The 71,246-nt window shown below is 54.4% G+C and overlaps 1 protein-coding gene and 3 pseudogenes across 2 annotated transcripts; 2 read left to right on the forward strand and 2 right to left on the reverse strand.

Moving 5' to 3' along the window:
- Nucleotides 1-313: 313 nt before the first annotated feature.
- Nucleotides 314-27,250, reverse strand: LOC135271092 (PI-PLC X domain-containing protein 1-like). 2 transcript variants are annotated; one of them, XM_064367840.1, is made up of 5 exons: nucleotides 22,760-27,250; nucleotides 21,391-21,520; nucleotides 20,345-20,474; nucleotides 18,538-18,693; nucleotides 314-2,456 (listed from the first exon to the last, which is right to left on the reverse strand). In XM_064367840.1, exons 3-5 carry the CDS (start codon nucleotides 20,447-20,449, stop codon nucleotides 2,373-2,375), a joined length of 345 nt encoding a protein of 114 aa, XP_064223910.1. In that variant the 5' UTR covers nucleotides 20,450-20,474; nucleotides 21,391-21,520; nucleotides 22,760-27,250; the 3' UTR covers nucleotides 314-2,372. The 2 variants fall into 2 exon arrangements, with proteins under 2 accessions (XP_064223910.1, XP_064223909.1); XM_064367839.1 differs by lacking the exon at nucleotides 314-2,456 and having other exon boundaries at nucleotides 18,180-18,693.
- LOC135271069 (NUT family member 2G-like) lies at nucleotides 21,499-29,509 on the forward strand (annotated as a pseudogene).
- Nucleotides 29,510-61,161: 31,652 nt separating this feature from the next.
- On the reverse strand, nucleotides 61,162-69,172 carry LOC135271070 (NUT family member 2G-like; annotated as a pseudogene).
- Nucleotides 69,173-69,836: 664 nt separating this feature from the next.
- LOC135271071 (PI-PLC X domain-containing protein 1-like) overlaps nucleotides 69,837-71,246 on the forward strand; it is a 2,656-nt pseudogene continuing 1,246 nt past the window's right edge.

Consider the following 71,246-nt stretch of genomic DNA (forward strand, 5'->3'; position numbering starts at 1 on the left):
ACTTTAATTCACAGAGGTGACTATGGCCAGCACAGAGGGGCCGTAAAAAGAACAAATTCTTCCGGACCATTCCCGAGAGAAGAGGCTGCCACCCACACAGGGCATGAGGGGAGCCTGGGTCTGGCCAGGGAGGCAGAAATCAGCACAGGAACAGCCTTCAAGGGATTTCCACATGATGCGGAAGCAAGGCTGGGTCACAGCTCGGGGTTCGTGCCTATGAACAGTTCTGTGCACTCTGCTCTACGGGGCAGGCTTCAGTAGCCTCATACCCAACAAGGAATGATTTCAGGCCAGGAAAATAATTGGGTTGAGGCCAGGTGTGGTGACTCATGACTGTGAACCCATCACTTTGGGAGGCTGACGCGGGTGGATCCCCTGAGGTCAGGAGTTCGAGACCAGCTGATGCAACATGGTGAAACTGCATTTCACCGGGTGCGGTGGCTCACACCTGTAATCCCAGCACTTTGGGAGGCCGAGGCGGGTGGATAACAAGGTCAGGAGTTAGAGACCAGCCTGGCCAATATAGTGAAATCTCATCTCTACTAAACAAAAAAATTAGCTGGGCATGGTGGTGCACACCTGTGATTACAGCTACTCTGGAGTAGCTGAGGCAGGAGAATTGCTTGAACCCGGAAGGCGGAGGTTGCTGAGTGGAGATCATGCCATTGCACTCCAGCCTGGGCGACAGAGCAAGACTCCGTCTGAAAAATAAATAAATTTTAAAAAGAAATGCCATCTCTACTAAAAACACAAAAAGTACTCCGGGCATGATTGTGGGCACCTGTAATCCCAGCTGCTTGGGAGCCTGACGCACCAGAATCGCTTGAACCCAGGAGGCGGGGGTTGCAGTGAGCCGAGATTGCACCACTGCACTCCAGCCTGGGCAACAGGATAAGACTCCATCTCAAACATAATAATAGTAATAATTACCTGGGCATGGTGGTTTACACCTACAGTCCCAGCTACTTGGGAAGCTGAGGTGGGGGGATTGCTAGCTCAGGAGTTGAAGGTTACACGGAGCTGTGATTGTGTCACTGCACTCCAGGCTGAGCAACAGAGCCAGACCCCGTCTCTACAAAAAAAATATAATTAGCTGGGCTTGCTGGCTGACACCTGAAGTCCTGGCTTCCATGGGAGGTTGAGGTGGGAGGATTACCTGAGCCTAGGAGTTTGAGACCAACCTGGACAACATAGCCAGACCATGTCTCTACAGAAAAATAAAATAAGCTGGGTGTGGTGGTGCACACCTGTGGTCCTAGCAACTCTGAAAGGTAAGACAGCAGGTTCCCTGGAGCCCAGGAATTTGAAACCAGACTCTGCAACATGGTGAAACCCCATCTCTACCAAAATTACAAACATCTGCTGGGTGTGGGGGTGTGCACCTGTAGTCCCAGCTACTCGGGAGGCTGAGGGGAAGAGGATCACTTGACCCCAGGAGGTTGAGGCGAAGCGAGCTATCACTGCACCACTGCACTCCAGCCTGGGCAACAGGGCAAGACCCTGTCCCTAAAAATAATTGCAAGAAATATCAAGCTGGGCGCGGTCGCTCACGCCTCTAATCCCAACATTTGGGAGGCTGAGGCAAGCGGATCACCTGACGTGAGGAGTTCAAAACCAGCCTGGCCAACGTGGTGAAAAATACAAAAATTAGCCAGGTGTGGTGGTGGCAGGTGCCTGTAATGCCAGCTACTTGGGAGGCTGCGGGGGGAGAATCACTTGAACCCAGGAGGCGGAGGTTTCGGTGAGCTGAGATCGCGCCACCGCACTCCAGCGTGGGCGACAGAGACTCTGTCTCAAAAAAGGAAATACTGGCTTGGTGTGTGGGAGCTAGCCGAGGGGATGCTGGCTTGCACGGGGGAGGCCAGCTCCCAAGGGCATTGTTATTGGGTTTAGCAATTAGTGACTTGTGGGAGGGCCGTCTTTCTCGGGGTCTGTGAGGGCTGCAGTCACCACAGCAGGAAGAATACAGAAAAAAGTCATCCCATCACTTTGGGAGGCTGAGCTGGGAGGATTACTTTAGGCTAGGAGGTCAAGACCCCATAGAGACCAGCCTGGCCAGCACAGCAAGATCCCATCTCTATTTCTTAACAAAAAGAAAAAGAAGGCATAGGATGGGTCCCCTGATCACCGATATCTGGCCCGCACATAAGGCACAATACTTGGGACGTCAGGGGTGAACCTGCAGCCGCCGTGTCCCAGACTTAGGAAGGGTCCCTGTCAGCACCACAGCAGCTTCTGGTCGAGTGTGATGACATCGCTGACAAAGCTGTCCTCGCCGATGAAGTCTCCCGTGATGACGTTGGTGCAGTGGGACCCCGGCCTCAGGCACTGCTCCCAGACCCACAACCGCAGGCACAGCAGGTTGGGCATCATCATCTTCTCCGGGGACTCTGATGGGTGCACCAGGATGTACTGCAGGTTCTCGGTGAGGTTGATGCCGCCCACAAACAGCCCTCCTGGAACAGTGAGTAGGTGGAGACATCACACAACCACCTGCCTCCACCCGCCCGTTTACCCCTCTTATTCACATGGTTAGAGGCTCAGATCTCAGGAATAATGGCCCCAAAGATGGCCACATCCTAATCCCCATGTGAAAGACAGAATAATGGCCCCAAAGATAGCCACATCCTAATCCCCATGTGGGGACAAAATAATGGCCCCAGAGATGTCCAAGTCCTAATCCCCATGTGGGAGACAGAAGAATGGCACAAAGATGCCCACATCCTAATCCCCATGTGGGAGACAGAATAATGGCCCCAGATGTCCACGTCCTAATCCCCATGTGGGAGACAGAATAATGACCCCAAAGATGTCCACGTCCTAATCCCATGTGGGAGACAGAATGATTGCACAAAGATGTCCACGTCCTAATCCCCATGTGGGAGACAGAATAATGTCCCCAAAGATGTCCACATCCTAATCCCCATGAAGGAGAGAGAATAATGGCCCCCAAGATGTCCTCATCCTAATCCCCATGTGGGAGACAGAATAATGGCCCCAAAGATGCCCACGTCCGAATCCCCATGTGGGAGACAGAGAAGAATGCTGTTGTGTTCGGCACAAAGTCTGTGACATTTGTTATGAGGCTTATAGAGAGTGTTGACACTGACCAGTGATTGTGAAAATTGGGTCGCTGCATAATTAGAAATGAAAATTTTGAGGGTCCATGTAGATATGCTGAGCCAGAATCTCTGTGGGGGCAGGGCGAAGGGGGCTGCAGGCTGTGCTTGAAGGAGCTCCCCCAGGGGTAGGTAGGTTCCCGTGCCCCTGTGTTGGCCAGCTGAGCTCACTCCAAGACCAGAAGACAGCAAAGTCAGCAGAAGGTTAAGGCCAAGTTCTCTCAGTGGCTTTTAAGACTTATTTCTAGGCCGGGCACGGTGGCTCATGCCTGTCATCCCAGCACCTTGGGAGGCTGAGGCGGGCGGACCATCTGAGGTCAGGAGTTTGAGACCAGCCTGACCAACATGGTGAAACCCCGTCTCTGGCAAAAATACAAAAAATTAGTTGGGTGTGGTGGCACATGCCTGTAATCCCAGCTACTCGGGAGGCTGAGGCAGGAGAACTGAATCGCTTAAACCTGGGAGGCAGAGGATGCAGTGAGCTGAGATTGCGGCATTGCACTCCAGCCTGGGCAACAAGACTGAAACTCCGTCTCAAAAAACAAACAAACAAACAAAAAAACCGCATTTCTAAACTGTGTAACCTTATTCCTGGGTAAGGGCAAGAGACCAGGTTGACAAAAGCCTGCTCCTTTGCCCAACCTGTGAGCTGGGGTTTTTTGTTTCTTGTTTTTTTAAGACAGAGTTTTACTCTGTAGCCCAGGCTGGGGTGCATTGGCACGATCTTGGCTCGCTGCATCCTCTGGCTCCTGGGTCCAAGTGATTCTCCTGCCTCAGCCTACTGAGTAGCTGGGAATACAGGGGCCCGGCACCACGCCCGGCTAATTTTGTATTTTTAGTAGAGACGGGGTTTTGCCATCTTGGCCAGGCTGGTCTCAAACTCCTGACCTCAAGTGATCCACCCGCCTTGGCCTCCCAGATTGCTGGGATTACAGGCGTAAGCCACCGTGCCAAACCTTGCTCATTTTTTTCCTTTTTTTTTTGAGACAGACTTTTGCTCTTGTCGCCCAGGTTGGAGCGCAGTGGCACAGTCTCGGCTCACCACAGCCTCCGCCTCCCGGGTTCAAGCGATTCTCCTGCCTCAGCCTCCTGAGTAGCTGGGACTACAGGTGCCCGCCACCATGCCCGGCTGATTTTTGTGTTTTCAGTAGAGACGGGGTTTCATCATCTTGGCCAGGCTGGTCTCAAACTCCTGACCTCAGGTGATCCACATGCCTCAACCTCCCAAAGTGATGGGATTACAGGAGTGAGCCACGACGCCGTGTCAATTTTTGTATTTTTTTTTTTTGTCTTTGAAGACGGGGTTTCACCATGTCGGTCAGGCTGATCTTGAACTCACAACCTCAGGTGATCCACCCGCTTTGGCCTGCAAAGTGCTTGGATTACAGGTGTGAGCCACCACGTCTGGCCCAATTTTTGTATTTTTTAGTAGACACGGGGCTTCACCATGTTGGTCAGATGGGTCTTGAGCTGCTGACCTCAGGTGATCCGCCTGCCTCAGCCTCCCAAAGTGCTGAGGTTACAGGCGTGAGCCACCGCACCTGGCCTGTTTTGCTCTCCTTAATCTACCTTTTGCATAATCTACAGAACCTGTAAACCAAAATTAAAATTGAAAGGCTCCCCAACCATCTGAATGGACTGCCTCCTTGAGCAGGGCACTCTACAGCCTGAAAGACTGGTTCCCGTCATCGTGGGAAGTGGGGTAGGGGCCGAGCGTCATTCTGTAGGTCCAGCAAGCACATTATATGAAAAACACAGCACTCACATCAACACAGACCTGAAGTCTGATAAGAAATCTTTCCCATCTATCCTCTCTGAAGCTGGCTACCTGGATAAAAGCTTGCTCTGAGGCTGGGCAAGGTCTGATTCACACTTGTCATCCTAGCACTTTGGGAGGCTGAGGCAGGCGGATCACCTGAGGTCAGGACTGCGAGACCAGACTGACCAATAACATGAAACCCCGTCTCTACTAAAAATACAAAAATTACCCGGGTGTGGTGGCACATGCCTGTGATCCCAGCTACTCGGGAGGCTGAGGCAGAATTCCTTGAATCCAGGAGGTGGAGGTTGCCGTGAGCTGACATTGTGCCACTGCACTCCAGCCTGGGTGACGAGAGAATCTCCATCTCAGGAAAGGAAAGGAAGTTGGGGGGATAAGGGAAGGGGAGTGGGGAGGGAAGCGGGGAAGGGAGAAATGGAAGGGGAAGGGAAGGGAGGAGAACAAGGGAAGGAAAGAAGCAAAGGAAAGAAGGGAACGGGGAAGTGAAGGGGGAAAGAAAGGGGAGCAGAGGGGAGAGGAGGGGAGGAAAGGGGGAGGGGAGGGGAGGGAAGCAGGGAAGGAAAGAAGGGAACAGGGAAGGGAAGGGTGAAAGGAAAGGTGAGTAGAGGGGAGGGGAGGGAAGGGGGGAGGGGAGGGAAGGGGAGGGGGAAGGGAATGGGAGGGGAAGGCGGAAGGGGGAAAGGAGGGGAAGGGAGGGAAGGGGAGGGGAGAGGAGGGGTGGGAAGGGGGAAATGGAGGGAAGGGGAGAAGAAGAGGGAAGGGCAAGGGGAGGGTAAGGGGAAGGGGAAGGAAGGGGAGGGGTGGGAAGGGGAGAAGGGGAGGGGAGGGAAGGGGGAAGGGGAGGGGATGGGAGGGAAGGGGGAAGGAGAGTGGAGGGTAGGGAAGGGTAGGGAAGTGGAGGGAAGGAGAGTGGAGGAGAGCAGAGGTGAGGAAAGGGGAGGAGAAGGAAGGGGAGGAGAGGGAAGAGGGGAGGGGAGGGGAGGGAAGGGGGAAGGGAAGGGGGAAGGGGGAAGGCGGAATGGAAGGGGGAAGGGGGGGGAGGGGATGGGAGGGAAGGGAAACCGGGAAGGGAAGGGGGAGAGGGAAAGGGAGGGGATGGGAGGGGAGGGAAGGGAAGAAGAGAAGGGAAGGGAAAGGAAAAAGGAAGAAGGAAGAAGGGAGAAAGGAAAAAAGGGAGGGAGGGAGGAAGGGGAGCCAGAAGCCAGGCACAGAAACAGCCGCATTGGTGGCAGCTTGGCGTTTACCTTATTTGAAGCCGGTTTCAACATTTGGCTGCCTTTGGCTGAAACTCAGCGGTCGGCAGAAGAGTAGGTTCTGGTCTGTTTACACTTTCTGTTACCTCATACTTCACTGTGTACAGAGAAACCTTTATGCCGAACTGAAAATATGTCAGGAGGCAATTTCAGGAACCGTAAATATTGGAAATAGAAGTTACTTGTTTTTTTCTTTTTGAGATGGAATCTTCCTCCATCGCCCAGGCTGGAGTGCAGTGGTGCGATCTCACCTCACTGCAGCCTCCCACTCCCGGGTTCAAGCGACTCTCCTGCCTCAGGCTCCCGAGAAGCTGGGACTACAGGTGCCCGCCACCACACCCGGATAATTTTTGTGTTTTCAGTAGAGATGGGGTTTCACCATGTTGGTCAGGCTGGTTTCGAACTCCTGACCTCATGTGATCCGCCTACCTCGGCCTCCCAAAGTGCTGGAATTACAAGTGTGAGCCACCATGCCTGGCCTTTTTTCCTTTCCTTTTTTTTTAATTGCATTTTAGGTTTTGGGGTACATGTGAAAAACATGCAAGATTGTTGCATAGGTGCATATGTGGCAGTGTGATTTGCTGCCTTCCTCCCCTTCACCTATATGTGGCATTTCTCCCCATGCTATCTCTCCCCAACTCCCCACCTGCCACGGTCCCTCCCACTCCCCCCCAACAGACCACAGTGTATAGTGCTCCCCTCCCGGTGTCCATGTGTTCCCTTTGTTCAACACCCGTCTATGAGTGAAAACATGCAATGTTTGATTTTGTGTTCTTGTGTCAGTTTCCTGAGAATGATGGTTTCCAGGTTCATCCATTTCCCTACAAAGGACGTGAATTCATCGTTTTTGATGGCTGCGTAATATTCCATGGTGTATATGTGCCACATTTTTCCTGTCTGGTCTATCATCGATGGGCATTTGGGTTGGTTCCAGGTCTTTGCTATTGTAAACTGTGCTGCAATGAACATTCATGTGCATGTGTCCTTATAGTACAACGATTTATAATCCTTTGGATATATACCCAGTAATGGGATTGCTGGGTTAAATGGAATTTCTATTTCTAGGTCCTTTTTGCTTCTCAGGAAGGAGAGGGGGAATGGAATTGGTGATGGTTTAAAAGAAGCCAGCTCAGGCCGGGCACAGTAGCTGATACCTGTAATCCCAGCACTTTGGGAGGCTGAGACAGGCAGATCACATGAGGTCAGGAGTTTGAGACCAGCCTGGCGAACATGGTGAAACCCCATCTCTACTAAAAATACAAAAACTTAGACAGGAATGGTGGTGGGTGTTGTGATCCCAGATACTTGGGAGCCTGAGGCAGGAGAATCTCTTGAGCTTGGGAGGCAAAGTTTGCAGTGAGCCGAGATCACACCACTGCCCTCCAGCCTGGGCGACAGAGCAAGACTCCAAATCAAAATAAATAAATAAATAAATAAATAAAATAAAATAAAATAAACATTTATCTCCACCTGGTGTCCCTTCTTGCTATTGGAGGGGGTGCTCCCCATCCTCAGTATTTGAAACTCAATCATGGGCTGAAGGAATGTTCCAGTGGAGAAGAGGGCTTTGCATCAAAGGTAGTGCCCCGACCAAAAGCTTCCGTTCCGGGCATCGGGAGGGGTTGGCAAGCACACCTTGCAGCACACAAGGGCACTGTCAACCGGGAAGTCCCAGCATTTCCAGGGCCCCACACTCAGCCCACTTAACTCAAGCACCTTTCACAACCCTCGGCTCACACAAGAGAGGGGGCCCCAAGGCATGGACGAGACATACCTCAGCCCACTGGAGGTCCCCGCCCGCATTACGGCCCACACCCGGTGACCCAGGACACAGAGGGGGAGGAGGGGCTGGGTGCGGTGACCACAGGATCACATCACACCAGGACAAAGACGGAGGACAGGCCCTGTGTCCAGGGTTCCACGTCACACCGGGACATAGAGGGAGGAAGGCTGTGACCTGTGTCCATGTGTCAACATCACACCAGGACAAAGAGGGAGGATAGGCCCCGTATACAGGGGTCCACATCACCCCAGGACACAGAGGGAGGACAGGCCCCGTGACCAACGGTCCACATCACAAGAGGACCTAGAGGAACGAAGGCTGAGCATTATCTCCAAACGTCCACATCACACCAGGACACAGACAGAGGACAGGCCCTGTGTCCAGGGGTCCATGTCACACGAAGACATAGAGGAAGGACACGCTCCATGTCCAGGGATCCACATCACACTAGGACACAGAGGGAGGACAGGCCCCATGCCCAGGAGTCCAGGTAACACCAGGACATAGAGCGAGTACAGGCCGCATGTCCAGGGCTCCACATCACACCAGGACACAGAGGGAGGAAGGTTGGGACTTCTTTCCACTCGTTCACATCACACCAGGACACAGTAAGAAGACAGGCCCTATGTCCAGGGGTTCCCATTATACCAAGACACAGAGGGAGAAAACGTCGTGTCCAGGGGTCCACATCACACCAGGACACAGAGGGAGGACAGGCCCTGTGTCTTGGGGTTCACGGCACACCAGGCCACAAATGGAGTACAGGCCCCATGTCCAGGGGTCAACGTCAAAGCAGGACATAGAGGGAGGAAGGCTGGGCCCTGTGTTAACACATCCACATAACACCAGGACACAGATGGAGGACAGGCCCCATGTCCAGGGGTCCACGTCACATCAGGACATAGAGATAGGAAGGCTGGGCCCCGTGTCCACAGGTCCACATCACACCAAGACACAGAGGCCAGATAGGCCCTATGTCCAGTGGACCACGTCACACCACGACATAGAGGGTGAACTGGTCCTATGTTAAGGGATCCACATCACCTCAGGACACAGAGGGAGGACAGGCCCCGTGTCCAGGGGTCCACGTCACACCAGCACAAAGAGGTAGAATAGACCCCATGTCCAGGGGTCGACATCACACCAGGACACAGAGGGACAACAGGCCTCATGGACAGGGTTCCACGTGACACCAGGACACAGAGGGAGGACAGGCACTGTGTCCAAGGGTCCACATCACACCAGGACACAGAGGGAGGACAGGTCCAATATCCTGAGGTCCACGTCACACCAGGACATAGAGGGAGGAAGGCTCGGCCGTGTCTCTACATGTCCACATCTGACCAGGACACAGAGGCAGGACAGGCCCCATGTCCAGGGATCAACGTCACACCAGGACTTAGAGGGAGGACAGGCCCCGTGTCCAGGGGTCCACATCACAACAGGACACAGAGGGAGGACAGGCAAAATGTCCAGGGGTCCTCGTTATACCATGACATAGAGGGAGGTAGGCTGGGCCCTGTGTCCACACATCCATATCACACCAGAAAACAAAGGGAGGACAGGCCCCGTGTCCACGGGTCCACATCACACCAGGACACAGAGGGAGAACATGCCCCATGTACAGGGGTCCACATCACACCAGGACACAGAGGGAGAACATGCCCCGTGTACAGGGGTCCACATCGCACCAGGATACAGAGGGAGAACAGGCCAGGTGTCCAGGAGTCCATGTCACACGAGGACAAAGAGGGAGGAAGGCTGGGCCCTGTGTCGACACGTCCACATCACACCAGGATAGAGATGGGAGGACAGGCCCCATTTCCAGGGGTCCACATCACACGAGGACACAGAGGGACGAGAAGTCACATGTCCAGGGGTCCACGTCACACCATGACATAGAGGGATAAAGTCTGGGTACTGTGTCCACACATCCACATCACACCAGGACACAGAGGGACGAGAGGCTCAATGTCCAGGGGTCCACGTCAAACCAGGACATAGAGGGAGGATAGGCTCTGTGTCAAGGGGCCTACATCACACCAGGACACAGAGGGAGGACAGGCCCCATGTCCAGGGGTCCACATCACATGAGGACACTGAGGGAGGACTGGCCCCATGTCCAGGGGTCCACTTCACACCAGGACACAGACGGAGGGCAGGCCAGGTGTCCAGGAGTCCACATCACACCAGGACATAGAGGAAGGACCGGCCCCGTGTCCAGGGGTCCACATCACACCAGGACACAGAGGGAGGACAGGCCCCATGTCCACGGTTTCACGGCACACCAGGACATAGAGGGTGGAAGTCTGGGCCCTGTGTCCACACGCCCACATCACACCAGAACACAGAGCGAGGACAGGCCCTGTGTCCAGGAGTGATTGTTACACCAGGAGACAGAGGAAGGACAGGCCCCGTGTCCAGGGGTCTATATCACACCAGGACACAGAGGAAGGACAGGTCCCATGTCCAGGGGTCCACATCACATGAGGACACTGAGGGAGGACTGGCCCCATGTCCAGGGGTCCACTTCACACCAGGACACAGACGGAGGGCAGGCCAGGTGTCCAGGAGTCCACGTCACACCAGGACATAGAGGAAGGAAGGCTGGGCCCTGTGTCCAAACGTCTACATCACACCAGGACACAGAGGGAGGACAAGCCCCCCATGTCCAGGGGTCCACATCACACCAGGACACAGAGGGAAGATGAGCCCCATGTCCAGGGTTCCACATCACACCAGGACACAGAGAGAGGAGAAGCTCCATGTCCACGGGTTCACGTCAAACCAGGACATAGAGGGAGGAAGGCTGGTCGCTGTGTCCACACATGCATATCACAACAGGACAGAGACGGAGGACAGGCCCCATGTCCTGGGGTCCACATCACACCAGCACAAAGACGGAGGACAGGCCAGGTGTTCAGGAGACCAAATCACACCAGGACACGGTGGGAAGAAGACTGGGCCCTGTGTCCACATTTCCACATCACACCAGGACACAGAGGGAGGACAGGCCCCATGTCCAGGGGTCCCCGTCACACCAGGATACAGAGGGAGGAAAAGCCCCGTGTCTAAGGCTCCACATAACACCAGGACACAGAGGGAGGACAGGACCCGTGTCCAAGGGTCCACATCACACCAGGACACAGAGGGAGGACAGGCCCCGTGTCCACGGGTTCACGTCACACCAGGACATAGAGGGAGGACAGGCCCCATATCCACGGGTTCACGTCACACCAGGACATAGAGGGAGGAATGCTGGGCCGTGTGTCCACACGTCCACTTCACACCGGGACACAGAGGGAGGACAGGCCCTGTGTCCACGTGTGAATGTTACACCATGACACAGAGGAAGCACAGGACCTGTGTCCAGGGTTCCACATCACACCAGGACACAGTGGGAGGACAGGCCCCATGTCCAGAGGTTCACGTCCCACCAGGAAATAAAGGGAGAAAGGCTGCGCCCTGTGTCCACACGTCCACATCAGAGCAAAACACAGAGGGAGGACAGGCCCCATGTCCAGGCGTCCACGTCAAACCAGGACATAGAAGGAGGACAGACCATGTGTCCAGGGGTCTACATCACACCAGGACACCGAGGTAGGACAGGCCCCATGTCCAGGGTTCTACATCACACCAGGACACAGAGGGAGGACAGGCCCCATGTCCAGGGTTTAATGACAGAACAGGATATAGTGGGAGGAAGTCTGGGCCCTGTGTCCACACGTCCACATCACACCAGGACACAGAGCAAGGACAGGCCCTGTGTCCAGGGGTGATTGTTACACCAGTAGACAGAGGAAGGACAGGCCCCGTGTCCAGGGGTCCATGTCACACCAGGACACTGAGGAAGGACAGGCCCCATGTCCAGGGGTCCACATCACACGAGGACACTGAGGGAGGACTGGCCCCATGTCCAGGGGTCCACATCACACCAGGACACAAACGGAGGACAGGCCAGGTGTCCAGGAGTCCACATCACACCAGGACATAGAGGGAGGAAGGCTGGGCCCTGTGTCCACACGTCCCCATCACACCAGGACACAGAGAGAGGAGAGGCCCCATGTCCAAGGGTCCACATCACACCAGGACACAGTGGGAGGAGGGCTGGGCCGTGTGTGCACACTGTCACATCACACCAGGACACAGAGGGAGGACAGGCCATATGTCTAGGGGTCCAGGACACAGTGGAAGGACAGGCCCCGTGTCCAGGTGTCCATGTCACAGCATGACATAGAGGGAGGAAGGCTGGGTCCTGTGTCCTCACATCCACATCACACCAGGACTCAGAGGGAGGACAGGGTCCATGTCCAGAGTTTCACGTCACACCAGGACATAGAGGGAGGAAGGCTGGGCCCTATGTCCACATGTCCACATCACACGGGGACACAGAGGGAGGACAGGCCCTGTGTCCTGGTGTGAATGTCACACCAGGACACAGAGAAAGGACAGGCCCGGTTTCCAGGGGTACACATCACACCAGTACACAGAGGAAGTACAGGCCCCGTGTCCAGGGATCCACCTCAACCAGGACACAGAGGGAGGACAGGCCCCATGTGCAGGTGTCCACATCACACCAGGACACAGACGGAGGACAGGCCAGGTGTTCAGGGTTCCACATCACACTAGGACATAGAGAGAGGAATGGTGGGCCCTCTCTCCACATCACACCAGGACATAGAGGGAGGAGAGGCCGCATGTCCAGGGGTCCACGTCACACCAGGATACAGAGGGAGGACTGGCCCTGTATCCAGGGGTTGACGTCACACCAGGACCCAGAGGGAGGACAAGCCCCATGTCGACAGGATCACATCACACCAGGACACAGAGGGAGGACAGGCCCCATGTCCAGGGGTCCAGGTCACATCAGGACATAAAGAGAGGAATGCTGGGCCCTGTTACCACACGTCCACATCACACCAGGACACATAGGGAGGAAGGCTTGGCCCTGTGTCCATACGTCCATATCACACGGGGACACAGAGCGAGGACAGGCCCTGTGTCCAGGTGTGAATGTCACACCATGGCACAGAGGAAGGACAGGCCCTGTTTCCAGGGGTACACATCAAAGTACAGGCCTCGTGTCCGGGGGACCACCTCACACCAGGACACAGAGGGAGGACAGGCCCTGTGTCCAGGGGTCCACATCACACCAGGACACAGAGAGTGGACAGGCCCCATGTCGAGAGCTCGAGGTCACACCAGGACACAGAGGGAAGATAGGCTCCATGTCCAGGCGTCCAGGTCACACCAGTACATAGAAGGAGGTCGGACCCGGTGTCCAGGGGTCCACGTTAGACCAGGACACAGAAGGAGAACAGGCCCCGTGTCCAGCGGTCCACGTAACAGAAAGACACAGAGGTACGGCAGGCCCGATCTCCAGGGGTCCACATCACACCAGGACACAGAAGGAGGACAAGCCCCATGTCCAGGGTTTCAGGACACACCAGGACATAGAGGGAGGAAGGCTAGGCCCTATGTCCACACGTCGACATCACACCAGGACACAGAGGGAGGACAGGTCCTGTATTCAGGGTTGATAATTATCCCGGGAGATAGAGGAATCACAGGCCCCGTGTCCAGGGGTCCACATTGCACCAGGATACAGACGGAGAACAGGCCAGGTGTCCAGGAGTCCATATCACATCAGGACAAAGAGGGAGGAAGGCTGGGCCCTGTGTCGACACGTCCACATCACACCAGGATACAGAGGGAGGACAGGCCCCATGTCCAGGGGTCCACATCACACCAGGACACAGAGGGAGGAGAAGCCACATGTCCAGGGGGCCAAATCACACCAGGACACAGTGGGAGGAAGGCTGGGACGTGGGTCCACACTGCCACATGACATCAGGACACAGAGGAAGGATAGGCCATGTGTCCAGGGGTCCATGTCACACCAGGACACAGAGGACGGACAGGCCCCATGTCCAGGGGTCCACGTCACACCATGACATAGAGGGAGGACGTCTGGGTACTGTGTCCACACGACCACATACACCAGGACACAGAGGGAGGAGAGGCTCCATGTCCAGGGGTCCACATCAAACCAGGACATAGAGGGAGGATAGGCCTCGTGTCCGGGGGACCACCTCACACCAGGACACAGAGGGAGGACAGGCCCTGTGTCCAGGGGTCCACATCACACCAGGACACAGAGAGTGGACAGGCCCCATGTCGAGAGCTCGAGGTCACACCAGGACACAGAGGGAAGATAGGCTCCATGTCCAGGCGTCCAGGTCACACCAGTACATAGAAGGAGGTCGGACCCGGTGTCCAGGGGTCCACGTTAGACCAGGACACAGAAGGAGAACAGGCCCCGTGTCCAGCGGTCCACGTAACAGAAAGACACAGAGGTACGGCAGGCCCGATCTCCAGGGGTCCACATCACACCAGGACACAGAAGGAGGACAAGCCCCATGTCCAGGGTTTCAGGACACACCAGGACATAGAGGGAGGAAGGCTAGGCCCTATGTCCACACGTCGACATCACACCAGGACACAGAGGGAGGACAGGTCCTGTATTCAGGGTTGATAATTATCCCGGGAGATAGAGGAATCACAGGCCCCGTGTCCAGGGGTCCACATTGCACCAGGATACAGACGGAGAACAGGCCAGGTGTCCAGGAGTCCATATCACATCAGGACAAAGAGGGAGGAAGGCTGGGCCCTGTGTCGACACGTCCACATCACACCAGGATACAGAGGGAGGACAGGCCCCATGTCCAGGGGTCCACATCACACCAGGACACAGAGGGAGGAGAAGCCACATGTCCAGGGGGCCAAATCACACCAGGACACAGTGGGAGGAAGGCTGGGACGTGGGTCCACACTGCCACATGACATCAGGACACAGAGGAAGGATAGGCCATGTGTCCAGGGGTCCATGTCACACCAGGACACAGAGGACGGACAGGCCCCATGTCCAGGGGTCCACGTCACACCATGACATAGAGGGAGGACGTCTGGGTACTGTGTCCACACGACCACATACACCAGGACACAGAGGGAGGAGAGGCTCCATGTCCAGGGGTCCACATCAAACCAGGACATAGAGGGAGGATAGGCCCCGTGTCCAGGGGCCCACATCACACCAGGACACAGAGGGAGGACAGGCCCGATGTCCAGGGTTTCAGGACACACCAGGACACAGACGGAGGAAGGCTGGGCTCTGTGTCCACACGTCCACATCACAGCAGGACACAGATAGATGACAGGCCCCATGTAGAGCAGTCCACGTGACACGAAGACACAGAGGGAGAACAGGCACCGTGTCCAGGGGTCCACATAACACCAGGACACAGAGGGAGGACCGACCCCATGTCCCGGGTCCTTTTCACAGTATGACATAGAGAGAGGAAGGCTGGGCCTTGTGTCCACATGTCCACATCACACCAGGACAAAGAGGGAGGACAGACCCCATGTCCAGGCATCCACATCACACCAGGATACAGAGGGAGGACAGGCCCCATGTCCAGGGTTTCACGACATACCAGGACATAGAGGGAGGAAGGCTGGGCCCTGTGTCCACAGGTCCACATCACACCAGGACAAAGAGGGAGGAGAGGCCCCATGTCCATGGGTCCACATGACACCAGAACACAGAGGGCGGACAAGCTCCGGGTCCAGGGCTTGACACCACACCAGGACACAGTGGGAGGACGGCTGGGCTGTGTGTGCACACTGTCATATCACACCAGGGCACAGAGGGAGGACAGGCCATGTCACACCAGGACACAGAGGACGGACAGGTCTCGTTTCCAGGTGTCCATGTCACACCATGACATAGACGGAGGAAGGCTGGGTCCTGTGTGCACACGTCCACATCACACCAGGACCCAGAGGGAGGACAGGCTACATGTCCAGAGATTCACGTCACACCAGGACAGAGATGGACGATGGCTGGGCCCTGTGTCCAGAGGTCCACATCAGACCACGACACAGAGAGGGGACAGGTCCCCTGTCCCGGGGTCCACGTCACAGCAGGACATACAGGGAGGGCAGGCCCCGTGTCCAGGGGTCCACGTCACACCAGGACACAGAGGGAGGATAGGTCCTGTGTCCCGGTGTGAATGTCACACCGGGACACAGAGGAAGGACAGGCCCCGTGTCCAGGGGTCCACCTCACACTAGGACACAGACGGAGGACAGGCCAGCTGTTCAGGCGTCCAGACCACACCAGGACATAGAGGGATCAAGGGTGGGCCCTCTGACCACATGTCCACATCACACCAGAACACAGAGGGAGGAGAGGCCCCATGTCCAGGGGTCCACGTAATACCAGAACACAGAGGGAGGACAAGCCCCATGTCCCAGGGAACACGTAACACCAGGACACAGAGGGAGAAAGCCTAGGCCGTGTGTCCACACGTCCACATCACACCAGGACAGTGAGGGAGGAGAGGCCATGAGTCCAGGGGTTCATGGCACACCAGGACACAGAGGAAGCACAGGCCCCGTGTCCCAGGGTCCAGGTCACACCAGGATATACAGGGAGAAAGGCTGGGGCCTCTTTCCACACGTCCGCATCACACCAGGACACAGAGGGCGGAAAGGCCCCATGTCCAGGGGTCCATATCACACCAGGACACAGAGGGAGGACAGGCCCTGTTTCCAGGTGTGAATGTCACACCAGGACTCAGAGGAAGGACAGGACCTGTGTCCAGGGTCCCACATCACACCAGGACACAATGGGAGGACAGGCCCTGGGTCCAGGTGTGAATCTCACAGCATGACACAGTGGGAGGACAGGCCCCACTTCAAGAGTTCCAGACCCACCTGACGAACGCGATGAAACCTCGTCTCTACTAAAAATGAAAAAAACACAAAAAACAAAAAACAAAAAACTAGCCCGTCATTGGTGTTAGGTGCCTGTGGTCCCAGCTACTCAGGAGGCTGAGGAAGGAGAATAGCTTGCACCTGGGAGGCGGAGGGTGCAGTGAGCCCAGATCACACCACTGCACTCCAGCCTGGGTGACAGAGGAAGACTCGGTCTCAAAAAGTCAATTTATGGCCGGGTGCAGTGGCTCACACCTGTAATCCCAGCACTTTAGGAGGCTGAGGCAGGTGGGTCACAAGGTCAGGAGGTCAAGACCAGCGTGGCCAAAATGATGAAAGCTCGTCTCTACTAAAAATACAAAAAACTAGTCAGGCCCAGCGTCAGGTGCCTGTAATCCCAGTTACCGCAGAGGCTGAGGCAGGAGAATCGCTTGAATCTGGGAGGCAGAGGTTGCGGTGAGCTGAGATTGCGCCACTGCACTCCAGCCTGGGTGACAGAGGGAAACACCATCTCAAAAATATATATATATATAATTAAATAAATAAATAAAAAAAATTAAAAATTTAAAACCTTTTTACAAGGGGGTTGGGGGAACACATGTAGCCAGGAACAGACCTGTAGGGAGGCCGGGGCACCCTCTCTGGGTGCCTTCAGGATGCCTTGACCGTGGCCTGCAGCCTGCAGAGCGGGGGGCTGGTCAGCTCACGTCTCAGCCCTTCTGAGGCTGCTGTCTGGGCTCCCGGGTGCCTGCAACCCCGGTAAAATAACACAGACCCTGACGGGGGTGCCCATGGAGCCAGGAAGATGCTGCTCACATATCCTTTTACGCCGCACCCGGCCATTTTTCCTTTTTGTTTTTAATTTTATTTTAAGTTCTGGGATACATGTGCACATCTTGCAGGATTGTTACATAGGTATACACATGGCGTGGTACCTCCTAATGCTATCCCTCCCCAATCCCCCCACCCCCTGTTATCCCTCCCCTAACCCCCTGTTTTGTTGTATTTTGAGATGGAGTCTCGCTCTGTCACCCAAGCTGGAGCGCAGTGGCACAATCTCAGCTCACTGCAACCTCTGCCTCCCGGGTTCAAGCCATTCTCCTGCCTCAGCCTCCCAAGTAGCTGGGACTACAGGCACTCGCCACCACGCCAGACTAATTGTTGTATTTTTAGAAGAGGCAGAGTTTCACCACATTGGCCAGGCTGGTCTCGAACTCCAGACTTCAGGTGATCCACCTGCCTCAGCCTCCCAAAGTGCTGGGATGACAGGCGTGACCCACTGCGCCCAGCCTAATTTTTTGTTGATTTTTCTTGAGACGGAGTCTCACTCTGTCGCCCAGGCTGGAGTGCAGCGGCACAATCTCAGCTCACTGCAACCTCTGCCTCCCGGGTTCAAGCAATTCTCCTGCCTCAGCCTCCCAAGTAGCTGGGATTACAGGCGCCCGCCACCATGCCCGGCTAATTTTTGTATTTTTAGAGACAGGGTTTCACCGTATCGACCAGGCTGGTCTCGAACTCCTGACCTTGTGATCCGCCCGCCTCGGCCTCCCAAAGTGCTGGGATTACAGGTGTGAGCCCCCACGTCCGGCTCTGCTATGCAGATTTCTAAACCCATCACAGGAAGCAGTTCTCACTAGGAGCCACTCCCAGCTCCAGGTCGGCCTGCAGGAGAGCCGGGAGCTGCTGTTGTTCCAAACTCCACCTGCTGCAGGGATCACGGCAGCAGCCACACCCGGGGGTACCAGGTAAGCAAATGCAGGGTGAGGGTGAGGATCCCCCAGCCCTGGGAGAGACCTGTGGCCATCCTTCTCCCTCGTCACTCACCCCGCGGGGACACAGCATCTCCCCAAAGATGGTCTTGATGCAGGAGATCAGGTAGTCGTGCAGGTCCTCACTCAGCCCCTGGAAGATCCTGCAGGCCAGGATGACCACCTCACGAGGGTGCCGCTCCAGCCACTCTGAGATCTCCGGGAGCGTGTCCTGGGGGGAGGGAGGGGGCGGGGCAGAGTCCTTCATGAGTCCCACAGCTCGGGGAAGGCTGGGCTCCGTGGGTCACACCTGTCATTCCAGCGCTTTGGGAGGCCAAGGCGGGCGGATCACCTGAGGTCAGGAGTTCAAGACCAGCCTGGCCAACATGGCGAAACCCCGTCTATACTAAAAACATGCAAAAAAAAATTAGCTGGGTGTGGTGGTGGGCGCCTGTAATCCCAGCTACTTGGGAGGCTGAGTCAAGAGAATTGCTTGAACCTGGGAGGTGGAGGCTGCAGCCAGCCATGTCGGCCAGGCACGTTGGCTCATAGCTGTAATCCCAGCACTTCAGGAGGCCGAGCGGGGACAGATCACCTAAGGTCAGGAGTTCAAGACCATCCTGGCCAACACGGCAAAACCTCTGTCTCTACTAAAAATACAAAAATTAGCCGGGCATGGTGGTATGCACCTGTAATCCCAGCTACTCAGCAGGCCGAGGCAGGAGAATCGCTTGAACCCACGAGGCGGAGGTTGCAGTGAGCCGAGATCAAGCCACTGCACTCCAGCCTGGGCAAAAGAGCAAAACTCTGTCTCAAAAAAAGAGAAAAGATGAGGCCAGAACAGTGGCAGTCCCAGTGCTTTGCGAGGAGGCTGAGGCCGATCCCAGAGAATTGGCTTCAGTCCAAGAGTTTGAAAAGAGCCTGGGCAACATGGCTACAAAAAAGAAGAATTAAAGAATTAGGTGTGGTGGTTCACACCTCTAGTCCAAGCTAGAGGTAGTTGGTAAGCTTAGACAGGTGGATCCTCCTGCAGACAGGAGGCTGCAGTGAGCCAACTCAGCCCGGCTCGGTGGCTCATGCCTGTCATCCCAGCACTTTGGGAGGCCGAGGCAGGCCAATCACCTGAGGTCAGGAGTTCGAGACCAGCCTGGCCAACATGGTGAAACCCTGTCTCTACTGAAAATACAAAAATTAGCCGGGCATGGTGGTGCATGCTTATAATCCCGGCTACTCCAGAGGCTGAGGCAGGAGAATCGCTTGAACAGGAAGGAAGACGTTGCAGTGAGCTGAGATTGCGCCACTGCACTCCAGCCTGGGTGACAGAGCAAGACTCTGTCTCAAAAAAATAGAAAGAAAACAAAAAGAAAAAAAGAAATGAAGAAATTCACATCGGTCAAGAACCCCCCGAATGCCAGGTATGGTGGCTCACGCCTGTAATCCCAGCATTTTGAGAGGCTGAGGCGGGCGGATCACCTGAGGTCATGAGTTCGAGACCAGCCTGGCCAACCTGGTGAAACCCCGTCTCTGTTAAAAATATGAAAATTAGCCGGGTGTGGTGGTGGGTGCCTGTAATCCCGGGTACTTGGGAGGCTGAGGCAGGAGAATCGCTTGAACCTGGTGGGCGGAGGTTGTAGTGAGCCGAGATTGAGCCACTGCATTCCAGCCTTGGTGACAGAGTGAGACTCCATCTCCAAAGGGAAAAAAAATAAGTGCTCCTAACAGATTAGCAGGCGTCAGCATCTCCTGGTCTCGTCTGGCCCTGAAGCTGACATCGTCATCCCACTAAAGGTCAGGAAGCTCCCGTCCCTATGGCAGTCTGGTTCCCCATGGGAGGCCGGCCGCCTCCTGAGCACTCCCCGTGTATCCCCTCAGCCTGGTCGTACCTCCACCAGTGCCATGGTGTATACCATGTGAACAAAGTGCAGGTTCTTCTCAAGAGCCGTCCAGCATGAGGGCAATCTGCAGGTGTAAGTACCGCACGCCGGCATCCAGCTGCTCCGTGATGTCCAGCACCTGCGGGCAGAGGGGCTGTCACGTCTCCCTGCTGGTTGCCGTGGCTTCAAAGCTCATATTGCACAGGCTGGTTTCTTTTATTTTCTTCAGATGGAGTCTCGTTCTCTCATCCAGGCTGGATTGCAGTGGCATGATCTCGGCTCCCTGCAACCTCCACCCTCCAGGTTCAAGCGATTCTCCGGCCTCACCCTCCCGAGTAGCTGGGATTACAGGCACCTGCCACCACGCCTGGCTAATTTTTCTATTTTTAATAGAGACGGGGTTTCACCGTGTTGGTCAGGCTGGTCTCGAAATTCTGACCTCAGGTGATCCACCTGTCTCAGCCTCCCAAAATGCTGGGATTACAGACATGAACCTCCATGCATGGCTAGGAGTGGCAAAATTATTAACATAAAAAGGTGAAAGAGGGGCTGGGTGTGATGGCTCAGGCCTGTAATCCCAGCACTTTGGGAGGCCGACGTGGGTGGATCACGAGGTCAAGAGATCGAGACCATCCTGGTCAACATGGTGAAACCCCGTCTCTACTAAAAATACAAAAAGAAAATTAGCTGGGCATGGTGGCACGTGCCTGTAATCCCAGCTACTCAGGAGGCTGAGGCAGGAGAATTGCCTGAACCCAGGAGGCGGAGGTTGCGCTGAGCCGAGATCATGCCATTGCACTCCAGCCTGGGTAACAAGAGTGAAACTCCATCTCAAAAAAAAAAAAAAAAAAAAAAAAGTTGCCTAAAGAGGTGCACACAGTCTGCCCTGCTGCCCTCCAGCTGCAAGGGAACCTCAGTTCTTTCCTATTGGCCAGAGCCCTTCACAGAATGTCCCCCACCCCTTCCAGTACCTGCTGCACTGCCCCTCCCCCTCTGCAGAATGTCTGGGGTCCTATGTTCTAAACTGCTTTACTTTCAAATTTTACCGGACCTACCTGAACTCAGGAGAATCTGTTGAGGCAGGTCACTCTCTGGGTCCTGCTCTTGACTTTTCTCACTGTGGAAACTGTCAGACAGCAGTGATCAGCACCCAGCCTGAGGGGATGGCTTCAAATGGAGGTGAGTCTGTAGGGACAGGGGCATTATGCAAGTCTCTTTCGCGTTTCAAATCCTTGGGAATTCAAATTTGACACCGCCCCAGGGACAGCTGATAGGGCTAGTGTCGAGGAGGGAGGGAGCACTGGATGTCCCCAAAGACATCACACCTGGAGAGGGCCATGGCACCCTGAGTCTGTGGTTAGGGAGGACGGCTCCTTGGAGGTGGACCAAGATGCCTGGGGGAATACACCGTGTAGGGGAAAGGATGGAGTGGATGTACTGATTCTTTCTAGAGGGGGACGGGTCACGTCACCGTGTGTTTGTAGGGAGTGGTGGGATCGTGTTGTGCCGGTGGCCCAATGAAGATGGTGGGCAAGCCTGAGCCCTGTGTTAGGTCTTCGGGCAGCTGGACGGTGCCCTTCCATAGTGTTCAGAGGGATTTGGACTGGACTTTTCTAGATCTTAGGGAGGAGTGAGGAGAAGTCGTCTCAGCCAGAGACGACTGTTGGGTGTGATGGCTGTGACAGAGCATGCAGTGACAGCCTCTGGGTGGGCGAGCCTGGGGCTACTGTAACTGCCGCAGCCTCTCAGCTCGCTCCCCAGAGGTGGCTTCTCAGTCAGTTCAGGTAGCTGTTGGCTTTAACAGGGGTGGGGGCAGTGGGGAAGTTCAGGCAACACGGCCTGGGCTTCCCAGGTTGTTCTGAATTGTTCGTCCTTTTGTGGAAGCGCAGGTCTTCAGACCCACTTCCTCTTGTCTGCTAGCTCACGGCCTGTCCTCTGCACTTTGTGTTTCTGTGGAGATCAACAATTTGCCTCTATTCCATGTCTACTACCTCATGAACAGGGGACAGGTGTGGACTCTTGCTGGTTTTCAGTGGAAAGGTCTGGAAAGACTGCTTTCCTTTTCAGTAGAGGAAGGAGAGTAGAACACAAATAGGAAGATGGTCCTCTTATTATTATTATTATTCAAGTTAGGATGTGTGTCCTGACTGATGAGGTGCATGTGCTGTATCCCTGTTCCCCTTGACTGGAGACTGCATGAAGTCCTAGCGAACAGGGATGAGCTCCAGACAACTTTGCCACACCTGGCCTGTGGCCCAAGAACCTCTGGTTCTTGGTTGGTCACTCTATTCAGTTATTGGGAGCTCAAAGGAAAAGGACCAGAGATGGGCTCGTTGTCCCACGACCTACTATAACATGACCAGCAGCTGTGAAAATCCCCAGACACCTCCCCCCCGCCCCCCCTCCGACAGCCCCACTGCTCACCGCTTGCTGGCTGTGCTCTAGTCGTGTGCCGCTCTTGCTGGCTGCGCAATGACAGTATCTCAGGGAACTCCACCACTGCTTCTCAGACCTGCTCCCTGGGAACAGAGCTTCCTGAGTGGCAGCCAGGACCACCGAGCACCGAGGAAAGTGTCGCCTGACTCTGACCCATGTTTAGCACTTGCTGGGCATGGTGCCAGAACCATCACTTGCACACTGGGTGTGATGCGTATGGGTTGTCTTCAGGGTTCACGGGGTGCTGGCTTGGGAGAGATTTCCATCCGGTGGTTGTCTTCCATTGTTTCTTTTTCAAGATGGAGTCTTGCTCTGTCACCCAGGCTAGAATGCAGTGGTGCAATCTGGGTTAACTGCCAGGCTCTCTAGTGAAGGGACCCTCCTATGCAGGAACAGAGCATGCGATGCACATTCAGGGACATTTGCAAGCTGCAGTTTCCCTGTCACATGCCCTCAGCTGTAGGACACCCCTGATTCCCCAGTGACCAGGGTGGACCTGGAGACCCCAGCTCATTCACCTCTTTCCTTTGTCTCCACAGCATGCCCAGAGCTGGAAACGGGTGTGACCGAGAACCCTGGCGCCTCCATGCCAGTGTTCACGGCTCTGTCCTTCGCCACACCTGCTCCTGGCCCAGCAGATGGGCCGCCCCTCGTGACTGCAGTGGTTCCCCCAGGCGGCCCTCCGGTGCTGTCTGCCTTCCCCAGGACCCCTCTGGTGGCAGGACACGATGGCCAAGGCCTGAATTGGGCCGGGGCTTCCAACGTCCTTGTCCAGATGAAGACAGAAGTGGGGCCTGTGAAGGCTCCTCAGGCACAGACCTTGGCCCTACCTCAGGACCCCCTCGTCTGGCGGGCTCCAGGTGCCGTCTGTGAGGGAGTCGCATGTCCACCTCCCCGACCACTGGCAGCTGCCCCTGTGGTGCCCGCTATGGCTGCCCACATCATTGGGGTCACCCAGGCCCGTGACGGAGGCTGGTTCCAGGGCCTTCCTCCTCCAGCACCACCACCTGCTCCCCAGCCGGGCCCCATCGTGGCCCCAGGGAATGCTTGTCCATTGTCACAAGGGGCTCATGGAGAGGGCAGCCTGGCTCCCTCCCAGGCCAAGACTCCCCCAGACGACTCCTGCAACCCCCAGAGCGTGTATGAGAACTTCCGACTCTGGCAGCACTACAAGCCCCTGGCCCGGAGGCACCTTCCCCAGAGTCCAGACATGGAAGCGCTTTCCTGTTTCTTCATGTGAGTGTCCTCGGGGCACCGGAGCTCACCCTGCAGCTCACCCATAAAGAGGCTGCTGGATGGACGGGAGGTCACGCTGTTCGGGGGAGCTTGCAGGGTGGTCTTGAAGGCGACGGGTCGAGCTATGGAAGGGCACATTTTCAGGAACATTCATCTGGCTGCCGCTCAGGACAGACTCTCAGGGGCCTCATCTCACCTGCCCCTCACTGTCCCGTGAGTCCAGCCAATCCTTACTGGGCAGGTATTTGCAGCTTTGCCCTCGATCCCTTCTAGAAAAAGGGACGACGTTGCTTCATTCAGAGGATGGTGAAGAGGTGACTTGAGCTCACACATGAGGCACACAGCACAGTGCCCGGCACATGCTGGGCCACATTACATGATAACTGTTATGATTACTGTCCCTACTGCTATCATTATCAGAACTAGGCTATCTAGGACAGTGTTCCCCAAAGCCACGGGCTCCAGTGATGGCTCTGAGTGCACCACGAGCCCAGCAGCCCAGGGCCATGGACTGTGGTGACTGAGGCAGCAATGCCAGCATCTGAGAGTTTGTCGATTCAGTCCCAGTCGTGCCTCTCTCCATCTTGCAGTGCCTCTGTGACCCTGTGTCCCCCGCTGATGAGCAAACCCGTACTCCACGGGAGCTTGAGCACATCCACCCGGCAACACACTGGCCACTCCTGTAGGCAAGTCCCCTGCCCAGGGTGTAGGTGTAAGGAGGCCCCATCTTTGTCCCAAAAAATCTTGCTGCCCCTGCATCTTGGAACTGGTTGCATTCTCCCTTGGAGCTGAGTCCCGGTGCACTGGGGACCCTGATTCTCGGAGTGGAGTCGCCCCAGGCTCACAGGCTTGGCGTGGAGTGGGCTTGGACACCGCTCTGCTTTGGTTCTGGTTTCTACTCATCTCCAGGACCCCGAGGCTGCGTCCCCAGGGGCCGCCTTGCTCCAGAGTCCCCAGGAAGCTGGTTAAATGCTCAGTCCTGGGGCCCTGGAACCTGCACGTTAACCCTCGCTCCCCGGTCATTCTGTGGGTGCGCTGTCTCAGTCAGCTCGGGCTCTGCCATAACAAATCCTATAGACTGGGTGCTTTATCAGGACACATTCACGTCTCCCACTTCCAGAGGTCGGAAGTCCCAGATCAAGGTGACGGCCGACTGGTGTCCTGGCTGGAGAGGGCTGCCTCTGGCTGTGTCCTCTTGCGGCTGAGAGGGAGAGCCCTGGTGTCTCCTCCTGCCCTTATCGGGGCTCGGATGCCATGACCTGCTCTAACCCTGATTAACTCCAAGAACTGACACACCGGGGCTGAGGGCTTCAGCACAGGAATGCTGGGGACGCTCACATTCCACCCATAGTACTGAGTTCATTTGTCAACACTGTAACACTGAGGACTCGAGGGGCAGTTGGAGAGGCCAGCCGGTGGCTTGTGTTGATGACTGATCTTGGGGACATATCCTGCCCACGTGGGGGAGAACAGGACAGGGACAGATGACAGGACATGTGTGGGGGTGACAGGGGCCGGGTGTTGGGACTGGTGGGCTTAGGATGGAGGGTGGGCTTATGGACTGGGACTGACTGCACCGCCTTACAGCCCAGTTCTCAGATCCCTGGCCCGGCAGAAGCCCACCATGACCCTGGAGGGGGGACTGTGGTGGGCCGTGCGGGAATGGCAGCACACGAGCAACTTTGACCGGATGATCTACTACGAGATGGCGGGTAAGTGAGTCTGGGGTGCAGGGGCAGAGCCCACATGGCAGGGTGACAGAGGGTGACAGAAGCCGGATGGCCATGGTGGCTTCTCAGTGTGGAGCATGAGGAGGGTGTGGACAAACGCAGGCCCTACCGGGCCCCTGGCTCCCTCAGGAAGCTGCTCCTCCCTCCTAGAGTGCTCTGGGGTCTCTATCCTGCCCTGGTGGGAAGCCACGCCCTGCTTGGCCTCGGGCCAACCCCTGCCTGACACTAAGGGTCAGGGAGCGAGCAGCCAGCATCACAGCCCAAAGGAGATCACCGCCAGTTGGGAGGATGGGGAGAAGGGGCGCTGGGGACTATAGACAGAGCGGGGTGCACTCTCTTCCCAGCAGTGGCCACAAGTCGGTTTTCGCCCATCCCAGCCTGGCCAGGATTGGAGAAACCTGCGCTGGGTCAGGGGAGACCTGTGTCCAGGACACCATGAGACCCATCTCTGGCCTGCCTGCCTTTGCTCCTCGTAGTCCCTTCCTTTAAGACAGAAAGACGGCAGCCTCAGGGGAAAGGGGCCCTGTCTTTTGCACCCAGCTTTTGCTTCCTCCCGACCGGGGTCTCCCATGCTTCATCTTCCTGGGTTATCCTTCAGGGACCCACAGTCCCAACCTCAGGACTCATGCAACTGGGCAACATCATGGACGCCTTCTGCCATAAACCCCACCCCTGATGCCCTCCTGGGCCTCGTGGCCCTGACTTAAGTCAGAAAGCCCTGTTGATGCCATGGGCTCTGCAGGGGCCGGGTGAGGGAGGGAGAGCCCAGAACTCTGGGAGTAGTTCCCTCTGGGACTGGGGGACGGGCCCCAGGGAGGGCCTGGACAGCCTGCCTGAGGCATGCCTTCCCATTCCCTGCCATCGGCTGCTGCCTGGTCCTGGGGGCAGAGGGCCTGGACCCTCTCAGCACGGTCTACACCTTCTTCACCCTAGGTTCCTACAGTCTGAGGCTGAGGAGGAGATGCAGATTCAGAAGTCACAGTGGATGAAGGGGCCCCAGTGCCTGCCTCCTCCAGCCCTGCCGAGGCTTGAACCTCAGGGACCATCGGCCCCTGAGGTGGTCAAGCAGCCAGGTATGGCTTCCCACATTCCCACAGGAGCCACGGCAAAGCCCAGAGAGGCCGAGGGAGGCCACTGTCCCCACACCCCATGCCTCCCTTCAAGAGAGGGATTTGTTCCTTCCAACAAGACAGCTCAGGGGAGCTGGGGGGCTGGGCGGCTCCTGGTCACGAAGTGGGTATTCACCTGGTCAGGTTTCCTAGCTACTCTCTCCCCTCGCCATTCCAAAACTCAACAATCTGCCCAGGAAGCAGGGATGAGCGGGTGGAGTACTCAGTATATCAGTGACTCCAAGCTTCCTCCAAAAGGATGCTGTCCCGTATGTGCCCCTCCTGCGGCGTCTCTTCCAGGGGCGCTGTGGTTCAGGTGGTCCTGACCCAGCTGGGACCCACTTCAGGTCCCTGAGCCCTGCCCTCCCCTGTGTGATGCAGGCAGGAGGAGCAGCCCTCACCATACCCATCCTCCTCCCTCCCTGCCTCAGTGTACCTTCCCAGCAAGGCTGGCCCCAAGGCCCCAACTGCCTGCCTGCCACCACCCAGGCCCCAGCGGCCAGCAGAGACCAAGGCCCCCGAGGAGATTCCCCCTGAAGTGGTGCAGGAGTATATGGACATCATGGAGGAGTTGCTGGGGCCTCCCGCTGGGGCCATGAGGGAGATCGAAGGACAATGGGAAGAGGGCGAAGTGGAGCAGGAAGGGGACGGGATGCTTCTAGACCCAGGCGTCCTGAGCTACGCTGACAATCTGTGTTCCCAGAAAGACTTTGTCACCAAGGTGGGCTAGCCTCAAGTGCTGGAGTCTGCAGAATTCCAGGGGGTGGCACTCGCAGGTCCTTGGAATTAAGCTCTGTTCCTTAGCTCCTCCGCAGTGAAGGGGTGTGTGTGTTGCCATCGATTTGACTGTCTGTGTATGTGATTGTGTCTGTGTCTTTGTGTCTGTGATAGGTTACTCTGTGTCTGTGTGGGTGTGAGTGTGGAGTGTGGAAATTACTTGTGTCCATTTTCCTGTGTCATATGTGGGTCTCTTTGTGTGTCTGTGTGTGGTTTGTGTGTCTCTGTCTGCATGTGTGTACGCTACCAGGTCTGTGGTCTGTGTGTGTAGCTGTGGTCGCCATGATATGAGACAGCTCCAGAAGGGTGGGGACGGGGCGCTCACTGCTTTCTGCATCTCCTCCAGGTGTCCTTGGCTCCAGGTTACTCCCTGCCCGGGAAGCTCACACCGTCTCCCTTCTGTTTCCAGGTGGAGGCCGTCATTCACCCCCGATTCCCGGAAGAATTGCTTTCCCCAGATCCACACATGGATTTCTTGGCCCTAAGCCAGGAGCTGGAGCAGGAGGAAGGACTCACCCTTGCCCAGGTAGAGCAGGGAGGGAGGGGAACTCAGGTACCCTGGGGGCAGGAGGGACCCGGCACAGAAGCCCCACCTGATTGTCCACCCCACCCTGCGGGGGATGCTCGGCTTCTTGGGGAGCCACTCCGAGGCGGGGAGGTGCGGGTTCAGATGGAACGGGATGGAGAGGAGCCAGGGAGGGGAGTCAGGATGCAAACTGCAGTGAGGCCCAGCGGGATGCCCAGCGGAGCCACACCCTCTGTCTTTGACAGAAAGCCCAGCTGTCTCAGGCTTCCCTGCCTGCCACCCAAGCGCCTTGGTCTTCACCACCCTGGGCCGTGTTCACACTTGAGGCAGAGCCAGTAAGTGCCCCCTTTACTCCCGCAGGTAGCAGAGAAGCGCCTCCTATCCTTGAAGGAGGAACCGTGTGAGAGGGCAGTCCCTAGTCATGGCACCACCCAGCTGGACTCAATCTCTTCTAAGTCTGCAGCAGGCCAAGGAGCAGAGAGAGATGTGCCTGGCCCCCAGCAAGGGGTCAGCATGGAAACCTGCCCACCCCAGACGGCTGCCCGGGATGCTCAGAGACAAGGCAGTGTGTGCACTGGGATGGCCCGGTCCAAAAACCCTGTTGTGCTTTTGGAGAGGCTGGATTCTCACAGGCTGAGGGCTGCCCGGCCAAACTCTCCTTCCCAGGATCACAGACCCACCCCCCAGAGGGCTTCCCGGGACCCTCAGGGACGAGGCAGGGTGCGTACTGGGATGGTCAGGTCCATAAACCCTGTTGTGGTTTTGGAGAGACTGGACTCCCGCTGGCTGAGGGCTGCCCGGCCAGACTCTCCTCCCCAGGACCATAGACCCACCTGCCCAGGCGTGGGGACCAAGGGCACCTGGGGTCTCCCTGAAGCCTCTCCTGTCAAGGAATCACGCAGGCTGTCTGAGGGGTCAAGTGACGAGGACAGGGAAATCCCTGGCATAGTTTCTGCCATGGGTACCAACTACAGGCTGCGGGCCTGGAAGCTGTCCCAGAGCCCTGTACCTGCCTCGGGCCTTCTCAGCCTAGAAGGGCGGGAACCCCAGGGAGCTCTTCAGTCCCAATCTGCGAAGAGAAGAGACCTCAGCCCAGCATCCGCTCCTGCCACCAAGTCCAAGAAGCGAGCTCTCTTCAAGAGGCCCATCCCCTGTTCAGATGCCCCATTTAAGGCCTGGACTCAGCATCTCTGGGGCGCAGTCCCTGGCTTGGGGGCTGGGTGGCCCCTCGCAGTCTAAAAAGAGAAAGGGTGACCCCTTGCTCTCTAAGAGGAAGAGAATGCAGCATTGTAGCTAGTAGAGGGACAGGGCAGGCTCTCTGGTGCCAATCCCCAAGGGTGGGGCTCTCAACTCTCGGACCCTCAGGCCATCAGGTGCCTCAAAGCAAAGACTTCTCCCCCAGTGCTGATCTTGCTGGGCCTTAGCTTGATGGGGGAGGGTGGGGGAAGGAAGGGGCAGGAGGGAGGGGAGGGAGAGGGTGGCTGAACCGGAAGGGAGGGTCTAGGGGTAGGGGGTGGGGAGCAATACCTTGGAGGTCTCATGTGTAAATCTGAATAAACACAGTTGTGTTGGAAATGCTCTCCGGGCTGCTGCCTCTGTCCTCAGGGCTGTGCTGCTCAGTGGAGGGGGTCTGTGAGGGAGTACAGAGGGCCTGGGAGATGCCAGGCACTGGGTACCCACGGGGGCCAGCCCCACACGTTCCTCCAGGCATAGGCTGCCCCTTCAGATGCTCCAGGAACTGACGGATGCTGAGGAGACCCTGATCCCTCCCACCAACCACTCACAAGGCCCCGACTGCTTTAGTTATCAGCATCCCTGGAAAATCCTGGGATGTTGAGAGCTGGCTGGCTCTTGTTCTGCCCCGTGGGAGCTGAGGAGAAGGCAGCTGCCCGCAACGTGGACACGAGGAGAGGCGGTCACTCCTGCTTAACCCTCATCAGGAAGAGCTCAGGCCCTGGGCTGAGGGGAGATGTCGAGGCATCCATCCACACAGGTGTGTTTGGGATACGACGGTGTGTGGGGAGCAGGGGAAGTCCTTCTGCTGGTTTCTGGTCAGGAAAGAATCTTGTCCAACTGGCGGAAGCAGACGCTCCTTGCTGTGGCTGTCACAGGGACTGGCCTCGGGGCACGCGGGGTCCTGCATGGAGGTCCCCACACCTATGATTCCCTTCCCATATGATGATGGAACTCTTGTGTAGAATTGATGCAGACACAGATTTGAACCCAAGAGGTGGATGTTGCAGTGAGCCGGGATAGCACCATTGTACTCAAGCCTGGGCAACAACGGCAAAACTCCACCTCAAAAATAAAAATAAAAATAAATTAGCTGGGCTAATCCCAGCTGCTCGAGAACCTGAGGCAGGATAATCACTTGAACCTGGGAGGCAGAGGTTGCAGTGAGCCCAGATGGCGCCATTGCACTCCAGCCTGGGCGGCAAGAGCAAAGCTCCTACCAAAAAAACAAAAAGAAAAAAAATAATGATCCAGGCATAGTGGCATGCTCCTGTAGTCCCAGCTACTTGGGAGGCTGAGGCAGGAGAATTGCTTGAACCCGGGAGACGCCCACCATCCCACCCAGCTAATTTTTCGCTATTATTTGTAAACATGGGGTTTCACTACGTTGGCCGGGCTGGTCTCAAACTCCCGATCTCGGGTAATCCACCCGCTTCAGGCTCCCAAAGTGCTGGGATTACAGGCGTGAGCAACCATGCTCAATCCATCTCTTTCAATAAGCTTCTGCACAGCAAAGGAAACAAACGACAGAGCAAAGAGACAACCTGCTGAATGGGAAACGACGTGTGCAAACTGTTCACGACAAAGGACTAAAATCCAGAATACGTAACGAGCTCAAATAACCAACGATGAAAAACAACAAATAATCCCACTAAAAAATGGGCAAAGGACATCAAAAAACATTCAAATGGCCAACTGTTATATGAAAAAATGATCACATCAGTAATCACCAGGTAAGTGCCAATCAAAACTACAACGAGATACCTACCACCTCACCACAGCTAGGATAACTATTCTTAAAAATACAAACAGGGGATGCTGACATGATGCGGAGGAAAGGGAACTCTTACACACTGAGGCGGGACTGGAAATTAGTAACGTCGTTATGAAAACCAGTATGGAGATTTCTCAAAATACTAAAAACAAAACCACTACTTGATCCAGCCATCCCACTACTGGCTATTTAACCAACATAAAAGAAATCGGTATATCAAATCAGTATACACTCACATGTTTATCACAGCGCTATTGACAACAGCAAAGATATGGAATCAACCCAAGTATGCACCAATGAGCAGACAAGGAAAACGTGGCATATATACACGATGGAACGCTATTCAGCCAGAAAAAAACATGAAATCACGTTGTTTGCAGCAACATGGATGAAGCTGCAGGTCATTATGTTAAGTGAAATAAGCCAGGCCAGCCATAGGAAGAAAAACATCACACATTCTCACAAACATGTGGGAGCTAAAAACAACGACGACAACAAAAAAAAAGTTGACCTCATGGAAACAAAGAATACAATGACAGGTATCAGAGGCTGGGAAGGGATGGGGGTGAGGAAGAGAGGCTGGTTAACGGGTACAAACATACAGTTAGAAACAGTAAGTTCTAACGTTCTATAGCAGAGTACGGTCACCATAGTTAGCTCAGGCTTGGAGTGCAGTGGTGCGATGTATTTGAATATGTTAGCAAATACGTATTGTATATTTCAAAGTAGCTAAAAGAGAAGGCTAGAATTGTTACCAGCACACAGAGATGATAAATCTCGGCCAGGCACGGTAGCTCACGCCTGTAATCCCAGCACTTTGGGAAACTGAGGCAGGTGGATCACGAGGTCAGGAGTTCAAGATCAGCCTGGCCAAGATGGTGAAACCCTGTCTCCACTAAAAATACAAAAATTAGCTGGGCATGTTGGCAGGCGACTATGGCTGTTTCAGGAAACATCCATTTACACTGTTTCCTGGATTGCAGGCGTAAAAACATGACTGAAGACATATACCGGCCCTACTGCCTGGACAATTCATAACCGTCGTAACAGTTACCATCTCGCTACTCAGAAGATTATATAGAAGTTGTATTTTTCATGAGACTCTATGACCTACTACCCCTAACTCTGACATACACATATTGTACAACCTTAACATATAATTATCAAATGTGATAACCAACGTTCTGTAAATTACCAGCTATTACCATATTTTGGTGTTTGCCTGTTAACCAAGCTGAGGAGGGAAGGGGGAGGTTGGAAGAAGCCTCATTTCACCTGCCCTTTCCCAAATTGCACTTTGAGAGTGTTCAAAAACTCAGTGTGTCCAGGTCTAAATCTCCAAGTGGGTCTAATTTTCACTGCTTAACAAAAGCGATGTAGAAAGCAATTACTGTAACCTCCATCAATCTTTTCAGATTGCACAGAATTCCCTCCTGAAAATTCCAATAGAAAAAAAGACAGGTATTCCCGTTTTAGTATGTACGTCGTCTTTCACACAAGTCATCGGAGAGTGAAAGCCTTTAAAACACTGAAATGTTCTCGGTATAGCTTTCCGACAAACATGATAAAATAGACAAATAATCCATATTTACCAAGATTAAAAACACTTCCACCACGTATGGAAAATCTCTCCAAAAACACAGAATCGAATTCAAAATTTATAACTAAAAAGAGAGGGATCGATCCAAGATGGCCGGTTAGGAGGAACTCGGGATTGCAGCTCCCAGAGAAAGTGCAGAGGGTGAGTGGACGCCGCATTTCCAGATGGATTTTTACTGCCCACAGACCAGGGGATTCACAGGCGGAGGAGCCCCACGGGTCGCCAGCGCCGCTGGTTTGACCGGCGCGGCCGCTTGACCTGCTCCCTGGGGCAGCGGCTCCATGTGCAGAGTGAGTGAGACTGAGTCCCCTCTAAGCCAGCAAGGGGAGCTGAAACGGGGAGTCAAGCCAGGAGATTCCCGGGCAAAAACGCGCCACGGGAAACACAACTGAACCCGGGATGGTCCAGCTCTGTGGAGGAGGGGCGTCCTCCATTACGGAAACACCCTGCACTTCCCAGGGCAATTTGCAGCAACCAAGGCAACCCGCCACTACAGAGACTCCGTCACTACAGGGGCGGGCCAACATAGCGGAAGCAGTTCTAACTACACCCATATAAACAGGACTGCAGGGAAGTTCACACGGAAGCTGGGCGGAGCCCACAGCAGCTCAGCGAAGCCTCTGCAGGCTGAGTGTGACTAGGCTGCCACCTTGTGGGCAGGAAAAACGGCAGCAAGACAGCGGAAAATCATACAGCCCTAACTCCCCGGGACAGAACACCTGGGGAAAGAAAAAAGGGGTTTATGAGTTCTGCTGCCGCAGACTTAAAATTACCAAAATCAGAAAGACAGCAACTACAAAGTCGATAGGTGGATAAATCCACAAAGATGGGAAGAAACCAGTGCAAAAAGGATGAAAACACCAGAAACCACAACACTTCTCCTCCTCCAAGGGAGCACAACTCCTCACCAGCAAGGGAACAAGACTGGATGGAGAATGAGTGTGATGAAATGACAGAATCAGCTTTCAGAAAGTGGATAATAAGAAACTTTCGCGAGCTAAAAGAACATGTTCGAACCCAATGCAAAGAAACTAAGAACCTTGAAAAAAGACTTGACGAAATGCTAACGAGAATGGACAACTTAGAGAGGAATAGGAGTGAACTGATGGGAGCTGAAAAACACAGCATGAGAACTTCGCGAAGCATGCACAAGTTTCAACAGGCGAATTGACCAAGCAGAAGAAAGGATATCAGAGGTCGAAGATCAACTCGATGAAATAAAACAAGAAGGCAAGATTAGAGAAAACAGCGTAAAAAGGAATGAACAAAGTCAACAAGAAATATGGGACTATGTGAAAAGACCTAATCTACGTTTGATAGGTGTACCTGAATGTGATGAAGAGAATGTATCCAAGCTGGAAAATGCTCTTCAGGATATTATCCAGGAAAACTTCCCCAACCTAGCAAGGCAGGCCAATATTCAAGTCCAGGAAATACAGAGAACACCACAAAGATACATACTCTTCTAGAAGAGCAACCCCAAGGCACATAATCGTCAGATTCACCAGGGTTGAAATGAAGGAGACAATACTAAGGGCAGCCAGAGAGAAAGGTCGGGTTACCCACAAAGGGAAGCCCATCAGACTCACAGCACATCTCTCAGCAGAAACCCTACAGGCCAGAAGAGAGTGGGGGCCGATATTCAACATCCTTAAAGAAAAGAACTTCCAACCCAGAATTTCATATCCAGCCAAACTAAGCTTCCTAAGTGAAGGAAAAATAAAATCCTTTGTGAACAAGCAAGTACTCAGAGATTTCATCACCACCAGACTAGCTTTACAAGAGCTCCTCAAGGAGGCACTACACATAGAAAAGAACAACCAGTACCAGCCACTCCAAAAACACACGAAATGGTAAAGAGCATCAACCAATGGGCAAAACAGCCAGCTAGCATCAAAATGACAGGATCAAATTCACACCTAACACTATTAACCCTAAACGTAAACGGACTAAATGCCCCAATCAAAAGACACAGACTGGCAAATTGGATAAAAAGCCAAAACCCAGCAGTGTGCTGTATCCAGGAAACCCACCTCACATGCAAGGATACACAAAGGCTCAAAATAAAGGGATGGAGGAAGATTTACCAAGCAAATGGAGAGCAAAAAAAAAGCCGGAGTTGCAATTCTCACCTCTGACAAAATAGACTTGAAAGCAACAAAGATCAAAAGAGACAAAGAAGGACATTACATAATGGTAAAAGGATCAATGCAACAAGAAGAGCTAACGATCCTAAATATATATGCAGCTAATACAGGAGCACCCAGATACATAAGGCAAGTTCTTAAAGACTTACAAAGAGATCTAGACTCCCACACAATAATAGTGGGAGACTTCAACACACCATTGTCAATATTAGACAGATCGACGAGACTGAAAATTAACAAGGACATCCAGGGCTTGAACTCAGACTGGAACAAGCAAACCTAATAGACATTTACAGAACTCTCCACCCCAGATCCACAGAATATACGTCCTTCTCAGCACCACATCACACCTACTCAAAAACTGACCACATAATTGGAAGTAAATCACTCCTCAGCAAATACAAAAGAACGGAAACCATAACAAACAGTCTCTCGGACCACAGTGCAATCGAGTTAGAACTCAGAATTCAGAAACCAACCCAGAACCGCACAGCCTCATGGAATATCAACAACTTTCTCCTGAATGTTGACTGGATAAACAATGAAATGAAGGCGGAAATAAAGATGCTCTTCGAAACCAACGAGAACGAAGACACCACATACCAGAATCTCTGGGACACATTTAAAGCCGTCTCTAGAGGAAAATATATAGCAATAAGTGCCCACATGAGAAGAAAGGAGAGATCTAAAATTGACACCCTATCGTCAAAATTGAAAGAGCTAGAGGAGCAAGATCAAAAAAACTCAAAACCTAGCAGAAGACAAGAAATAAATAAGATCAGAGCAGAACTGATGGAGATAGAGACACGAAAAACCCTACAAAAAAAATCAATAAATCCAGGAGCTGGTTTCTTGAAAAGATCAACAAAATAGACCAGTAACCAGATTATTAAAAAAAAAAAAAGAAAAGAGAGAATAACCAAATAGATGCAATAAAAAATGATAAAGGGGATATCACCACAGATGCCACAGAAATTCAAACCATCATCAGAGATTATCACAAACAACTCTATGCACATAAACTAGAAAACCTGGAAGAAATGGATAAATTCCTGGACACTTGCCTCCTCCCAAGCCTAAACCAGGAAGAAGTCGAAACCCTGAATAGACCAATAACAAGGTCGTCTGAAGTCGAGGCAGCAATTAAGAGCCTACCACCCAAAAAACGCCCAGGTCCAGATGGGTTCACAGCCGAATTCTACCAGACATACAAAGAGGAACTGGTACCATTCCTACTGAAACGATTCCAAATAATCCAAAAAGAGGGCATCCTTCCCAAATCATTTTATGAGACCAACATCATCCTGATACCAAAACCCGGCAGAGACTCAACAGGAAAAGGAAACTACAGGCCAATATCCATGATGAGCATAGATGCAAAAATCTTCAATAAAATACCGGCAAGCCGATTGCAACAGCACATCAAAAAGCTTATCCACCATGATCAAGCAGGCTTCATCCCGGGGATGCAAGGCTGGTTTAACATACGCAAGTCTATAAATGTAATTCACCACATAAACAGAACCAAAGACAAAAACCACATGATTATCTCAATTGAGGCAGAGAAGGCCTTCGACAAAATTCAACAGCCCTTCATGCTAAAAACTCTCAATTAACTAGGTATCGACGGAACGTATCTCAAAATAATAAAAGCTATTTACGACAAACCAACAGCCAATATCATACTGAATGGGCAAAAACTGGAAGCATTCCCCTTGAAGTCTGGCACTGGAAAAGGATGCCCTCTCTCACCACTCCTATTCAATATAGTACAGGAAGTTCTAGCCAGAGCAATCAGGCAAGAAAAAGAAATAAAGGGTATTCAATTAGGAAAGGAGGAAGTCAAATTGTCTCTATTTGCAGACGACATGATTGTATACCTAGAAGACCCCGTCATCTCAGCCCAAAATCTCCTGAAACTGATAAGCAACTTCAGCAAAGTCTCAGGATACAAAATCAATGTGCAAAAATCACAGGCATTCCTATACACCAATAACAGACTTAAAGAGAGCCAAATCAAGAACGAACTGCCATTCACAATTGCTACAAAGAGAATAAAATACCTAGGAATACAACTAACAAGGAATGTAAAGGACCTCTTCAAGGAGAACTACAAACCACTGCTCAACGAAATAAGAGAGGACACGAACAGATGGAGAAACATTCCATGTTCATGCTTAGGAAGAATCACTATCGTGAAAATGGCCATACTGCCCAAAGTAATTTACAGATTCAACGCTATCCCCATCAAGCTACCAATGACCTTCTTCGCAGAACTGGAAAAAACCACCTTAAACTTCATATGGAACCAAAAGAGAGCCCGCATGGCCAAGTCAGTTCTAAGCAAAAAAGGACAAAGCGGGAGGCATCACACTACCGGACATCAAACTCTACTACAAGGCTACAGGAATCGAAACAGCATGGTACTGGTACCGAAACAGAGATATAGACCAATGGAACAGAACAGAGGCGTCAGAGGCAACACAACATATCTACAACCATCTGATCTTTGACAAACCTGATAAAAACAAGCAATGGGGAAAGGATTCCCTGTTCAAGAAGTGGTGTTGGGAAAACTGGCTAGCCATATGCAGAAAGCAGAAACTCGACCCCTTCCTGACACCTTACACTAAAATTGACTCCAGATGGATTAAAGACTTAAGCATAAGACCTAACACCATAAAAACCCTAGAAGGAAACCTAGGCAAAACCATTCAGGACATAGGCGTAGGCAAGGACTTTATGACCAAAACACCAAAAGCATTGGCAACAGAAGCCAAAATAGACAAACGGGACCTAATCAAACTCCACAGCTTCTGCACGGCGAAAGAAACAGTCAATAGAGTGAATCGGCAACCAACACAATGGGAAAAAATTTTTGCAGCCTACCCGTCTGACAAAGGGCTGATATTCAGAATTTACAATGAGCTGAAACAGATTTACAAGAAAAAAACAAACAAGCCCATTCAAAAATGGGCGAAGGATACGAACAGATACTTTACAAAAGAAGACATACATGAGGCCAACAAGCATATGAAAAATGCTCATCATCACTGGTCATTAGAGAAATGCAAATCAAAACTACATTGAGATACCATCTCACGCCAGTTAGAATGGCGATCATTAAAAAATCTGGAGACAACAGATGCTGGAGAGGATGTGGAGAAATAGGAACACTTTTACACCGTTGGTGGGAGTGTAAATTAGTTCAACCGTTGTGGAAGACAGTGTGGCGATTCCTCAAGGACCTAGAAATAGAAATTCCATTTGACCCAGCAATCCCATTACTGGGCATACATCCAAAGGATTATAAATCGTTCTACTATAAGGACACATGCACACGAACGTTCACTGCAGCACAGTTTACAATAGCAAAGACCTGGAACCAACCCAAATGCCCATCGATGATAGAATGGACAGGAAAAATGTGGCACATATGCACCATGGAATATTACGCAGCCATCAAAAACGATGAGTTCGCGTCCTTTGTAGGGACATGGATGAACCTGGAAACCATCATTCTCAGCAAACTGACACAAGAACACAAAATCAAACATCGCATGTTCTCACTCATAGACGGGTGTTGAACAAAGGGAACACATGGACACAGGGAGGGGAGCACTATACACTGGGATCTGTTGCGGGGGAGTGGGGAGGGACAGTGGAGGGGTGGGGAGTTGGGGAGTGATAGCATGGGGAGAAATGCCAGATATAGGTGAAGGGGAGGAAGGCAGCAAATCACACTGCCACGTATGCACCTATGCAACAGCCTTGCATGATTTTCACATGTACCCCAAAACCTAAAATGCAATTTAAAAAAAAAAAAGAGAAATGTAAAAACAATTGCATAAACAAACTTGGAAATGCCTATGGGTTGACATTACTGAAGCCATTACTCAAAAGAAACCTCTGTAAAATCGAGAACGCACAATCAAAGCAATAAGATGCTGGAGAAAGCCAAACCAGAGGGGCCGCGCAGTCCCGCATTGCAAATGTCAACACATTCATTCCTAGACGAATACATCCAAGGTCACTCACTAAGAAGAAGAAAAGTGCGTGGCTCTCTAGAGCATGCAAGTGTCGCCCCGCGCATCAGGAAGGGGGCTGCGCCGGCGCGAGGACTGGCCGGTGGGCGTTCCGGCAACCTTCAGCTTGCAAGGACCACGGCCATCCCCCGGGCCTAGGAAGGGTGGCCCGAGGGCAGGCCCGAGTCCCCAGGGTGACCCTACCCGCCCCTCCCCCCGCCCCGGGATTCTGCAACGCTCCCCGTCCCCGCGCCCGACTGCACAGCGCCGCCGCCCCCAGCCCGCGGGCCTCCCAGCTCTGCTTCAAACAAAGCGCGAGCTAACGGGCCGAAAGCGGCCAGGAAAGTGGGGACAGGAGGGTGGCGGCTACGTTGGCGGGGGGCGGCGGAGATGGGGGGATGGAGGAGTATGGGCCGGCGAAAAAGGAGCGCGCGCCCGCCCCGAGACCCAGGCCCGCCCCGCCCGGGTCCCCGCCGCGGCCCGGCCGGCAGTGGGCGCGGTGCGGGCGCCGCTGGAAAAACAATGCTCCGCCGGGCGCCGCGCAAGCCGCACTCACCTGCGCCCCCGGCCAGGCCGCCGCACCCCTGGCCCGCTCGCAACCCGCACCCCCTCACGGGCCTGCACGACCCACGCTCGCCCCGCGCGGACCTTACCTGCTGGCCGCTGAGGCCGCCGTCCACAGGCCCGCGGTTGCCGCCGTCGCACGTTCGCGCTTCCGCCGGCCCCAGCCCGAGCCAAAAGGCGCCTGCTGGATCCCGCTCCGTCGCCGCGGACGCCGCCGGCTCCTTAGCCGGCAGCGAGTCCGCGCACTGCGCCCGACCGACTGCAACTGCAGCCCCGGCGCCCGCTACGCCGGCGCAGTGGAGCGGGGCGGGGCGGTGGAGCGAGGCGCAGGCGCGGTGGAGCGGGGCGGGGCGGTGGAGCGGGGCGCAGGCGCGGTGGAGCGGGGCGGGGCGGTGGAGCGGGGCGCAGGCGCGGTGGAGCGGGGCGGGGCGGGGCGGTGGAGCGGGGCGCAGGCGCGGTGGAGCGGGGCGGGGCGGGGCGGGGCGGGGCGGGGCGGGGGGGCGGGGCGGCGCGGGGCGGTGGGGCGGGGCGGGGCGGTGGAGGGGGCGGCTAAGGCGGGGCCCGAATTCCAGACTTCCAGGTGCGCGCCGGCAATGCGCGGCGGCAGGCGGCCGGAGCCCTGGAGCCTGAGGGGGCGCAGCTTCTCCTGGAGGGCAGGCAGCCAGAGAACGGCTTCGTTTTCGTTTTCAAACAGTAGGACTTTCTTTTTTTTTCTTTTTTTTTTTTTTTTTTGGTGTTAAGACGTGGTTTCACCATGTTGGTCAAGCTGGTCTTGAACTCCCGACCTCAGGTGATCCGCCCGCCTTGGCCTCCAAAGTGCTTGGATTACAGGCGTGAGCCACCGTGCCCGGCCAAGACTGTCAAGAAAGGACATGCCCCCTTTGTCCTGGGACGTAAGCCGCAAGTCGTCCTCAGTGGTGCACAGCGCGAATACTGAGGAAGCTGGATCACGGGGCTGGGCTGCGAGCCTTCCACTGTGAGGAGGGCTCAGAGGCTGGCCCAAGCCCCACTTTGCGGGGGGCGCACCCAGAGACGGCCCTGCACAGCCAGGTCCCGAAGGTCACCCCCCAGGACGAGGCCGATAGCGATGTGGGTGAGGACCCTGACCCTGAGACCACACCCCAGAAGGCTGACGAGGACACCGGCCCGGACCAGGTAGGCCTCCCCTTCTCTGTTCCAGCTGTGGGCTGCAGGCCTTTCCTCGGGAGGGGTTTGGGGTTTTCAGTGGGTGTCACCTCACACCTTGTTTAGAGGAATGTGGCACACTGGCTGGCTCCCTCCCCACCCACCATTGTCTCTCCCCTACCCGCCCCCAACTGTCCCCTGTGTGTGATGCTCCTCTCCCTGAGTCCACGTGTTCTCGTTGTTCAACACCCACCTATGAGTGAGAACATACGGTGCTTGGCTTTCTGTTCTTGGGTCAGTTGGCTGAGAATGATGGTTTCCAGATTCCTCCAAGTCCTTACAAAGGACACGAACTCATCGTTTTTTATAGCTGCTTAGTATTCCATGGTGTACATGTACCACAGTTTCTTTGTCCAGTCTATCATTGGTGGGCATTTGGGTTGGTTCCAGGTCTTTGCTATGGTACACAGGGCTGCAATGAACATACGTGTGCATGTGTCTTTAGAGTCGAAGGATTTGTAGTTTTTTAGGGTATATTCCCAAGAGTGGGATTGTTGGGTCAGATGGAATTTCTATTTCTAGATCCTTGAGAAAGCGCCACACTGTCTTCCACAATGGACACGGGGCCTTTTCTCCCTCTATGTCCTGGTGTGATGTGGACCCCTGGACACGGGGCCTGTCCTCCCTCTGTGTCCTGGTGTGATATGGACGTGTGGACACAGGGCCCAGCCTTCCTCCCTCTATGTCCTGGTGTGGCGTGAACCCATGGACATGGGGTCTGTCCTCCCTCTGTGTCCTGGTGTGATATGGAAGTGTGGACAAAGAGTCCTCCCTCTATGTCCTGGTGTGATATGGAAGTGTGGACAAAGAGCCCAGCCTTCCTCCCTCTATGTCCTGGTGTGACGCGGACCCCTGGACATGGGGCCTGTCATCCCTCCGTGTCCTGGTGTGATGTGGACGTGTGGAGACAGGGCCCAGCCTTCCTCCCACCATGTCTTGGTGTGGCATGAACCCGTGGACATGGGGCCTGTCCTCCCTCTGTGTCCTGGTGTCATGCGGACGTGTGGACAAAGAGCCCAGCCTTCTTCCCTCTATGTCCTGGTGTGACGTTGACACCTGGACATGGGGCCTGTCCTCCCTCTGTGTCCTGGTGTGATGTGGACCCGTGGACACGGGGCCTGTCCTCCCTCTATGCCCTGGTGGGACCTGGACCCTTGGACATGGGGCCTTTCCTCTCTCTGTGTCCTGGTCTGATGTGGACGTGTGGACACAGGGCGCAGCCTTCATCCATCTCTGTCCTGGTGTGACGTGATCCCCTGGACATGGAGCATTTACTCCCTCTGTGTCCTGGTGTGATGTGGACGTGTGAACACAGGACCTGGCCTTCCTCCCTCTATGTCATGGTGTGACATGGACACCTGGAAACGGGGCCTGTCTTTCCTCTGTGTCCTGCTGTGACATGGACCGCTGGACACATGGCCTGTCCTCCCTCTGTGTCCTGGTGTGATGTGGCAGTGTGCACACACGGCCCAGCCGTCCTCCCACTGTGTCCTGGTGTGGACCCCTGCACACGGGGCTTCTCCTCCCTCTGTGTCCTGGTGTGATGTGGACCCCTGGACATGGGGCTTCTCCTCCCGCTGTGTCCTGGTGTGATGTGGACGTGTGGACACAGGGCCCAGCCTTCCTCCCTCTATGGACTGGTGTGACGTGGACTCCTGGACACCTGGCCTGTCCTCCGTCTGTGTCTTGTTGTGATGTAGACCCCTGGACATGGGGCCAGTCCTCCCTCAGTGTCCTCGTGTGATGTGGACCCCTGGACATGGGACCTGTCATTCTTCTGTGTCCTGCTGTGATATGGACCCCTGGACATGGGGCCTCTCCTCCCTCTGTGTCCTGGTGTGATGTGGACCACTGGACATGGGGCCTGTCCTCCCTCTGTGTCCTGGTGTGATGTGGACATGTGGACACAGGGCCCAGCCTTCCTCCCTCTATGTCATGGTGTGACGTGGACCCCTGGACACGGGGCCTGTCCTCCCTCTGTGTCCTGGTGTGATGTGGAACCCTGGACACGGTGCCTGTGCTCCCTCTAAGTCCTGGTGTGACGTGGGCACCTGGTCATGGGCCCTGTCCTCCCTCTGTGTCCTGGTGTGATGTGGACATGTGGCCACAGGGCCCAGCCTTCCCCTTCTATGTCATGGTGTGACGTGGACCCCTCAACATGGGGCCTGTCCTCCCTCTGAGTCCTGGTGTGATGTGGACCCCTGTATATGGGACCTGTCCTCCCTCTATATCCTCATGTGACGTGGACCTCTGGACATTAGGCCTGTCCTCCCTCTGTATCCTAGTGTGATGTGGACCCCTGGACACGTGGCCTGTCCTCCCTGTATGTCCTGGTGTGATGTGGACCCCTGGAAACAGGCTCCAGCCTTCCTCCTTCTATGCTCTGGTGTGACCTGGACCCTGGGACACGTGGCCTGTTCTTCCTCTGTGTCCTGGTGTGACATGGACACCTGGATACATGGCCTGTCCTCCCTCACTGTCCTGTGTGTGATGTGGACGTGTGGACACACAGCCCAGTCTTCCTCCCTCTGTGTCCTGGTGTTACGTGGACCCCTGGACACGGGGCCTGTCCTCCCTCTGTGTCCTGGCATGAGGTGGACCCCTGAACACCTGGCCTGTCCGCTGTCGGTGTCCTGGTGTGATGTCGACCCCTGGACACGGGGCCTATCCTCCCTCTGTGCCCTGGTGTGAGGTGCGCTCCTGGACACGGGGCCTGTCCTTCCTCTGTGTCCTAGTGTGACGTGGAACTCTGGACATGGGGCCTGTCCTCCCTCTGTGTCCTCGTGTGATGTGGAACTCTGGACATGGGGCCTGTCCTCCCTCTCTATCTTGGTGTGATGTGGATGTGTGAAGACAGGGTCCAGCCTTCCTCCTTCTGTGTCCTGGTGTGACGTGGACCCCTAGACACGAGGCTTGTCGTCCCTCTATGTCCTAGTGTGCTGTGGACCCCTGGTCATAGGGCCTGTCCTCCCTCTGTATCCTGGTGTGATGTGGACGTGTGAACACAGGGCCCAGCCTTCCTCCCTCTATATCCTGGTGTGACCTGGACTCCTGGACACCTGTCCTGTCCTCTGTCTGTATCCTGGTGTGATGTGGACCCCGGACACAGGGCCAGTCCTCCTTCTGTGTCCTCGTGTGATGCGTACCCCTGGACATGGGGCCTCTCCTTCCTTTGTGTCCTAGTGTGATGTCGACCCCAGGACACGGGGCCTGTCCTTCCTCTATCTCCTGGTGTAACAATCACCCCTGGACACAGGGCCTGTCCTCTCTTTCTGTCCTGGTGTGATGTGGACATGTGGACAGAGTGCCCGCTCTTCCTCCCTCTATGTCCTGGTGTGATGTGGACCCCTGAATACCTGGCCTGTCCTCCATCTGTGTCCTGGTATGATTTGTACCCCTGGACACGGCGGGGGGAGTTGGGAAGCTGAGGCAGGAGAATTGCTTGAACCCAGGAGGTGGACGTTGCAGTTTCACCTCACACCAGGACAGTTCGAGGAAGGCTGGGCCACGCATCCGCACTTCCACATCACATCAGGACACAGAAGGAGGACAATCCATGTGTCCAGGGGTTCATGTCACATCAGGAGACAGAGGAAGGACAGGCCCCGTGTCCAGGGGTCCACATCACACCAGGACACAAAGGAAGGACAGACCCCATGTCCAGGGGTCCGCATCACACCAGGACATAGAGGGAGTAAGGGCCCCGTGTCCAGGGGTCCACATCACACCAGGGCACAGAGGTAAGACAGGCCTCATGTCCAGGGGTCCTGGTAATACCATGACATAGAGGGAGGAAGGCTGGGCACTGTGTCCACATGTTCACATCACACTATGACATAGAGTGAGGACAGGCCCCACGTCCAGGCATCCACGTCACACCAGGACATTGAAGGAGGACAGACCCGGTCTCCAGGGGTCCACATCACACCAGGACACAGAGGGAGAACAGGCCCCGCGTCCAGGGGTCCACATCACACCAGGACACAGAGGTAGGACAGGCCTTGTGTCCAGGGGTCCACATCACACCAGGACACCGAGGGAGGACAGGCCCCATGTCCAGGGTTTCACGACACACCAGGACATAGAGGGAGGAAGTCTGGGCCCTGTGTCCACACGTCCACATCACACCATGACACTCAGAGAGAATAGTCCATGTGTCCAGGGGTCCATGTCACACCAGTACACAGAGGAAGGACAGGCCCCGTGTCCAGGGGTCCACATCACACCAGGATACAGACAGAGGTCAGGCCAGGTGTCCAGGATTCCATGTGAAACTAGGATATAGAGGGGGGAAGTCTGCGCCCTGTGTCCACACTTCCACATCACACCAGGATACAGAGGGAGGACAGGCCCCATGTCCAGAGGTTCACATCACACTAGGACATAGAGGGAGGACTGGCCCCATGTCCAGGGGTCCACATCACACCAGGATACAGACAGAGAACTGGCCAGTTGTCCAGGAGTCCATGTCACACCAGGACATAGAGGGAGGAAGGCTGGGCCCTGTGTCCACACATCCACATCACACCAGAATACGGAGGGAGGACAGGCCCCATGTGCAGGGGTGCACGTGACACCAGGACACAGTGAGAGGAAGGCTGGGCCGTGCGTCCACACTTACACATCAAACCAGGACACAGAGAGCGGACAGTCTATCTTTCCAGGGGTCCGTGTCACACCAGGACACAAAGAAAGGACAGGCCCCATGTCCAGGAGTCCACATCACACGAGGACAAAGAGGGAGGTCTGGCCCCATGTCCAGGGGCCCACATCGCACCAGGATACAGACGGAGGACCAGCCAGTTGTCCAGGATTCCATGTCACACCAGGACATAGAGGGAGGACAGGCCCTGTGTCCAGGGGTACACATTACACCTGGACACAGAGGGAGGACAGGCCCCATGTTGAGGTGTCCACGTCACACCAGGACATAGAGAGAGGACAGGTCCAGTGTCCAGGGGTCCACATCACACCAGCACACAGAGGGAGAAAATGCCACATGTCCAGGGGTCCACATCACATCAGGACAGAGAGGTAGGACAGGCCCCATGTCCAGGGGTCGACATCACGCCAAGACAGAGAGGGAGGACAGGCCCCATGTCCAGGGTTCCACATCACACTAGTACACAGAGGGAGGACTGGCCCCGTGTTCAGTGGTCCACATCACACCCGGATACAGATGGAGGACAGGCCAGGTGTCCAGGAGTCCATTTCACACCAAGATACAAAGGAAGTAAGGCTGGGCCCTGTGTCCACACGTCCACAACACACCAAGATACAGAGGGAGGACAGCCCCCATGTCCAGGGGTCCGCATCACACTAGTACACAGAGGGAAGACAGGCCTGATGCCCAGGGGTCGACGTCACACGAGGACATAGAGGGAGGAAGACTGGGCCCTGTGTCCACACATCCACATCACACCAGGAAACACAGGAAGGACAGTCCCCGTGTCAACGTGTTCACGTCACACCACGACATAGAGGGAGGAAGGCTGGGCCCTGTGTCCACACGTCCACATCACACCAGGACACAGAGGAAGGACAGGCACTGTGTCCAGGGGTCCACCTCACACCAGGACACAGACGGGGGACAGGCCCCGTATCCAGGGGTCAACATCTCACCAGGACACAGATGGAGGACAGGCCCCGTGTTCAGGGGTCCACCTCACACCAGGACAGAGAGGGAGGACAGGCCCCATGTCCTGGGGTCGACATCACACTAGGACACAAAGGAAGGAGAGGCCCCATGTCCAGGGGTCCGCATCACACCAGGATACAGACAGAGGACAGGACAGGTGTCCAGGAGTCCAGGGCACACCAGGATATAGAGGGAGGAAGGCTGGGCCCTGTGTTCACACGTCCACATCACACCAGGATACAGAGGGAGGACAGGCCCTATGTCCAGGGTCCATAGCACACTAGGACATAGAGGGACGACAAGCCTCGTGTCTAGGGGTCCACGTCACACCAGGACACAGAAGGAGGAAGGCTGGACGCTGTCTTCACACATCCACATCACACAAAGATAGAGAGGGAGGACAGGCCCCATGTCCAGAGTTCCACATCACACGAGGACACAGAGGGAGGACAGGCCCCATGTCCAGAGTTCCACGTCACACCAGGACACAGAGGAAGGACAGGCCCCGTGTCCAGGAGTGCACCTCACACCAGGGCACAGAGGGAAGATAGGCCCCATGTCCAGGGGTCGACATCACACCAGGACACAGACAGCGGACAGGCCAGGTGTTCAGGGGTCCACCTCACGCCAGGACACAGAGGGAGGACAGGCCCCGTGTCCAGGGGTCCACGTAACACCAGGACACAGAGGGAGGAAGACTGGGCCGTGTGTCCACACGTCCACATCACACACAGGACAGTGAGGGAGGACAGGCCATGTATCCAGGTGTCCATGTCACACCAGGACACAGAGGGAGGACAGGCCCCATGTTGAGGGGTCCACGTCACACCATGACATAGAAGGGGAAGGCTGGGCCCTGTGTCCACATGTCCACATCACACCAGGACACAGAGGGAGGACAGGGCCCATGACCAGGTGCCCACGTCACACCAGGACTTAGAGGGAGCACAGGCACCGTGACCAGGGTTCCACATCACACCAGGACACAGAGGGAGGACAGGCCCCGTGTCCAGGGGTCCACGTCACACCATGACATAGAGGGAGGAAGGCTGGGCCTTGTGTCCACACGTCCACATCACACCAGGACACAGAGGGAGGACAGGCCCCATGTCCAGTGGTCCACATCACACCAGGACACAGAGGGAGGAGAGGCCCCATGTCCAGGGGTCCACAGCACACCAGGACTTAGAGAGAGGACAGGCCCCGTGTCCAGGGTTCCATATCACACCAGGCCACAGAGGGAGGACAGGCCCCATGTCCAGAGGTCCACGTCACACCAGGAAATAGAGGGAGGACAGTCCCTGTGTCCAGTGGTCTGCATCACACCAGGACTTAGAGGGAGGACAGGCCCCGTCTCCATGGTTCCACATCACACCAGGACACAGAGGGAGGACTGGCCCCATGTCCAGGGGTCCACATTACACCAGGAAATAGAGGGAGGAAGGCTGCGCCCGGTGTCCACACCTCCACATGACAGCAGGACACACAGTGAGGACAGGCCCCATGTCCAGCGGTACACGTCACACCAGGAGATAGAGGGAGAACAGGCCCCGTGTCCAGGGGTCCACATCACACCAGGACACAGAGGGAGGATAAGCCCCATGTCCAGTGGTCCCTGTCACACCATGACATAGAGGGAGGAAGGCTGGGCCCTGTGTCCACACGTCCACATCACACCAGGACACAGAGGGAGGACAGGCCCCATGTCCAGGGTTTCATGACACACCAGGACATAGAGGGAGGAAGGCTGGGCCCTGTGTCCACACGTCCACATCACACCAGGACACAGAGCGAGGACAGGCCCTGTGTCCAGGCGTGATTGTTACACCAGGAGACAGAGGAAGGACAGGCCCCTTGTCCAGGGGTCCATATCACAGCAGGACACAGAAGAATGACAGGTCCCATGTCCAGGGGTCCACATCACACGAGGACACTGAGGGAGGACTGGCCCCATGTCCAGGGGTCTACATCACAACAAGACACAGACGGAGGACAGGCCAGGTGTCCAGGAGTCCACGTCACACCAGTCCATAGAGGGAGGAAGGCTGGGCCCTGTGTCCACACGTCCACATCACACCAGGACACAGCGGGAGGAGAAGCCCCATGTCCAGGGGTCCACATCACACCAGGACACAGAGGGAGGAGAAGCCCCGTGTGCAGGGGTCCACACCAGGACACAGTGGGAGGACGGCTGGGCCGTGTGTGCACACTGCCACATCACACCAGGACACAGAGGGAGGACAGGCCATGTGTCCAGCGGTCCATGTCACAGCAGGACACAGAGGAAAGACAGGCCCCGTTTCCAGGTGTCCATGTCACACCATGACATAGAGGGAGGAAGGCCAGGTCCTGTGTTCACACGTCCACATCACACCAGGACACAGAGGGAGTAAATGCTCCATGTCCAGGGGATCACGTCACACCAGGACAGAGATGGATGAAGGCTGCGCCCTGTGTCCACACGTCCACATCAGACCAGGACACAGAGAGAGGAAAGGCCCCATGTCCAAGGGTCCAGGTCCCACCAGGGCATAGAGGGAGGACAGGCCCCGTGTCCACGGGTCCACATCACACCAGGACACAGAGGGAGGACAGGCCCCATGTCCAGGTGTCAACGTCACACCAGGACATAGAGGGAAGAAGGCTGGGCTCTTTGTCCACACGTCCGCATGACACCAGGACACAGAGGGAGGACAGGCCCCATGTCCACGGGTTCATGCCACACCAAGACATGGTGGGAGGAAGGCTGGGCCCTGTCTCCACACGTCCACATCACACCAGGACACGGAGGGATGACAGGCCCCATGTCCAGGGGTCCGCGTCACACCAGGACATAGAGGGAGGAAGGCTGGGCTCTTTGTCCACACTTCCATATCACACCAGGACATAGAGGGAGGACTCTTTGTCCACACTTCCATATCACACCAGGACACAGAGGGAGGACAGACCCCATGTCCATGGGTTCACGCCACACCAGGACATAGAGGGAGGAAGGCTGGGCCCTGTGTCCACACGTCCATATCACACCAGGACACAGAGGGAGGACAGGCCCCGTGTCCAGGGGTCCACATCACACCAGGACATAGAGGGAGAAAAGGCCCCGTGTCCATTGTGGAAGACAGTGTGGCGCTTTCTCAAGGATCTAGAAATAGAAATTCCATCTGACCCAACAATCCCACTCTTGGGAATATACCCTAAAAAACTACAAATCCTTCGACTCTAAAGACACATGCACACGTATGTTCATTGCAGCCCTGTGTACCATAGCAAAGACCTGGAACCAACCCAAATGCCCACCAATGATAGACTGGACAAAGAAACTGTGGTACATGTACACCATGGAATACTAAGCAGCTATAAAAAACGATGAGTTCGTGTCCTTTGTAAGGACTTGGAGGAATCTGGAAACCATCATTCTCAGCCAACTGACCCAAGAACAGAAAGCCAAGCACCGTATGTTCTCACTCATAGGTGGGTGTTGAACAACGAGAACACGTGGACTCAGGGAGAGGAGCATCACACACAGGGGACAGTTGGGGGCGGGTAGGGGAGAGACAATGGTGGGTGGGGAGGGAGCCAGCCAGTGTGCCACATTCCTCTAAACAAGGTGTGAGGTGACACCCACTGAAAACCCCAAACCCCTCCCGAGGAAAGGCCTGCAGCCCACAGCTGGAACAGAGAAGGGGAGGCCTACCTGGTCCGGGCCGGTGTCCTCGTCAGCCTTCTGGGGTGTGGTCTCAGGGTCAGGGTCCTCACCCACATCGCTATCGGCCTCGTCCTGGGGGGTGACCTTCGGGACCTGGCTGTGCAGGGCCGTCTCTGGGTGCGCCCCCCGCAAAGTGGGGCTTGGGCCAGCCTCTGAGCCCTCCTCACAGTGGAAGGCTCGCAGCCCAGCCCCGTGATCCAGCTTCCTCAGTATTCGCGCTGTGCACCACTGAGGACGACTTGCGGCTTACGTCCCAGGACAAAGGGGGCATGTCCTTTCTTGACAGTCTTGGCCGGGCACGGTGGCTCACGCCTGTAATCCAAGCACTTTGGAGGCCAAGGCGGGCGGATCACCTGAGGTCGGGAGTTCAAGACCAGCTTGACCAACATGGTGAAACCACGTCTTAACACCAAAAAAAAAAAAAAAAAAGAAAAAAAAAGAAAGTCCTACTGTTTGAAAACGAAAACGAAGCCGTTCTCTGGCTGCCTGCCCTCCAGGAGAAGCTGCGCCCCCTCAGGCTCCAGGGCTCCGGCCGCCTGCCGCCGCGCATTGCCGGCGCGCACCTGGAAGTCTGGAATTCGGGCCCCGCCTTAGCCGCCCCCTCCACCGCCCCGCCCCGCCCCCCCGCCCCGCCCCGCCCCCCCGCCCCGCCCCGCCCCCCCCGCCCCGCCCCGCCCCGCTCCGCCCCGCCCCGCTCCACCGCGCCTGCGCCCCGCTCCACCGCCCCGCCCCGCCCCGCTCCACCGCGCCTGCGCCCCGCTCCACCGCCCCGCCCCGCTCCACCGCGCCTGCGCCCCGCTCCACCGCCCCGCCCCGCTCCACCGCGCCTGCGCCTCGCTCCACCGCCCCGCCCCGCTCCACTGCGCCGGCGTAGCGGGCGCCGGGGCTGCAGTTGCAGTCGGTCGGGCGCAGTGCGCGGACTCGCTGCCGGCTAAGGAGCCGGCGGCGTCCGCGGCGACGGAGCGGGATCCAGCAGGCGCCTTTTGGCTCGGGCTGGGGCCGGCGGAAGCGCGAACGTGCGACGGCGGCAACCGCGGGCCTGTGGACGGCGGCCTCAGCGGCCAGCAGGTAAGGTCCGCGCGGGGCGAGCGTGGGTCGTGCAGGCCCGTGAGGGGGTGCGGGTTGCGAGCGGGCCAGGGGTGCGGCGGCCTGGCCGGGGGCGCAGGTGAGTGCGGCTTGCGCGGCGCCCGGCGGAGCATTGTTTTTCCAGCGGCGCCCGCACCGCGCCCACTGCCGGCCGGGCCGCGGCGGGGACCCGGGCGGGGCGGGCCTGGGTCTCGGGGCGGGCGCGCGCTCCTTTTTCGCCGGCCCATACTCCTCCATCCCCCCATCTCCGCCGCCCCCCGCCAACGTAGCCGCCACCCTCCTGTCCCCACTTTCCTGGCCGCTTTCGGCCCGTTAGCTCGCGCTTTGTTTGAAGCAGAGCTGGGAGGCCCGCGGGCTGGGGGCGGCGGCGCTGTGCAGTCGGGCGCGGGGACGGGGAGCGTTGCAGAATCCCGGGGCGGGGGGAGGGGCGGGTAGGGTCACCCTGGGGACTCGGGCCTGCCCTCGGGCCACCCTTCCTAGGCCCGGGGGATGGCCGTGGTCCTTGCAAGCTGAAGGTTGCCGGAACGCCCACCGGCCAGTCCTCGCGCCGGCGCAGCCCCCTTCCTGATGCGCGGGGCGACACTTGCATGCTCTAGAGAGCCACGCACTTTTCTTCTTCTTAGTGAGTGACCTTGGATGTATTCGTCTAGGAATGAATGTGTTGACATTTGCAATGCGGGACTGCGCGGCCCCTCTGGTTTGGCTTTCTCCAGCATCTTATTGCTTTGATTGTGCGTTCTCGATTTTACAGAGGTTTCTTTTGAGTAATGGCTTCAGTAATGTCAACCCATAGGCATTTCCAAGTTTGTTTATGCAATTGTTTTTACATTTCTCTTTTTTTTTTTTAAATTGCATTTTAGGTTTTGGGGTACATGTGAAAATCATGCAAGGCTGTTGCATAGGTGCATACGTGGCAGTGTGATTTGCTGCCTTCCTCCCCTTCACCTATATCTGGCATTTCTCCCCATGCTATCACTCCCCAACTCCCCACCCCTCCACTGTCCCTCCCCACTCCCCCGCAACAGACCCCAGTGTATAGTGCTCCCCTCCCTGTGTCCATGTGTTCCCTTTGTTCAACACCCGTCTATGAGTGAGAACATGCGATGTTTGATTTTGTGTTCTTGTGTCAGTTTGCTGAGAATGATGGTTTCCAGGTTCATCCATGTCCCTACAAAGGACGCGAACTCATCGTTTTTGATGGCTGCGTAATATTCCATGGTGCATATGTGCCACATTTTTCCTGTCCATTCTATCATCGATGGGCATTTGGGTTGGTTCCAGGTCTTTGCTATTGTAAACTGTGCTGCAGTGAACGTTCGTGTGCATGTGTCCTTATAGTAGAACGATTTATAATCCTTTGGATGTATGCCCAGTAATGGGATTGCTGGGTCAAATGGAATTTCTATTTCTAGGTCCTTGAGGAATCGCCACACTGTCTTCCACAACGGTTGAACTAATTTACACTCCCACCAACGGTGTAAAAGTGTTCCTATTTCTCCACATCCTCTCCAGCATCTGTTGTCTCCAGATTTTTTAATGATCGCCATTCTAACTGGCGTGAGATGGTATCTCAATGTAGTTTTGATTTGCATTTCTCTAATGACCAGTGATGATGAGCATTTTTCATATGCTTGTTGGCCTCATGTATGTCTTCTTTTGTAAAGTATCTGTTCGTATCCTTCGCCCATTTTTGAATGGGCTTGTTTGTTTTTTTCTTGTAAATCTGTTTCAGCTCATTGTAAATTCTGAATATCAGCCCTTTGTCAGACGGGTAGGCTGCAAAAATTTTTTCCCATTGTGTTGGTTGCCGATTCACTCTATTGACTGTTTCTTTCGCCGTGCAGAAGCTGTGGAGTTTGATTAGGTCCCGTTTGTCTATTTTGGCTTCTGTTGCCAATGCTTTTGGTGTTTTGGTCATAAAGTCCTTGCCTACGCCTATGTCCTGAATGGTTTTGCCTAGGTTTCCTTCTAGGGTTTTTATGGTGTTAGGTCTTATGCTTAAGTCTTTAATCCATCTGGAGTCAATTTTAGTGTAAGGTGTCAGGAAGGGGTCGAGTTTCTGCTTTCTGCATATGGCTAGCCAGTTTTCCCAACACCACTTCTTGAACAGGGAATCCTTTCCCCATTGCTTGTTTTTATCAGGTTTGTCAAAGATCAGATGGTTGTAGATATGTTGTGTTGCCTCTGACGCCTCTGTTCTGTTCCATTGGTCTATATCTCTGTTTCGGTACCAGTACCATGCTGTTTCGATTCCTGTAGCCTTGTAGTAGAGTTTGATGTCCGGTAGTGTGATGCCTCCCGCTTTGTCCTTTTTTGCTTAGAACTGACTTGGCCATGCGGGCTCTCTTTTGGTTCCATATGAAGTTTAAGGTGGTTTTTTCCAGTTCTGCGAAGAAGGTCATTGGTAGCTTGATGGGGATAGCGTTGAATCTGTAAATTACTTTGGGCAGTATGGCCATTTTCACGATAGTGATTCTTCCTAAGCATGAACATGGAATGTTTCTCCATCTGTTCGTGTCCTCTCTTATTTCGTTGAGCAGTGGTTTGTAGTTCTCCTTGAAGAGGTCCTTTACATTCCTTGTTAGTTGTATTCCTAGGTATTTTATTCTCTTTGTAGCAATTGTGAATGGCAGTTCGTTCTTGATTTGGCTCTCTTTAAGTCTGTTATTGGTGTATAGGAATGCCTGTGATTTTTGCACATTGATTTTGTATCCTGAGACTTTGCTGAAGTTGCTTATCAGTTTCAGGAGATTTTGGGCTGAGATGACGGGGTCTTCTAGGTATACAATCATGTCGTCTGCAAATAGAGACAATTTGACTTCCTCCTTTCCTAATTGAATACCCTTTATTTCTTTTTCTTGCCTGATTGCTCTGGCTAGAACTTCCTGTACTATATTGAATAGGAGTGGTGAGAGAGGGCATCCTTTTCCAGTGCCAGACTTCAAGGGGAATGCTTCCAGTTTTTGCCCATTCAGTATGATATTGGCTGTTGGTTTGTCGTAAATAGCTTTTATTATTTTGAGATACGTTCCGTCGATACCTAGTTAATTGAGAGTTTTTAGCATGAAGGGCTGTTGAATTTTGTCGAAGGCCTTCTCTGCCTCAATTGAGATAATCATGTGGTTTTTGTCTTTGGTTCTGTTTATGTGGTGAATTACATTTATAGACTTGCGTATGTTAAACCAGCCTTGCATCCCCGGGATGAAGCCTGCTTGATCATGGTGGATAAGCTTTTTGATGTGCTGTTGCAATCGGCTTGCCGGTATTTTATTGAAGATTTTTGCATCTATGCTCATCATGGATATTGGCCTGTAGTTTCCTTTTCCTGTTGAGTCTCTGCCGGGTTTTGGTATCAGGATGATGTTGGTCTCATAAAATGATTTGGGAAGGATGCCCTCTTTTTGGATTATTTGGAATCGTTTCAGTAGGAATGGTACCAGTTCCTCTTTGTATGTCTGGTAGAATTCGGCTGTGAACCCATCTGGACCTGGGCGTTTTTTGGGTGGTAGGCTCTTAATTGCTGCCTCGACTTCAGACGACCTTGTTATTGGTCTATTCAGGGTTTCGACTTCTTCCTGGTTTAGGCTTGGGAGGAGGCAAGTGTCCAGGAATTTATCCATTTCTTCCAGGTTTTCTAGTTTATGTGCATAGAGTTGTTTGTGATAATCTCTGATGATGGTTTGAATTTCTGTGGCATCTGTGGTGATATCCCCTTTATCATTTTTTATTGCATCTATTTGGTTATTCTCTCTTTTCTTTTTTTTTTTTTAATAATCTGGTTACTGGTCTATTTTGTTGATCTTTTCAAGAAACCAGCTCCTGGATTTATTGATTTTTTTTGTAGGGTTTTTCGTGTCTCTATCTCCATCAGTTCTGCTCTGATCTTATTTATTTCTTGTCTTCTGCTAGGTTTTGAGTTTTTTTGATCTTGCTCCTCTAGCTCTTTCAATTTTGACGATAGGGTGTCAATTTTAGATCTCTCCTTTCTTCTCATGTGGGCACTTATTGCTATATATTTTCCTCTAGAGACGGCTTTAAATGTGTCCCAGAGATTCTGGTATGTGGTGTCTTCGTTCTCGTTGGTTTCGAAGAGCATCTTTATTTCCGCCTTCATTTCATTGTTTATCCAGTCAACATTCAGGAGAAAGTTGTTGATATTCCATGAGGCTGTGCGGTTCTGGGTTGGTTTCTGAATTCTGAGTTCTAACTCGATTGCACTGTGGTCCGAGAGACTGTTTGTTATGGTTTCCGTTCTTTTGTATTTGCTGAGGAGTGATTTACTTCCAATTATGTGGTCAGTTTTTGAGTAGGTGTGATGTGGTGCTGAGAAGGACGTATATTCTGTGGATCTGGGGTGGAGAGTTCTGTAAATGTCTATTAGGTTTGCTTGTTCCAGTCTGAGTTCAAGCCCTGGATGTCCTTGTTAATTTTCAGTCTCGTCGATCTGTCTAATATTGACAATGGTGTGTTGAAGTCTCCCACTATTATTGTGTGGGAGTCTAGATCTCTTTGTAAGTCTTTAAGAACTTGCCTTATGTATCTGGGTGCTCCTGTATTAGCTGCATATATATTTAGGATCGTTAGCTCTTCTTGTTGCATTGATCCTTTTACCATTATGTAATGTCCTTCTTTGTCTCTTTTGATCTTTGTTGCTTTCAAGTCTATTTTGTCAGAGGTGAGAATTGCAACTCCGGCTTTTTTTTTGCTCTCCATTTGCTTGGTAAATCTTCCTCCATCCCTTTATTTTGAGCCTTTGTGTATCCTTGCATGTGAGGTGGGTTTCCTGGATACAGCACACTGCTGGGTTTTGGCTTTTTATCCAATTTGCCAGTCTGTGTCTTTTGATTGGGGCATTTAGTCCGTTTACGTTTAGGGTTAATAGTGTTAGGTGTGAATTTGATCCTGTCATTTTGATGCTAGCTGGCTGTTTTGCCCATTGGTTGATGCTCTTTACCATTTCGTGTGTTTTTGGAGTGGCTGGTACTGGTTGTTCTTTTCTATGTGTAGTGCCTCCTTGAGGAGCTCTTGTAAAGCTAGTCTGGTGGTGATGAAATCTCTGAGTACTTGCTTGTTCACAAAGGATTTTATTTTTCCTTCACTTAGGAAGCTTAGTTTGGCTGGATATGAAATTCTGGGTTGGAAGTTCTTTTCTTTAAGGATGTTGAATATCGGCCCCCACTCTCTTCTGGCCTGTAGGGTTTCTGCTGAGAGATGTGCTGTGAGTCTGATGGGCTTCCCTTTGTGGGTAACCCGACCTTTCTCTCTGGCTGCCCTTAGTATTGTCTCCTTCATTTCAACCCTGGTGAATCTGACGATTATGTGCCTTGGGGTTGCTCTTCTAGAAGAGTATGTATCTTTGTGGTGTTCTCTGTATTTCCTGGACTTGAATATTGGCCTGCCTTGCTAGGTTGGGGAAGTTTTCCTGGATAATATCCTGAAGAGCATTTTCCAGCTTGGATACATTCTCTTCATCACATTCAGGTACACCTATCAAACGTAGATTAGGTCTTTTCACATAGTCCCATATTTCTTGTTGACTTTGTTCATTCCTTTTTACGCTGTTTTCTCTAATCTTGCCTTCTTGTTTTATTTCATCGAGTTGATCTTCGACCTCTGATATCCTTTCTTCTGCTTGGTCAATTCGCCTGTTGAAACTTGTGCATGCTTCGCGAAGTTCTCATGCTGTGTTTTTCAGCTCCCATCAGTTCACTCCTATTCCTCTCTAAGTTGTCCATTCTCGTTAGCATTTCGTCAAGTCTTTTTTCAAGGTTCTTAGTTTCTTTGCATTGGGTTCGAACATGTTCTTTTAGCTCGCGAAAGTTTCTTATTATCCACTTTCTGAAAGCTGATTCTGTCATTTCATCACACTCATTCTCCATCCAGTCTTGTTCCCTTGCTGGTGAGGAGTTGTGCTCCCTTGGAGGAGGAGAAGTGTTGTGGTTTCTGGTGTTTTCATCCTTTTTGCACTGGTTTCTTCCCATCTTTGTGGATTTATCCACCTATCGACTTTGTAGTTGCTGTCTTTCTGATTTTGGTAATTTTAAGTCTGCGGCAGCAGAACTCATAAACCCCTTTTTTCTTTCCCCAGGTGTTCTGTCCCGGGGAGTTAGGGCTGTATGATTTTCCGCTGTCTTGCTGCCGTTTTTCCTGCCCACAAGGTGGCAGCCTAGTCACACTCAGCCTGCAGAGGCTTCGCTGAGCTGCTGTGGGCTCCGCCCAGCTTCCGTGTGAACTTCCCTGCAGTCCTGTTTATATGGGTGTAGTTAGAACTGCTTCCGCTATGTTGGCCCGCCCCTGTAGTGACGGAGTCTCTGTAGTGGCGGGTTGCCTTGGTTGCTGCAAATTGCCCTGGGAAGTGCAGGGTGTTTCCGTAATGGAGGACGCCCCTCCTCCACAGAGCTGGACCATCCCGGGTTCAGTTGTGTTTCCCGTGGCGCGTTTTTGCCCGGGAATCTCCTGGCTTGACTCCCCGTTTCAGCTCCCCTTGCTGGCTTAGAGGGGACTCAGTCTCACTCACTCTGCACATGGAGCCGCTGCCCCAGGGAGCAGGTCAAGCGGCCGCGCCGGTCAAACCAGCGGCGCTGGCGACCCGTGGGGCTCCTCCGCCTGTGAATCCCCTGGTCTGTGGGCAGTAAAAATCCATCTGGAAATGCGGCGTCCACTCACCCTCTGCACTTTCTCTGGGAGCTGCAATCCCGAGTTCCTCCTAACCGGCCATCTTGGATCGATCCCTCTCTTTTTAGTTATAAATTTTGAATTCGATTCTGTGTTTTTGGAGAGATTTTCCATACGTGGTGGAAGTGTTTTTAATCTTGGTAAATATGGATTATTTGTCTATTTTATCATGTTTGTCGGAAAGCTATACCGAGAACATTTCAGTGTTTTAAAGGCTTTCACTCTCCGATGACTTGTGTGAAAGACGACGTACATACTAAAACGGGAATACCTGTCTTTTTTTCTATTGGAATTTTCAGGAGGGAATTCTGTGCAATCTGAAAAGATTGATGGAGGTTACAGTAATTGCTTTCTACATCGCTTTTGTTAAGCAGTGAAAATTAGACCCACTTGGAGATTTAGACCTGGACACACTGAGTTTTTGAACACTCTCAAAGTGCAATTTGGGAAAGGGCAGGTGAAATGAGGCTTCTTCCAACCTCCCCCTTCCCTCCTCAGCTTGGTTAACAGGCAAACACCAAAATATGGTAATAGCTGGTAATTTACAGAACGTTGGTTATCACATTTGATAATTATATGTTAAGGTTGTACAATATGTGTATGTCAGAGTTAGGGGTAGTAGGTCATAGAGTCTCATGAAAAATACAACTTCTATATAATCTTCTGAGTAGCGAGATGGTAACTGTTACGACGGTTATGAATTGTCCAGGCAGTAGGGCCGGTATATGTCTTCAGTCATGTTTTTACGCCTGCAATCCAGGAAACAGTGTAAATGGATGTTTCCTGAAACAGCCATAGTCGCCTGCCAACATGCCCAGCTAATTTTTGTATTTTTAGTGGAGACAGGGTTTCACCATCTTGGCCAGGCTGATCTTGAACTCCTGACCTCGTGATCCACCTGCCTCAGTTTCCCAAAGTGCTGGGATTACAGGCGTGAGCTACCGTGCCTGGCCGAGATTTATCATCTCTGTGTGCTGGTAACAATTCTAGCCTTCTCTTTTAGCTACTTTGAAATATACAATACGTATTTGCTAACATATTCAAATACATCGCACCACTGCACTCCAAGCCTGAGCTAACTATGGTGACCGTACTCTGCTATAGAACGTTAGAACTTACTGTTTCTAACTGTATGTTTGTACCCGTTAACCAGCCTCTCTTCCTCACCCCCATCCCTTCCCAGCCTCTGATACCTGTCATTGTATTCTTTGTTTCCATGAGGTCAACTTTTTTTTTGTTGTCGTCGTTGTTTTTAGCTCCCACATGTTTGTGAGAATGTGTGATGTTTTTCTTCCTATGGCTGGCCTGGCTTATTTCACTTAACATAATGACCTGCAGCTTCATCCATGTTGCTGCAAACAACGTGATTTCATGTTTTTTTCTGGCTGAATAGCGTTCCATCGTGTATATATGCCACGTTTTCCTTGTCTGCTCATTGGTGCATACTTGGGTTGATTCCATATCTTTGCTGTTGTCAATAGCGCTGTGATAAACATGTGAGTGTATACTGATTTGATATACCGATTTCTTTTATGTTGGTTAAATAGCCAGTAGTGGGATGGCTGGATCAAGTAGTGGTTTTGTTTTTAGTATTTTGAGAAATCTCCATACTGGTTTTCATAACGACGTTACTAATTTCCAGTCCCGCCTCAGTGTGTAAGAGTTCCCTTTCCTCCGCATCATGTCAGCATCCCCTGTTTGTATTTTTAAGAATAGTTATCCTAGCTGTGGTGAGGTGGTAGGTATCTCGTTGTAGTTTTGATTGGCACTTACCTGGTGATTACTGATGTGATCATTTTTTCATATAACAGTTGGCCATTTGAATGTTTTTTGATGTCCTTTGCCCATTTTTTAGTGGGATTATTTGTTGTTTTTCATCGTTGGTTATTTGAGCTCGTTACGTATTCTGGATTTTAGTCCTTTGTCGTGAACAGTTTGCACACGTCGTTTCCCATTCAGCAGGTTGTCTCTTTGCTCTGTCGTTTGTTTCCTTTGCTGTGCAGAAGCTTATTGAAAGAGATGGATTGAGCATGGTTGCTCACGCCTGTAATCCCAGCACTTTGGGAGCCTGAAGCGGGTGGATTACCCGAGATCGGGAGTTTGAGACCAGCCCGGCCAACGTAGTGAAACCCCATGTTTACAAATAATAGCGAAAAATTAGCTGGGTGGGATGGTGGGCGTCTCCCGGGTTCAAGCAATTCTCCTGCCTCAGCCTCCCAAGTAGCTGGGACTACAGGAGCATGCCACTATGCCTGGATCATTATTTTTTTTCTTTTTGTTTTTTTGGTAGGAGCTTTGCTCTTGCCGCCCAGGCTGGAGTGCAATGGCGCCATCTGGGCTCACTGCAACCTCTGCCTCCCAGGTTCAAGTGATTATCCTGCCTCAGGTTCTCGAGCAGCTGGGATTAGCCCAGCTAATTTATTTTTATTTTTATTTTTGAGGTGGAGTTTTGCCGTTGTTGCCCAGGCTTGAGTACAATGGTGCTATCCCGGCTCACTGCAACATCCACCTCTTGGGTTCAAATCTGTGTCTGCATCAATTCTACACAAGAGTTCCATCATCATATGGGAAGGGAATCATAGGTGTGGGGACCTCCATGCAGGACCCCGCGTGCCCCGAGGCCAGTCCCTGTGACAGCCACAGCAAGGAGCGTCTGCTTCCGCCAGTTGGACAAGATTCTTTCCTGACCAGAAACCAGCAGAAGGACTTCCCCTGCTCCCCACACACCGTCGTATCCCAAACACACCTGTGTGGATGGATGCCTCGACATCTCCCCTCAGCCCAGGGCCTGAGCTCTTCCTGATGAGGGTTAAGCAGGAGTGACCGCCTCTCCTCGTGTCCACGTTGCGGGCAGCTGCCTTCTCCTCAGCTCCCACGGGGCAGAACAAGAGCCAGCCAGCTCTCAACATCCCAGGATTTTCCAGGGATGCTGATAACTAAAGCAGTCGGGGCCTTGTGAGTGGTTGGTGGGAGGGATCAGGGTCTCCTCAGCATCCGTCAGTTCCTGGAGCATCTGAAGGGGCAGCCTATGCCTGGAGGAACGTGTGGGGCTGGCCCCCGTGGGTACCCAGTGCCTGGCATCTCCCAGGCCCTCTGTACTCCCTCACAGACCCCCTCCACTGAGCAGCACAGCCCTGAGGACAGAGGCAGCAGCCCGGAGAGCATTTCCAACACAACTGTGTTTATTCAGATTTACACATGAGACCTCCAAGGTATTGCTCCCCACCCCCTACCCCTAGACCCTCCCTTCCGGTTCAGCCACCCTCTCCCTCCCCTCCCTCCTGCCCCTTCCTTCCCCCACCCTCCCCCATCAAGCTAAGGCCCAGCAAGATCAGCACTGGGGGAGAAGTCTTTGCTTTGAGGCACCTGATGGCCTGAGGGTCCGAGAGTTGAGAGCCCCACCCTTGGGGATTGGCACCAGAGAGCCTGCCCTGTCCCTCTACTAGCTACAATGCTGCATTCTCTTCCTCTTAGAGAGCAAGGGGTCACCCTTTCTCTTTTTAGACTGCGAGGGGCCACCCAGCCCCCAAGCCAGGGACTGCGCCCCAGAGATGCTGAGTCCAGGCCTTAAATGGGGCATCTGAACAGGGGATGGGCCTCTTGAAGAGAGCTCGCTTCTTGGACTTGGTGGCAGGAGCGGATGCTGGGCTGAGGTCTCTTCTCTTCGCAGATTGGGACTGAAGAGCTCCCTGGGGTTCCCGCCCTTCTAGGCTGAGAAGGCCCGAGGCAGGTACAGGGCTCTGGGACAGCTTCCAGGCCCGCAGCCTGTAGTTGGTACCCATGGCAGAAACTATGCCAGGGATTTCCCTGTCCTCGTCACTTGACCCCTCAGACAGCCTGCGTGATTCCTTGACAGGAGAGGCTTCAGGGAGACCCCAGGTGCCCTTGGTCCCCACGCCTGGGCAGGTGGGTCTATGGTCCTGGGGAGGAGAGTCTGGCCGGGCAGCCCTCAGCCAGCGGGAGTCCAGTCTCTCCAAAACCACAACAGGGTTTATGGACCTGACCATCCCAGTACGCACCCTGCCTCGTCCCTGAGGGTCCCGGGAAGCCCTCTGGGGGGTGGGTCTGTGATCCTGGGAAGGAGAGTTTGGCCGGGCAGCCCTCAGCCTGTGAGAATCCAGCCTCTCCAAAAGCACAACAGGGTTTTTGGACCGGGCCATCCCAGTGCACACACTGCCTTGTCTCTGAGCATCCCGGGCAGCCGTCTGGGGTGGGCAGGTTTCCATGCTGACCCCTTGCTGGGGGCCAGGCACATCTCTCTCTGCTCCTTGGCCTGCTGCAGACTTAGAAGAGATTGAGTCCAGCTGGGTGGTGCCATGACTAGGGACTGCCCTCTCACACGGTTCCTCCTTCAAGGATAGGAGGCGCTTCTCTGCTACCTGCGGGAGTAAAGGGGGCACTTACTGGCTCTGCCTCAAGTGTGAACACGGCCCAGGGTGGTGAAGACCAAGGCGCTTGGGTGGCAGGCAGGGAAGCCTGAGACAGCTGGGCTTTCTGTCAAAGACAGAGGGTGTGGCTCCGCTGGGCATCCCGCTGGGCCTCACTGCAGTTTGCATCCTGACTCCCCTCCCTGGCTCCTCTCCATCCCGTTCCATCTGAACCCGCACCTCCCCGCCTCGGAGTGGCTCCCCAAGAAGCCGAGCATCCCCCGCAGGGTGGGGTGGACAATCAGGTGGGGCTTCTGTGCCGGGTCCCTCCTGCCCCCAGGGTACCTGAGTTCCCCTCCCTCCCTGCTCTACCTGGGCAAGGGTGAGTCCTTCCTCCTGCTCCAGCTCCTGGCTTAGGGCCAAGAAATCCATGTGTGGATCTGGGGAAAGCAATTCTTCCGGGAATCGGGGGTGAATGACGGCCTCCACCTGGAAACAGAAGGGAGACGGTGTGAGCTTCCCGGGCAGGGAGTAACCTGGAGCCAAGTACACCTGGAGGAGATGCAGAAAGCAGTGAGCGCCCCGTCCCCACCCTTCTGGAGCTGTCTCATATCATGGCGACCACAGCTACACACACAGACCACAGACCTGGTAGCGTACACACATGCAGACAGAGACACACAAACCACACACAGACACACAAAGAGACCCACATATGACACAGGAAAATGGACACAAGTAATTTCCACACTCCACACTCACACCCACACAGACACAGAGTAACCTATCACAGACACAAAGACACAGACACAATCACATACACAGACAGTCAAATCGATGGCAACACACACACCCCTTCACTGCGGAGGAGCTAAGGAACAGAGCTTAATTCCAAGGACCTGCGAGTGCCACCCCCTGGAATTCTGCAGACTCCAGCACTTGAGGCTAGCCCACCTTGGTGACAAAGTCTTTCTGGGAACACAGATTGTCAGCGTAGCTCAGGACGCCTGGGTCTAGAAGCATCCCGTCCCCTTCCTGCTCCACTTCGCCCTCTTCCCATTGTCCTTCGATCTCCCTCATGGCCCCAGCGGGAGGCCCCAGCAACTCCTCCATGATGTCCATATACTCCTGCACCACTTCAGGGGGAATCTCCTCGGGGGCCTTGGTCTCTGCTGGCCGCTGGGGCCTGGGTGGTGGCAGGCAGGCAGTTGGGGCCTTGGGGCCAGCCTTGCTGGGAAGGTACACTGAGGCAGGGAGGGAGGAGGATGGGTATGGTGAGGGCTGCTCCTCCTGCCTGCATCACACAGGGGAGGGCAGGGCTCAGGGACCTGAAGTGGGTCCCAGCTGGGTCAGGACCACCTGAACCACAGCGCCCCTGGAAGAGACGCCGCAGGAGGGGCACATACGGGACAGCATCCTTTTGGAGGAAGCTTGGAGTCACTGATATGCTGAGTACTCCACCCGCTCATCCCTGCTTCCTGGGCAGATTGTTGAGTTTTGGAATGGCGAGGGGAGAGAGTAGCTAGGAAACCTGACCAGGTGAATACCCACTTCGTGACCAGGAGCCGCCCAGCCCCCCAGCTCCCCTGAGCTGTCTTGTTGGAAGGAACAAATCCCTCTCTTGAAGGGAGGCATGGGGTGTGGGGACAGTGGCCTCCCTCGGCCTCTCTGGGCTTTGCCGTGGCTCCTGTGGGAATGTGGGAAGCCATACCTGGCTGCTTGACCACCTCAGGGGCCGACGGTCCCTGAGGTTCAAGCCTCGGCAGGGCTGGAGGAGGCAGGCACTGGGGCCCTTTCATCCACTGTGACTTCTGAATCTGCATCTCCTCCTCAGCCTCAGACTGTAGGAACCTAGGGTGAAGAAGGTGTAGACCGTGCTGAGAGGGTCCAGGCCCTCTGCCCCCAGGACCAGGCAGCAGCCGATGGCAGGGAATGGGAAGGCATGCCTCAGGCAGGCTGTCCAGGCCCTCCCTGGGGCCCGTCCCCCAGTCCCAGAGGGAACTACTCCCAGAGTTCTGGGCTCTCCCTCCCTCACCCGGCCCCTGCAGAGCCCATGGCATCAACAGGGCTTTCTGACTTAAGTCAGGGCCACGAGGCCCAGGAGGGCATCAGGGGTGGGGTTTATGGCAGAAGGCGTCCATGATGTTGCCCAGTTGCATGAGTCCTGAGGTTGGGACTGTGGGTCCCTGAAGGATAACCCAGGAAGATGAAGCATGGGAGACCCCGGTCGGGAGGAAGCAAAAGCTGGGTGCAAAAGACAGGGCCCCTTTCCCCTGAGGCTGCCGTCTTTCTGTCTTAAAGGAAGGGACTACGAGGAGCAAAGGCAGGCAGGCCAGAGATGGGTCTCATGGTGTCCTGGACACAGGTCTCCCCTGACCCAGCGCAGGTTTCTCCAATCCTGGCCAGGCTGGGATGGGCGAAAACCGACTTGTGGCCACTGCTGGGAAGAGAGTGCACCCCGCTCTGTCTATAGTCCCCAGCGCCCCTTCTCCCCATCCTCCCAACTGGCGGTGATCTCCTTTGGGCTGTGATGCTGGCTGCTCGCTCCCTGACCCTTAGTGTCAGGCAGGGGTTGGCCCGAGGCCAAGCAGGGCGTGGCTTCCCACCAGGGCAGGATAGAGACCCCAGAGCACTCTAGGAGGGAGGAGCAGCTTCCTGAGGGAGCCAGGGGCCCGGTAGGGCCTGCGTTTGTCCACACCCTCCTCATGCTCCACACTGAGAAGCCACCATGGCCATCCGGCTTCTGTCACCCTCTGTCACCCTGCCATGTGGGCTCTGCCCCTGCACCCCAGACTCACTTACCCGCCATCTCGTAGTAGATCATCCGGTCAAAGTTGCTCGTGTGCTGCCATTCCCGCACGGCCCACCACAGTCCCCCCTCCAGGGTCATGGTGGGCTTCTGCCGGGCCAGGGATCTGAGAACTGGGCTGTAAGGCGGTGCAGTCAGTCCCAGTCCATAAGCCCACCCTCCATCCTAAGCCCACCAGTCCCAACACCCGGCCCCTGTCACCCCCACACATGTCCTGTCATCTGTCCCTGTCCTGTTCTCCCCCACGTGGGCAGGATATGTCCCCAAGATCAGTCATCAACACAAGCCACCGGCTGGCCTCTCCAACTGCCCCTCGAGTCCTCAGTGTTACAGTGTTGACAAATGAACTCAGTACTATGGGTGGAATGTGAGCGTCCCCAGCATTCCTGTGCTGAAGCCCTCAGCCCCGGTGTGTCAGTTCTTGGAGTTAATCAGGGTTAGAGCAGGTCATGGCATCCGAGCCCCGATAAGGGCAGGAGGAGACACCAGGGCTCTCCCTCTCAGCCGCAAGAGGACACAGCCAGAGGCAGCCCTCTCCAGCCAGGACACCAGTCGGCCGTCACCTTGATCTGGGACTTCCGACCTCTGGAAGTGGGAGACGTGAATGTGTCCTGATAAAGCACCCAGTCTATAGGATTTGTTATGGCAGAGCCCGAGCTGACTGAGACAGCGCACCCACAGAATGACCGGGGAGCGAGGGTTAACGTGCAGGTTCCAGGGCCCCAGGACTGAGCATTTAACCAGCTTCCTGGGGACTCTGGAGCAAGGCGGCCCCTGGGGACGCAGCCTCGGGGTCCTGGAGATGAGTAGAAACCAGAACCAAAGCAGAGCGGTGTCCAAGCCCACTCCACGCCAAGCCTGTGAGCCTGGGGCGACTCCACTCCGAGAATCAGGGTCCCCAGTGCACCGGGACTCAGCTCCAAGGGAGAATGCAACCAGTTCCAAGATGCAGGGGCAGCAAGATTTTTTGGGACAAAGATGGGGCCTCCTTACACCTACACCCTGGGCAGGGGACTTGCCTACAGGAGTGGCCAGTGTGTTGCCGGGTGGATGTGCTCAAGCTCCCGTGGAGTACGGGTTTGCTCATCAGCGGGGGACACAGGGTCACAGAGGCACTGCAAGATGGAGAGAGGCACGACTGGGACTGAATCGACAAACTCTCAGATGCTGGCATTGCTGCCTCAGTCACCACAGTCCATGGCCCTGGGCTGCTGGGCTCGTGGTGCACTCAGAGCCATCACTGGAGCCCGTGGCTTTGGGGAACACTGTCCTAGATAGCCTAGTTCTGATAATGATAGCAGTAGGGACAGTAATCATAACAGTTATCATGTAATGTGGCCCAGCATGTGCCGGGCACTGTGCTGTGTGCCTCATGTGTGAGCTCAAGTCACCTCTTCACCATCCTCTGAATGAAGCAACGTCGTCCCTTTTTCTAGAAGGGATCGAGGGCAAAGCTGCAAATACCTGCCCAGTAAGGATTGGCTGGACTCACGGGACAGTGAGGGGCAGGTGAGATGAGGCCCCTGAGAGTCTGTCCTGAGCGGCAGCCAGATGAATGTTCCTGAAAATGTGCCCTTCCATAGCTCGACCCGTCGCCTTCAAGACCACCCTGCAAGCTCCCCCGAACAGCGTGACCTCCCGTCCATCCAGCAGCCTCTTTATGGGTGAGCTGCAGGGTGAGCTCCGGTGCCCCGAGGACACTCACATGAAGAAACAGGAAAGCGCTTCCATGTCTGGACTCTGGGGAAGGTGCCTCCGGGCCAGGGGCTTGTAGTGCTGCCAGAGTCGGAAGTTCTCATACACGCTCTGGGGGTTGCAGGAGTCGTCTGGGGGAGTCTTGGCCTGGGAGGGAGCCAGGCTGCCCTCTCCATGAGCCCCTTGTGACAATGGACAAGCATTCCCTGGGGCCACGATGGGGCCCGGCTGGGGAGCAGGTGGTGGTGCTGGAGGAGGAAGGCCCTGGAACCAGCCTCCGTCACGGGCCTGGGTGACCCCAATGATGTGGGCAGCCATAGCGGGCACCACAGGGGCAGCTGCCAGTGGTCGGGGAGGTGGACATGCGACTCCCTCACAGACGGCACCTGGAGCCCGCCAGACGAGGGGGTCCTGAGGTAGGGCCAAGGTCTGTGCCTGAGGAGCCTTCACAGGCCCCACTTCTGTCTTCATCTGGACAAGGACGTTGGAAGCCCCGGCCCAATTCAGGCCTTGGCCATCGTGTCCTGCCACCAGAGGGGTCCTGGGGAAGGCAGACAGCACCGGAGGGCCGCCTGGGGGAACCACTGCAGTCACGAGGGGCGGCCCATCTGCTGGGCCAGGAGCAGGTGTGGCGAAGGACAGAGCCGTGAACACTGGCATGGAGGCGCCAGGGTTCTCGGTCACACCCGTTTCCAGCTCTGGGCATGCTGTGGAGACAAAGGAAAGAGGTGAATGAGCTGGGGTCTCCAGGTCCACCCTGGTCACTGGGGAATCAGGGGTGTCCTACAGCTGAGGGCATGTGACAGGGAAACTGCAGCTTGCAAATGTCCCTGAATGTGCATCGCATGCTCTGTTCCTGCATAGGAGGGTCCCTTCACTAGAGAGCCTGGCAGTTAACCCAGATTGCACCACTGCATTCTAGCCTGGGTGACAGAGCAAGACTCCATCTTGAAAAAGAAACAATGGAAGACAACCACCGGATGGAAATCTCTCCCAAGCCAGCACCCCGTGAACCCTGAAGACAACCCATACGCATCACACCCAGTGTGCAAGTGATGGTTCTGGCACCATGCCCAGCAAGTGCTAAACATGGGTCAGAGTCAGGCGACACTTTCCTCGGTGCTCGGTGGTCCTGGCTGCCACTCAGGAAGCTCTGTTCCCAGGGAGCAGGTCTGAGAAGCAGTGGTGGAGTTCCCTGAGATACTGTCATTGCGCAGCCAGCAAGAGCGGCACACGATTAGAGCACAGCCAGCAAGCGGTGAGCAGTGGGGCTGTCGGAGGGGGGGCGGGGGGGAGGTGTCTGGGGATTTTCACAGCTGCTGGTCATGTTATAGTAGGTCGTGGGACAACGAGCCCATCTCTGGTCCTTTTCCTTTGAGCTCCCAATAACTGAATAGAGTGACCAACCAAGAACCAGAGGTTCTTGGGCCACAGGCCAGGTGTGGCAAAGTTGTCTGGAGCTCATCCCTGTTCGCTAGGACTTCATGCAGTCTCCAGTCAAGGGGAACAGGGATACAGCACATGCACCTCATCAGTCAGGACACACATCCTAACTTGAATAATAATAATAATAAGAGGACCATCTTCCTATTTGTGTTCTACTCTCCTTCCTCTACTGAAAAGGAAAGCAGTCTTTCCAGACCTTTCCACTGAAAACCAGCAAGAGTCCACACCTGTCCCCTGTTCATGAGGTAGTAGACATGGAATAGAGGCAAATTGTTGATCTCCACAGAAACACAAAGTGCAGAGGACAGGCCGTGAGCTAGCAGACAAGAGGAAGTGGGTCTGAAGACCTGCGCTTCCACAAAAGGACGAACAATTCAGAACAACCTGGGAAGCCCAGGCCGTGTTGCCTGAACTTCCCCACTGCCCCCACCCCTGTTAAAGCCAACAGCTACCTGAACTGACTGAGAAGCCACCTCTGGGGAGCGAGCTGAGAGGCTGCGGCAGTTACAGTAGCCCCAGGCTCGCCCACCCAGAGGCTGTCACTGCATGCTCTGTCACAGCCATCACACCCAACAGTCGTCTCTGGCTGAGACGACTTCTCCTCACTCCTCCCTAAGATCTAGAAAAGTCCAGTCCAAATCCCTCTGAACACTATGGAAGGGCACCGTCCAGGTGCCCGAAGACATAACACAGGGCTCAGGCTTGCCCACCATCTTCATTGGGCCACCGGCACAACACGATCCCACCACTCCCTACAAACACACGGTGACGTGACCCGTCCCCCTCTAGAAAGAATCAGTACATCCACTCCATCCTTTCCCCTACACGGTGTATTCCCCCAGGCATCTTGGTCCACCTCCAAGGAGCCGTCCTCCCTAACCACAGACTCAGGGTGCCATGGCCCTCTCCAGGTGTGATGTCTTTGGGGACATCCAGTGCTCCCTCCCTCCTCGACACTAGCCCTATCAGCTGTCCCTGGGGCGGTGTCAAATTTGAATTCCCAAGGATTTGAAACGCGAAAGAGACTTGCATAATGCCCCTGTCCCTACAGACTCACCTCCATTTGAAGCCATCCCCTCAGGCTGGGTGCTGATCACTGCTGTCTGACAGTTTCCACAGTGAGAAAAGTCAAGAGCAGGACCCAGAGAGTGACCTGCCTCAACAGATTCTCCTGAGTTCAGGTAGGTCCGGTAAAATTTGAAAGTAAAGCAGTTTAGAACATAGGACCCCAGACATTCTGCAGAGGGGGAGGGGCAGTGCAGCAGGTACTGGAAGGGGTGGGGGACATTCTGTTAAGGGCTCTGGCCAATAGGAAAGAACTGAGGTTCCCTTGCAGCTGGAGGGCAGCAGGGCAGACTGTGTGCACCTCTTTAGGCAACTTTTTTTTTTTTTTTTTTTTTTTTTGAGATGGAGTTTCACTCTTGTTACCCAGGCTGGAGTGCAATGGCATGATCTCGGCTCAGCGCAACCTCCGCCTCCTGGGTTCAGGCAATTCTCCTGCCTCAGCCTCCTGAGTAGCTGGGATTACAGGCACGTGCCACCATGCCCAGCTAATTTTCTTTTTGTATTTTTAGTAGAGACGGGGTTTCACCATGTTGACCAGGATGGTCTCGATCTCTTGACCTCGTGATCCACCCACGTCGGCCTCCCAAAGTGCTGGGATTACAGGCCTGAGCCATCACACCCAGCCCCTCTTTCACCTTTTTATGTTAATAATTTTGCCACTCCTAGCCATGCATGGAGGTTCATGTCTGTAATCCCAGCATTTTGGGAGGCTGAGGCAGGTGGATCACCTGAGGTCAGAATTTCGAGACCAGCCTGACCAACACGGTGAAACCCCGTCTCTATTAAAAATAGAAAAATTAGCCAGGCGTGGTGGCAGGTGCCTGTAATCCCAGCTACTCGGGAGGGTGAGGCCGGAGAATCGCTTGAACCTGGAGGGTGGAGGTTGCAGGGAGCCGAGATCATGCCACTGCAATCCAGCCTGGATGAGAGAACGAGACTCCATCTGAAGAAAATAAAAGAAACCAGCCTGTGCAATATGAGCTTTGAAGCCACGGCAACCAGCAGGGAGACGTGACAGCCCCTCTGCCCGCAGGTGCTGGACATCACGGAGCAGCTGGATGCCGGCGTGCGGTACTTACACCTGCAGATTGCCCTCATGCTGGACGGCTCTTGAGAAGAACCTGCACTTTGTTCACATGGTATACACCATGGCACTGGTGGAGGTACGACCAGGCTGAGGGGATACACGGGGAGTGCTCAGGAGGCGGCCGGCCTCCCATGGGGAACCAGACTGCCATAGGGACGGGAGCTTCCTGACCTTTAGTGGGATGACGATGTCAGCTTCAGGGCCAGACGAGACCAGGAGATGCTGACGCCTGCTAATCTGTTAGGAGCACTTATTTTTTTTCCCTTTGGAGATGGAGTCTCACTCTGTCACCAAGGCTGGAATGCAGTGGCTCAATCTCGGCTCACTACAACCTCCGCCCACCAGGTTCAAGCGATTCTCCTGCCTCAGCCTCCCAAGTACCCGGGATTACAGGCACCCACCACCACACCCGGCTAATTTTCATATTTTTAACAGAGACGGGGTTTCACCAGGTTGGCCAGGCTGGTCTCGAACTCATGACCTCAGGTGATCCGCCCGCCTCAGCCTCTCAAAATGCTGGGATTACAGGCGTGAGCCACCATACCTGGCATTCGGGGGGTTCTTGACCGATGTGAATTTCTTCATTTCTTTTTTTCTTTTTGTTTTCTTTCTATTTTTTTGAGACAGAGTCTTGCTCTGTCACCCAGGCTGGAGTGCAGTGGCGCAATCTCAGCTCACTGCAACGTCTTCCTTCCTGTTCAAGCGATTCTCCTGCCTCAGCCTCTGGAGTAGCCGGGATTATAAGCATGCACCACCATGCCCGGCTAATTTTTGTATTTTCAGTAGAGACAGGGTTTCACCATGTTGGCCAGGCTGGTCTCGAACTCCTGACCTCAGGTGATTGGCCTGCCTCGGCCTCCCAAAGTGCTGGGATGACAGGCATGAGCCACCGAGCCGGGCTGAGTTGGCTCACTGCAGCCTCCTGTCTGCAGGAGGATCCACCTGTCTAAGCTTACCAACTACCTCTAGCTTGGACTAGAGGTGTGAACCACCAC

The sequence above is a fragment of the Aotus nancymaae genome, unplaced genomic scaffold, assembly GCF_030222135.1.
Source record: "Aotus nancymaae isolate 86718 unplaced genomic scaffold, 86718_ANA_hifiasm-v0.15.2.pri h1tg000075l, whole genome shotgun sequence".
Classification (NCBI taxonomy): domain Eukaryota; kingdom Metazoa; phylum Chordata; class Mammalia; order Primates; family Aotidae; genus Aotus; species Aotus nancymaae.

Bases quoted from the DNA above. Each gene is read 5' to 3' on its own strand.
- LOC135271092 (XM_064367839.1), bottom strand. From the start codon at position 20,449: ATGCCGGCGTGCGGTACTTACACCTGCAGATTGCCCTCATGCTGGACG. The intron at 18,694-20,344 runs GTACGACCAGGC...CCCTCCCCCCAG, and splicing joins ACACCATGGCACTGGTGGAG to GACACGCTCCCGGAGATCTC.